The sequence below is a fragment of the Heterocephalus glaber genome, unplaced genomic scaffold (assembly GCF_053883595.1).
Source record: "Heterocephalus glaber isolate CG9 unplaced genomic scaffold, H.glaber_assembly_v1.0 deba00001555, whole genome shotgun sequence".
Taxonomy (NCBI): domain Eukaryota; kingdom Metazoa; phylum Chordata; class Mammalia; order Rodentia; family Bathyergidae; genus Heterocephalus; species Heterocephalus glaber.
Window position 1 is genome coordinate 4784346 of NW_028258346.1, and position 60948 is coordinate 4845293.

General features: G+C 40.9%; 1 long non-coding RNA gene across 1 annotated transcript; it reads right to left on the reverse strand.

Annotated features, from left to right (window-relative positions):
- Positions 1–28691: 28691 nt before the first annotated feature.
- Positions 28692–59592, reverse strand: LOC147824071 (uncharacterized). Its single transcript, XR_015442845.1, has 3 exons — positions 59406–59592; positions 51931–51966; positions 28692–33536 (listed from the first exon to the last, which is right to left on the reverse strand). It is a non-coding gene; the product is annotated as an uncharacterized LOC147824071 (long non-coding RNA).
- Between the last annotated feature and the right edge of the window lie 1356 nt (positions 59593–60948).

Here is a 60948-nt window from a genome sequence, read left to right on the forward strand (position 1 = left end):
CCCTCATGACCTAGTTTTACTCTGAAGTTTTTTGTTTTGTTTGGTTTGGTTTGGTTTGGTACCGGGAATCAAACTCGGGTCCTTGTGCTCGCGAGGCAAGCGGCAGAACCACTGAGCTAAATCCCCAGCCCTCATGACCTAGTTTTAGAAGTCACACCCCATCCCTTCCAACACACACTTTAGGGGTTTTTTGTTGTTTTTGCTTTTTGGTTTTTTTGTACCAGGGATCGAACTCGGGACCTTGCGCTTGCAAGGCAGGTGACAGAACCACTGAGCTAAATCCCCTGCCCCCCAACACACACTTTAGTCACACAGAACAACCATATGGTGTAAAAAGGGACCATAAAAAAGATGTGAGTATGGAGGTGAAAAGAATCGGAGCGAGCTTGGAGCCCAATTATCACAGTGAATAAGATGGAAATAAAGAAGCTAACTCTGTAAGAGCGAAGGGAGGAGATAGCTCAACTTTGGACCTGTTACATGGAGCATCCTAAAGGACATACAAACAGAGATGACTAATCATCATTTGGAAATAAGAATCTCCTCAGAGAGGCCAGAGTTGAAAATTTAGGAGTCAATATTATCTAAGGGTGGATGGAGTGATGGTAGAAAATTATATGACCCGGGAAGTGTACACAGAAAGAAAAAAGAAACAAAACACAAGGAACAGAACCTATGGAAAAAGCCTGGTATTTAAGAGATGGAGAAAGAGGTAAAGTCAGCAAATGACGCAGGGCAAAAGATATCAGGGGAGCAAGCAGAGAATAAGAGTCATCTGATCAGGGCAGGAAGTGAGGAAAAGAGTTCTTTTAGAGTTTCAGCAGCCAGGCCAAGGGACAGAAAACAGCTGAACAATGGAAGCTGAGACAAGACCACTGGATTTCATGGTGAAGGTGGGTGACCGTTTAGTAAGTGGTCTCAGTGGGGGTGGAATGGTGGTGCTCCCCTAAGCGCATGGTCTTGCTCTTGGGATTAAGCCATCTTCTCGTGCAATGGAGGTGGCTTCCTGCATAACAAGCCCACGGCATAATGCCTTGAGTGCAAAACAACCACAGCCCGCCCTTACATAAGAACATCTATGTGCCGTAATGAAAGACTCCTTCACCATGAGTCTGTCACACATCCATTTGTGATGGACAGTGACTGGTTGAATCAAACACATCTCCTCCTCCCAAGGAGCCAGGCCCTCAGGAGAAGGTTAGGATGGTGGCGAGCTTCTGAGGGTAAACTGTGACTTGGTAGCTAGCCCGAGGGTCTAGGGTTCTAAGATGAGAGCTCAACCCCAGAATCTTAAGAGTTAGAAAGTAGCAAAAAGAGATCGTCTTGATGGGTTTTCTTTTTCTATTTCTTTATTTTTTTGTTTAATTTTTATTAGTACGTGTTTGCAGTACGTAATGCTTACACTACTCGTGGGGAGTTGGCACATGTACGAAACACATCTTCATTCTTTTACTTCTCCCTTCCCTCCCTCGCCCTCATCTCTTGGTCTCCTTCCCTTTTCCAAAAGATCTGTCTCCCTGCTTCCTATTGTCTGCCTTTTATTTTGCTCTTTAAATTATTGATGCCTTAGGTTTCTCATATAAGAGAAACCATGCACTATTTAAGCTTGTGTGTCTGATTTATTTCACTTAATATTATGGTTTCCTCAAAGAACTAGGCCTGGAGGTCCCATTTGACCCAGCTATTCCCCTGCTGGGTATCTTCCCCAAAGAATTAAAAGAATAATACCACAGTGATATATGTGCACCCCTGTTTATAGTGGCACAGTTTGTAATAGCTAAAGCTTGGAAGCAGCCCAAGTGCCCATCAACTGGAGACTGGATAAAGAAGATGTGGTTTTTTTATAAAATGGAGTACTACTCAGCCATAAAGAATGAGAAACTAGAGACATTTATAGCTAAATGGATGCATATTGAAGCCATACTCTTAAGTGGAATAAATAGGACACACATGTGTAAATACAAAATAGTTTCTCTGGTGTGAGAAACTGAGAGTGTAAATAAGGATTAAAAGGATTAATAACTAATAATTGAGACTTTGAAATAGGAAAAGGTCCAAAGGTGTAGGTATGGTGGGAGGAGATGGGGAAAGGAAAAATTATGAGAAAAGAAAAAAAATGGAAGTCTATGTAAATTGTGCAGGGTGGAGGGGGTGAAGGGCGCACAGGTAATGGGGAAAAAATAAGAACCAAGATACATCATGTTCAGGTACAAACACCCAGTGATAAATGTAAATGTATTGTATACCTAAAATGTACCAATAAAAGAATTTAAGCAAAAAAAAATATATATATATATATATTTTATGGTTTCAAGGTGCATCCACTTTCCTACAAATGATTCAAATTTATCCTTCTTTAGGGCAGAATAGTATTCCTTTAAGTAGAAATACCATTTGTTAAATCTTCTTAAAGATAAAATAAGACTCAGTAAGATTAAATTACTTCTGGGCTGGAAATTGAGCTCAGTGACACCACGCCTGCCTCTCAAGTGCAAGGTCCTGAGTTGGATCCCCGGTACCAAAAAAAAAAAAAGATTAAAATACTTCCTCAAAGCTACATAGTTTTTTCTTTCTTCTTTCTTTCACTCTCTTTTTTTTTGTGAGTGAAAGGGATGTCCAAGCTTTCTAATTTCCTGTCCACTACTGTTTTAACTCAGTCACATTTCTTCAGACTATTTTGCATGCACACACACACACGCACACACTCAAATATGACATCAGGAGAAAATAATATTCAGTAGTCTAACAGGAATCTCCAGTTTAACACTGCTAAAATGAATCTCTTGATTTTGTTTCTCCGATTATATCTCTCCTCTCTTCTCTCTCCTCTAATTCTAAAGGATTCACTCACCTATATTCCAGAAGTCTCCTTGACATCTCTGTCTCACCTTCACAGCGTTTGCCAACATCTGACCTTGTTTTGCGTTTTTATTTGTATATTATGACTACCCCAATGGAGGTATTTTGGTGATGAAAAGGCTTCAATGGCTGGGGATTTAGCTCAGTGGTTCCGCCACCTGCCTCACAAGCGGAAGGTCCTGAGTTCAATCCTCAGTACCAAAAAAAAAAAATCTTCAGTGTCTGAAAGTGCCTAGCACATAGTAGGTGCCCTCAAAATATTGTTGAGAAAGTTAGTATTAAATCCTTAGGTTAGGAAATACTCTTATGGGAATATTATTTTTAATCAAATGAGAATTTAATCCAGGACTTATCAGGAGCTGCAAGCAGAAAAGTCACTGTCTTTGCCACAGTCAATGCAGCGCCTCTGGTGTGGATCCGTTCACAGCAGCCCTAAGATCTTTGTCTAGGACCCAATACCAGCCCACTAAATGCACAGGACCCAGTGACCCTGAAATGACAGGCACTAATGTGGGAAAACCAAAGCTCATTACTGCTCTAAATTGACAACTTTGGCCATACACTATCAGTATCCACCGAGGCTGTCTCCCCTCTAGACATCCTGCCACAAAATTACAGAAATAAAGGCAGTCACAGAAAGATCAAGGACACTGCTATGAGGGGTCCAATTGCACTACTTCATTCCTTCATTTAGCCGCTTATTCCATTCACTCAGCAAGCATCGTTGAGTGGGCCCCACGTGCCTGACACTGCCAGGTGCCTAGGCTAAAATCTTGGAATAGTGTTCGCTGTTGTTTTTGTTGCCTTTGTGAAAGTTATTGTCATCCTTGCCCCCATCAGCTGTATCATTATTCATGCAAAGCCAGGGGCATGGAAAGCTCCCACAGAAACCTAAGGAAAGACACATAGGTGACACTGACTTATTTTTCCTGCCAAGGAAAGTGATGATGACATTTATTAAGCAGTCATACCTACAACCATCATCAAGTTGCTTTACTCTAAGACTTGATCTCTGACTTTGGACCATAGTATCTAAGTTATAATAGTGAGGGGAAGCAGCTGTCCTACTTCAGAGAGGAAACTCTGTTCTCCTACTTTAGCAATATTTTCCCAGTTACAATTTAATCTTCAGAATCTCGTACAACTCTAGGGATGATACTAGATAAGTACTACTTATGTAGTACTTATGTACTATGGTCCTCTGAATCCTTATTATCATTCTGAAAACTTGATCTTGATGCCTACTGTCTTCCAGCTTTTCTCATATCTGCTGCAACATATCATGATACAACAGAAACTATTCAGGAGCTCAAAAGATGCTGACTCCTGTTATGTGTATTTAGAAATAATGTCTGGGGCTGCCGGGGATTTAGCTCAATGGTTCCGGCCCCTGCCTGGCAAGCACAAGGTCCCGAGTTCAATCCCCAGTACCCAAAAAAAAAAAAAAAATGCATAGAACACAAGAAATCAGAAGGTTAAAGTTCTGCACATTTTTAAAGACCTTCAGCAAGGTCTAACACCTTGTAATTAAATTAGGAGCAAAGGAAGATTTGCTTATATTAACATTTGCCAATGCAAGATACAAAATGAACATTTTAAAAAGCAATAGCTTTTCTATACACTGATAATGAACAAGCTGAGAAAGAAATCAGGAAAGCAATTCCATTAGCAACAGCTTCAAAAAACAAAACAAAATTTGAGAATTAACCTAACCAAGGAGATGAAAAACTTCTATAATGGAAATTACGGAACACTGAAGAAAGAAATTGAAGAAGACACTGAAAGATGGAAAGATTTCCCACATTCATGGATTAGTAGAATTAATACTATTAAAATGGCCATATTGGGCTGGGTACTTAGTTCACTGGCACTGTGCCTGCCTCAAAAGTACAAGATCCTGAGTTCAGTCCCCAGTACCAAAAAAAAAAAAGGCCATATTACCAAAAGCAACATACAAATTCAATGCAATCTCAATCAAAATTCCAATGACATTCTTTGCAGAACTAGAAAAAACAATCCTAAAATTTATATGAAAACACAAAAAAACCTAGAATAACCAAAGCAATCCTAAGCCAAAAGAGCAAAGCTGGAGGTGTCACAATACCCAATTTCAAATTATATTACAAAGCCATATTAATAAAAACAGCATGGTACTGTACAAAAGCTGACAGATAGACAAATGGAATCAATCAGAGGACACGGAAAAAAACTCACACAACTACAGTCATCTGATTCTTGATAAATCAGCCAAAGACATCTTGGAGAAAAGACAGTTTAAATAGTGCTTGGAAAACTGGCTATCTGATACTTGTAGAAGATTAGACTAGATCTCTATTGCTCATCTGGTATAAAAATCAATTCAAAATGGATCAAAGAACTAGATATAAAACCTAAAACTGCTAGAAGAAACTGTTAGAAGAAAACATGGAGAAAACATCTGAAGCCATAGGCACAGGCAAAGACTTCCTGAATAGGACTCCAATAGCACAGGAAAAAAAAGCAAGAATCAACAAATGGCACTACACCAAATTTAAATTTTCTGTACAACAAGAGAAACATAAAGAAGAGACAGGCTACAGAATGGGAGGAAAGCTTTCCCAGCTCCTCTTCCAACAGTGAATTCATTTCTGGAACATATAAAGAACTCAAAAATTTAACCCCGAAATATCAAACAGCCCAATCAATAAATGGGCAAATGAACAGACACTTCTCAATAGAAGTACAAATGGCCAATAAGTATATGAAAAAATGTTCAACATCTTTAGCCATTAGGTAAATGCAAATCAAAACTACAATGAGATTCTACCTCAGACCTGTCAGAATGGCTATTATCAAAATCACAAAACACCCCTACATGGTGACACATCCCTGTAATCAGCACTCTGGGAGACTGAGGAGGGTCACGAGTTTGAGCCCAGCCTGGGCAACTTAGCAACTTAGTGAGTCCCTATCTCAAAATTTAAAAAGAAAAAAAAAAAAGCTGAAGCGATAGTTCAGTGTGAAAGTCCTAGGTTCAATCCCCAGTTCTGGAAAAGAAGAAGAAAGAAAATAAATAAATAAATACATACATACATACATACATACATACATACATACATACATACTGGTGGGGATGCAGTTGGGGGGCGGTCATTGCTGTGAGTATATAAATTAGCACAGTCACTATGGAAATTAATATGGCATTTCCTCGGAAAAACCAAAAACAGAGCTACTATTTGACCCAGCTATACCGCTTCTTGGTATATACTTGAAAGGAATTAAAGTCGGCATACGTTAGGGATACCTGCATACCGTGTTAATTGTGGCACAACTTACAATAGCCAAGCTATGGATCCAGCCTAGGTGCCCATCAACAGATGAATGGATAAAGAAATGTGGTATATGCACATAATGGCGCATCAATCAGACATGAAGAATGAAATTACATCATTTGCAGGAAAATGGAACTGGTTCATCATGTTAAGCAAATAAGCCAGACTCAGACAAGTATTGCTTATTCTCCCTAATATGTGAAATCTAAAAAAGATGACATGTTTACCATGTGACACTCTCATGTTGGTGCTATGAAGGACAGAAAAACGAAGTGAGATTTGCACCTTCAAAATTTGGGAAGATTCTGTTGTACATAAAAACCATAACATAAGGCAGAAGGTGATGATACCGTAAGAGAATCATAGACACAATGGTACAAAAATGCAGAGAAAATAGATCAATTTGTGCTAGCGAGGATCAAGCAAGACTTCTGAGCTTGACCTCAAAGAATACATAGAATTTGGATTTTCAGAGATCAGACAAAGAATTACCAGTTGAGCTAGGAGCAACAAGAAAGTGCAGTATATTCACACAATTCTCAGTGAGCCAGAAGCCCCTCAGATGACTTTGTTACAGACATATTTTACAAATCTTAATAGAAAAGAGATTAGAAAGAAAAAAAGCACCAGAAGGCTGATAACAACCATCATCTCTAGGAGGAAAAAATTGTTTTTGTATATTTTTCCAGTTTTCTTTAAAGAGCATACATTGTTTTTAATTAAGAAAAATTGTATTTTACCTTTTCAACAAAGATGCTCAAATCATTTCAAAATCATTGTCACTAAAAGCGGGGAAATTTAGTCTTTTCAGGTACAGAAGTATAATTGAGGCAACTATAATTGTGGCAATTTCACAATGGAAAAAGAAAATGGCCAGGACAGGTAGTTGATAGATCAGAGCATTCCTGCAGATTTGTACTCAGATTTTAGTCTCTACTTGAAAGTTTTTCTTTTAGGTAAGCAACATCTGCCCTCTACTGGTGATGCCAAAGTTATGAAAGACTTTCCCTTTCCCACAAGACAAAATGAAGAGGTAAAAAAATGTAAAATAACCATTCTGATCTTACAGGAATCAGTTTTATTACTGACAGGTTTTCAATGTATTTAAGCTACTCCTGCATCAGCAAGAAAAGCCCATTTTTTCATTCTTCCTCATGGGCCGGTATCAGTGACTTCCAACTGGCACCAGGCAGTAGGGGAGGTTTGGTGTGACTGGAGAGTGCGCTGCCTGCATAGTGCTGGGGCTGGTAAAGGCTTTGCATAAGATGGCTTGCAGAGTCACCCACACAGAAATCAATCCAAGGCACCTCCCAACTCAAGATCTCTGATTAGAGTTTGTACTGAATTAGGCTGAATTCTCAACCTCAACACTCTTAGCTTTTAGAATGGGCTAACTTTTGTTCATGGGGCTAGCCCATGCAGTATAGAATGCTTAGCATTATCCCTGGACTCTACCCACTGCAAACCAGTAATGTCCTCCCTTCGGATGTGACAACCAAAAGTACCTCCAGACATTTCTAAATATCCCTCTCCCACATCGGAGGGGCCTGGGGGACAAAATAGCCCCTGCTGAGAGCCACAACTTTAGAGCCTGCTGAGATAGCACCATCAAGCTTACTCTGAATATGTTAGAGATCCTATGGCTTGCAGAGCCTTCACTTCCTTTTAAACCTTGGGCGTATTTACAAACCATCATTCTTCTGTGTGCAAATACATAGGGGTGGCAAGGACAAAGAGCGCTCCCTGACACCCTGTGCCATGCCCTTCACTGTAGGGAACAGGGAAAGGGGATGTTACTAGAACCTCTGCAGTAAGTCCTAGTCTCCTGCGAGCCACGGCAGCACAGGGCGAATTAACTTATTATATGGGAAAGGTAGAAAAAATGAGACTTTGAGAAGAAGGTGAGCTTTGGGCCTGATCAGTGCTGAAAGGCCCCAGCTTACTGCACCTTTTATGCAGTGCATCTGGAGAAACAAATGTAACAGATGACTCAGGGCAGAGAGTTCAGTACATGGGGATAAGCAAAGTGTAACAAATGACTGGAGGGCTGTGGAAATCCAAGAACAATGAAGAACTGAGTAGATGAAAATTTTTTTCCTCCCAGGATATCTTCAACTGGTGTAATCTTGTTCTGGAGCATCACAGCATCACTGGGCCATTGAGATCTTAGCTGTGACGATAGGCCGAAATGGAGTTATGTCTCGACATGCCATAGCTGGCCTGTAAGCAGGAGAACTAGGCCTAATCAATTGATTTTTCCCCAAAATGATGTAGAATTGCTCCCAACACTTCACCACCTGGGGTTTGGTTTCATCACCTGTACAAAGCTGATGTCATAACTTGTACCTTCCAGGACTGTTGTTCGTCTAGCTTACAAGAAGGTACTAAACCTATCATCCAGAAGGCAGTGTGCTGAGGCCCTCCCGGAGAATGAGCCAAGACAGAAAGTAAGATACCTTCCAGGAGCAGGAAGTACTAGATACTTGTGCTCCGGAAGTAAAATGAAGACCCAATCATTGGAGGGGAGCACTTTAGAGAAGACAGAATATAGGTCCATCATCTCTTGTTCATATTTCTAAAGTCTAAAGAAAACATTGAAGCTCTTTTCTTGTCTTCCTGCATTTGGCATCAAAATTTATTTGGTGGCCGACCCTGACCTAAACTAAATGAGGCTATCTGCAGTCTTCATTTATTCTAGTAAGCGCAAATATTATACTTTTCTACACAAACATTAATATGTTTGGTCTAAATGTACCTCATCAGCCTGTGCCAGAGGTGTCACACAACACAGAACATGGGCCCCAAAGGATTTGGATAAGAGATTATGGGTGAGTATATACAAATCAGCAAGGAAGCCAGGCATAGAAGCCTACACTGTAATCCCAGCACTCTAGAGGATGAGGCAAGAGGATCAGAAGTTCAAGGCCAGCCTGGGTAACTTAGCAATTTAGCAAGACCCTGTCTCAAAATTTTTAAAAAGATTGAGGATGAGGCTCAACACAAAAGCTGTGGATTTAATCGCCAGGACTGAAAAAAATGTAGCAGAGAAATCATCGCAACAAGAGCTGACATTTTCACACTAGACATGTTCCTTATTTCTCATTTTTGTCTCGTCCATGCCAGGCCAACTACAAGCTTCTGAGATAAATGGGAAAAGAGGAGGACATGGGGACTTTGTCTAACAATATAAGTAGTCCCTAACTCTCTCAACCAAAGAAACCAGCCTCCATCCCTCCTGCTGGGAGAGAAAGGCCACACCTGGGAGCAAATGCAGCCTGGTGCCTCTTGGTGGTCCCAGCAGCACAAAGCATCGCCCTGCTGGAACCTGGGCTTCCCTCCAGCTCGAGCCAGCAGGGACCTGCTTCAGCTCACCAAAGCCCACTCAGCTCCAGCTTCCTTCAGCCTGTTCAGCCCAGGGACCCTGGACCAAGACAACCTCTCAGTCCTTGGGGCCTGGCTCTTCTTTCGTGTGTATGAGAGATGGGGAACAGAAGGGAGTTGTCCTCATCCCCTATCATTTAATGTCCAGAGGATTATAGGAGACATGGGTTGATCTGCTTGAAATTTAGCAGAGATACTTGAGGTGAATGCAATTCTTACAACCACTCCAGCAGTTGTCACTGAAAAGGACCTTAGTTAAAACCAGATCTTGAGGTCCTGTTGCCACCAACTTTCAGCTTTCAAAGGGCTCATGCCTCTTTTGATTTATAAGAAAATATATACTGAACCTGCATCATGTGTCAAATGCTGTGCTAGGAGATGGGAATGTGTGGTAAATAAGACATGGTAAATAAGACATGGTAAATAAGACATGGTAAATAAGCCTTGGAAATGTCACGATCCAATAAGGGAGACTTCCTTGGACAACAGGCTGCCTCCAACCACTCTTTGAACAAGAGCTATTTTTTTGTTTCCCCTGAGTTTGTAGACTAAAAGAGCAATCAGAAAACTAAGGCCTGCAGGCCAGCTGCATGTTCTTTTTTTTTTCCCCATTAAGTTTATTGGTACATTTTAGGTATAAAATACAGTTACATTCATCATTGGGATCTTGTACCATTACATGAGTCTCTTGGTTCTTTTTTTTTTTCCCCTTGCCTTGCTCTCCCTTCACCCCCTCCACCCTTCCCTATTTGCAAAGACCTTGTTTCCATTTTTTTCCTCTTCTCATATTTTTTCCTTTCCCTTTTTTCCCTTCCCCTACCCCTCCCAATTCCCCTGCTCTTTTAGACCTTTTCTTCCTGTTACACAATATCAGTTATACATTTTTTAAATTACAATATTAAGATCTAGGAGACATTACCACAGATTTTACAGAGTTTAAAAGGATATAGAAAGCATATTACAAAAATCTTTTTTGAAATAAATTTGACAACTTCTAAGAAGTAACTTGGAAGACAAATTAATGAAACTAACTCTGGAGGAAATATAAAATTTGAATAGCACCTATTAAAGAAAGTATATTCCTAGCTTGAAAACCTACCTATATGACAACAGCAGGCTCATAAACATTTTAACTGATAAATTATATCAAACAATTAAAGCAGAAAAAAGAAGGATCACTTCTCCCCTCATTTTAGGAACTCAACATTGTGCTAATCCTAAAACTGGATAAAGATAATAGAAGAAAAAAGTATGAACATAGATAGAAATTTGTTTAACAAAACAAACTATTGGAAGTCAGATCTGGCAGGATGTAGAAAGTGGTTTTATTGTAGGGATGGCAGTGTTGGTTCAGCATTGGAAGATCCACCCCCAAAAGTCATCATTTTAACAGAGGAAAGGAAAAAGCCATATGATCCTGTCACTAGTTGGAGAAAAAGTATTGGACCAAATTCCACAGCTGTTCATGGTAAAAGCTATCAGGAGACTAGAAGTAGAACAGAACCTTCTCAACAGATTAAAGACATGTACTCCATGCTTCCAGCTAGAATGCCTTATATAAATGGAGAAGATACAATGCTTTCTCCTTAAGGTGGGGAACAAGGGCAGATATGCTTACTCTTTATCTGTCCATTAAACTTTGAAACCTAGGCCCCACCAAAATAGTCTAGCAATAAAATGATACAACTAGGATAGGATTGGCACAGCAGAGGCAAAATCTTTATATGTAGATGAAATGATCATCTACAGAGAAAGTACTAAGAAATCTCTAGGAGCCCCTAGAACTTGTACTTGAATTTAGCAGGATTAGAAAACACAAGGTATATATAAAAATTCAGGTCTATGTATACTTGCTATAAATGAAGAATTGGATATTGAAATTTAAAAGTTATGTAGGAATACAAAGGACCTAGAAAAGTTAAAAACAAAAACAAAAACAGTGTTGGAAGACATTTAGTACCTAATTTTAAGACTTCTTCTAAAGCTAGAGTAATCAAGGCAGTGTTGGTGTAAGGAAAGACATATAGATCATTGGAATAAAACAGAGAATCTAGAAATAGAACCACACATATATGGTCCACTGAGTTTTGAAAGATTATTTAACATTAGCATTTTATAGAATATAAACTCAATTCAAGAGCCAAGGAAGAGATAGTGTCTTCAGCAAACGGCACTAGAACACCTGGTATCCATATATAAAAAATTAACCTCAACCCTTTTTTTCCATACATGAAAATAACTTGAAGGGATCTATGAACCTAAATATGAAAGCCTAAAAGTATAAAACTTTAAGAAGAAATTATAAGGGAAAATATTTATGAATTCAGGGTAGGCAAGAACTACCTAGGATACAAAAAACATGATGTATAAAAGAAAAAAATTGATAACTGAGATTCCATCAAAATTTAGAACTTTAAATGACATCATTAAAATGAAAAGTAGTCCTTCAACAGACCGTATTTACAATGCATATAACCTATGACCAGAATATATAAAGAACTCTTACACCTCATTAATAGACAACCCAATTTAAAAGTAGACACAAGAAGATGATAAATAGCCAGTATAGCACAAGGAATAGTGTGCAACTCTAGAATCAGAAAAATACTAATCAGTACAATAACAAAATTGAATTATACACTCATTGGGGAGATGAAGTTAAAAGTTTTAAAAGCCTTGTCATGACTTTTTCTTTTTGTTGGATTCTCCCCCTTTGTGTTTAATTTGGCACACCCAATGGATTCATTCTGCTGGGTTTCCTGGGATTGTGATCCTCATTGTCTTTTCCTAAGGTATTGTCTAAAATATTTTGGAGTGCTGGTTTGGTATTCATGAAGTTTCTGAGGTGCTCTTTATCATGAAAGTATCTTATTTCTCCATCCATTTTGAAAGATAGTTTTTCAGGGTACATCAATCTGGGTTGGAGGCTGTTTTCCTTTAGGGCTTGAAATACATCACTCCAAGCTCTTCTTGCCTTGAGGGTTTGCACTGAGAAGTCTGCTGTGATTCTGATGGGCTTTCCTTTGTATGTGATTTGTTTCTTTTCTCTCACTGCTTGTAGAATTTTGTTCTTCTGTTGGATTTCTGGAATCCTAACTATTATATGCCTATGTGTAGACTTTTTTTTGATTAAGGCTAGCTGGAGTCTTACATGCCTCACTTATCTGTATATCAAGCTCTTTTCCCCTCCTTGGGAAGTTTTCTGCTATCACTTCTGTGAACAGATTTTTTTATGTCATCTGCACTCTCTCCTCTTTCTTCATTGACTCCAATCAGTCTTATGTTATTCTTCTTTGCATTGTCTAGCAGCTGCTGGATTGATTTCTTGTGTTCCCTTACCATTTCAAAGCAATTTTTGTTTTCCTCCTAATTGCAATCTTATCTTCTATATGTGAAATTCTATCCTCACATTGGTTCATTCTGCTGCACAGATTTTTGATGGAGGTTTTCATCTCTTGGAAATCTGTTTGTATCTGTTTTGTGGATTCCATTTGTTTCCTATGTTGAGATTCCATCATGTTCCTCAGATACTCTATTTTTTTATCTGTGCCTTCTCTAGATTTATTAATCATGTCTTGCACCATGAGCAAAATCTTTGCTGTTATCTGGGTAATTATTTCTGTTTTCATTTTTCCCAGATCCTCTTTCGTTGCCAGTTCAGGGAGTCCAGGTGGTTGAGTATCAGACTGTTCCATCTTGTTTCCCTTTGGGGTTGCTGTAGGTGATCTGGAAGTCTGTTTTTGAGGCTTGTTTATGTGTCTTCTCATTTCCACGGGGCAGGGCCGGGGGGGGTGCTTCTGGCACCCATTCGGCTCAGCTTCTCTGCCCTAGGAGCTTGGGATGGCAGTGGGGGAGCTTCCTTCCAGGTTCTGGGACTGGCTCAGCTTCTCTGCCCTTGGAGCTTGGGATGGCAGCAAGGGAGTTTCCTTCCGGGTGCTGGGACCAGCTGAGCTTCTCTGCCCTAGGAGTCTGGGATGGAGGCAGGGAATTTCCTTCCGGGTGCTGGGACCGGCTCACCTTCTCTGCCCTAGGAGTTTGGGATGGCAGCGGGGGAGCTTCCTTCCGGGTGCTGGGACTGGCTGAGCTTCTCTGCCCTAGGAGCCTTTTGATGCCATGTCAAACATCCAGTGTGTCATCTTTGAGTAATATCTCAGTCCAGCAGTAATGGAATCCACAGTCACACCAAGCTATACTGCAGGCCAAGGTGAGCAGAGTGTGGAAATGTGTACTATGAAGCTCTGTTCCTTAAATGCCTTGCATGTTCTTATAAATAAAGTTTTATTGGAACACTACCACACACATTTGCTTGTTTAGTGTCTCTGGCTGCTTTCACGCTACCGATAGCAGGGTCAATTTGCTCTGAGTATGCTACAGAGATCATGTGGCTTGCAGAGCCTGAAATATTTACTCTATGCCCTTAAAGAAAGTTTGGTACTCCCTGGACTTAATGATAGGTGGACAGGCTGTGACATGGAAAGCTGTTAAAAAAAAAAAAAGGTGCAAAGGGCCAAAGATGTAGTTCAGTGACATCGCACCTGCCTGGCAAGTGCAGGGTCCTGAGTTCAATTCCCAGTACCAGGAAAAGAAAAAAAGGTACAAAGAAAGTAATTGCTGGCAGTCAAGCCCCTGAGAAGAGCAACAAAATGAAAGTGTGTAAATTAGCATTTGGTTCAGCTGCATATAGCAGAGAATCCAATTACAGATCTAAGCACAATAAAGGTGTCATTTCTCCTGTATGAAACAAGTGAAGAGGTTGATAGTTCAGGGTGGCTTTAATGGCTCCATAGTTACCAGGAACCCAGGTTTCTTTTAGTTTTCTGCTTTCCACCACCCTTAGCAGGAGATTTTCTTCTGCTGGTCCTTCTTTATGGCTCAAAATAGCTGCTGAGGTCTAGTAATTATATCCATATTTCAGACAAACAGAAAAGAAACAGCAAAAGAATCTACTTTCCAGCTGAGTCGATTTCCTTTAAGAAAAAGGTCTGGAGTCCCCTACTGTACAATGTTCATTTCAGACTCCCTGGCACCCCCCGGAGAGAAGGAAGATGGGAATGTGACCATCCACAGCTTATGAATGCTTCAAATTTTCCTCACAGAATCATAAACCTGTGCATAGATGTCACCATGCGCATAGCTAGAATGTGAGAGCCTCTTTGTGTGCTCCAAAATGGACATTCTGAACAATGTCCTCATAAGAAATAAATAATCCTCTCCCCCATCTCGCTATTTAACATATTTGTTCATTAAAATTATTTTTCAGCCTCTAATGTGCACCAAACGCTGTGCTTGCCCCTGTAACATTTTCTGTCTTTCTTCTTCTTCTTCTTCTTCTTCTTCTTCTTCTTCTTCTTCTTCTTCTTCTTCTTCTTCTTCTTCTTCTTCTTCTTCTTCTTCTTCTTCTCCTCCTCCTCCTCCTCCTCCTCCTCCTCCTCCTCCTCCTCCTCCTCCTCCTTCTTCTTCTTCTTCTTCTTCTTCTTCTTGAGATAATAGAGGTTTGGGGGGGACATATATCAGCATTATTTTTTGTCATTGTTTCAGAAAACTGGATATAAGAAACTTTCAATGTATCATCTAAAACATACTCTCATTCAGCACACTGTGATGGCACACATCTGTAATCCCAGCATTCTAAGAGGCTGAGTCAGAAGAATCATAAATTCTAACCCAGCCTGGGCAACTTCACAACTTAGCAAGACCTTGTCTCAAAAGTGAAAACTAGGGGCCAGGGATTTAGCTCAGTGGTTCCAGTGCCTGCCTTGCAAGCGCAAGGTCCCGAGTTCGAGCCCCAGTACCCCCCCAAAAATTTTTTAATAAATAAAAACTAAAATGGACTGAGGATGTAGGTCAGTGCAAAGGTCCTGGGTTCAATCCCTGGTACCACCAGAAGAAAAGAATGGAGAAAGGGGAGGAGGAAGAAGAGAAGAAGGAAGAGGAGGAGAAAAATAAAATACATCTTTAAGGTATCATGTAAATCACTGAATTATTCTATGATTGATGGATATGAGTTTATTTTCCTTTATATGATATATGTATATAATTATCAGCAAACTTTATGAATTCTTGGAAGTAGTCCTCCAAAAAAATATGGGTTTAAATGGTTTTGTGTTATTGTTGATGGAAACAGAATGTAAACCATATAAAATTGCTCATCCATGGTTATATAGGTCTATGCTTCTCTCTCCCCAACTATGCTGAATGTTTTTGTTTTTGTTTTCCAGTACCGGGAATTGAACTCAGGACCTTGCCCTTGCAAGGCAGGCCAGGCACCACTGAGCTAAATCCCTGACCTATACTGAATGTCCTTTAAGAACATCTTAGTATTTGCTAACCGCAAGTGCTTAATAAATATTTGATGAGGGAATGAATGACTGTTCTTCCAATCTTCTGGTTGAGGATTCCCTAACTTGATAACTGTTTCTATTCTTTTGAGACAGAATATAGAAATACAAATAATACTTAGATGTGTGTAAGTCTTTGCAATTTTCTAAGGGCTTCTGTGTACATTAAAAAATAATGTAAAAGCTTTTTTTGGTACCAGAGATCAAACTCAGGTCCTTCCAATTTTGAGGCAGGCAGCAGAACCACTGAGCTAAATCCCTAGCCCAGTACAAGTTATACTAGATCAATCCTTAAAAAAAAAAAAAACACTAAGGGCCGGGGATTTAGCTCAGTGGTTCCACCGCCTGCCTTGCAAGCACAAGGTCTGGAGTTCGATCCCCCATAACAAAAAAAAAAAAAAAAAAAAAACAGCAAAATTGGGCAGCAAGCTTCCCTCTTACACTGAATGGAGTTGGAGAAAGCTGCTTCCCTTTTTCCAAGCAGTTCACTAAACATTGGTCTTTAAATTCAGGATTTGAAAATTTGCATTTCAGATGCCAGGAGAAGCATCACTACCCTCTGCAACTGAAGAAAAACCAAGAAGCAAAGAATGTAAACAGCATCATAAGGAATCTAGGCTGGGACTCAGAAAAATCTTATTGGGCATAAAATGTATGAAGCAGGGAAATGCTTTCCCAAAAGAGATGCAGAATCACCACAAATATGGCAAACACTGATTCCAAAATTGCTCCCTCCATTCAAGGGGTTTTGGTTTGATTTTCTGGTAGAACAATGTGCAGAAGAAACATTGACCACCAGAGGGTGCTGTGCCAAAATTCAAGGGCATCTCTCAGGGAGCTCCCCCTAAGCACTCTTGTCCTTGAGTCCTGCCAGGGCTGGCCCCAAAGTTCTCAGGGTTGATTTCCCAACCAATTCTCCATGAATCCATGGGAAAGCTTTGCATCTTCTGCTTCCATATCAAGGCACCATTTCTTTTCTTTTCTTTTCTTTTTCTTTTCTTTTTTTTTTTTTGGTACCAGGAATCGAGCTCAGGACCTTGTGCTTGCAAAGCAGGTGGCGGAACCACTGAGCTAAATTCCCGGCACTGGGCACCATTTCTTGAAGACAGAGAGACACAGGGAACCAACAACTGCTCAGGCCTGGAATGCTTGCTGACCTGCACTCTGGTACTCTCCCTAATGCACCTGTCCTATCCTTGCATGTGCTTGTAACTATGGAAATGTACATGTTGTTCATTTGTTTTCCACTTCCATTAAGTACATGGATAATGAATAAATCAGAATATAAGAACATGTGAGACTGTTAATTTAAATTAGCGATTAATAATTAACATTAAAAAATGATTTAGAAACACTGGAACTTATCCTTTTAATCGCCATCTGGATTTCTTGTAAATCATTTGATTTGTTTAGGCCTTGTTTAATTTCATTCCCAAGCCCTCAAATTTTGCCAGATACTCAGCTAATAGTCTCAGCAGAAAACAAAACAAAATTTAGAAGAGTTCAACACCTGAGCCAGTCTGGTGGGAAGGAAAGCATGGGGGGTGTGGGGGTGTTGGCCAGAGAGGTATGCCTGAGATGGATATGAAGAGATAAGGGGCTATGAGAGCCACAAGCCTAAAACCTCCTGGAGTGCATGGTCAGAGACTGAAAGATGCCCTACAGGGCCACAAGTCACAGTAGGATCAAAATTATTGCCTTAAGGAGTGAATGCTTTGGCCTTTGGCCTCACTATACTCCTTCATCATTTAATTTAGTCCCAGAGTCAGTCACTTAACAGACTGTTTTTCCCCTGTCATCTATATGAGTCCTTGCCTTCTTTCTTGATCCTTGCTTCCTGGTCCTATCAATAAAAGGCCGCAGAGGCTTCAGTTTGGGCTGTCCTTTGAGATTTTCTCACACTGAGGAGTCTTGGTTAATGGTTGCCCCTCTGGCGCTCTTGGAGTATGGATTGGATACTTACTGACTCTGAGTAATCTTTCATCCTTTTGCCCATGGTCCCAAAGTATGACAGGGTTGGGAGCAATATCCCTGCCAATTGAATTAGCCTCCAATTGCTTGTGGGTCCTTGGGCAAGTCACTGCATGTTCATCTACCTCAGAAATAAAGTTGGGCTAGAACAGAGGATTCCCCTTTTCACATGGAATTGGACTCCTTCCTACACAGCGGAAGGGGAATAGTTTCCCAAAGTCTTGGCTCTGGGGAAATGGCAGATGGGTTCTATTTGGTTTGACCCAGTGTAGGAGATTTTCCTTGCCTTTCCACACCTGTTCCAGATCTCCAGAGCCACACTCCATCTACCAAGGGAGTGGGGCTCATGAATGTTGGACAGTTGAGCCAATGTGAGTGAGTCTCGGGGCTTGTCACAATTTTTCTCAGTTACATATGCCAGAAGCCAATAGTGGGTTCATTTTTGTCATATAACTAAGAAAGTGAGGAGCAGGTAAGCCAGTCCTGACACAGTTTCTCAAGGAAGAGGCCCCTTCTATTATAAACAGCTAAGTTAGGTAAAATATTATAGGCAGTCAGAAGGGCTGAGCTCTCAGAAAGTCAAGACAAAAGGTGAAAACACACTACAACTGTGACTGGAGACAACATCAGCTGGAAGCCAGGCCTCAAGGTGATGACAAAAGGACTAGGCCTACATATTTCCCCAAGGGATGAAGTAAGTGATAATACCTGGTCTAGTAAAGTCTAGGTAGGCATCAGTCACCTCAGTGGGTGACCAAGACCCCCTGATCAATCACCTACCTCAGAAGTTCTTTGTTCTTTCCATGTTCTTGCTATGTGACTTGCTTCCACATTGGATCACCCATTACCTAAGCGACTGTGCTTGTAACCTTATTGGTGGATCATAGCTGTAACCCACATTGTACCCATGTGGTTGTGCTCTATAAAATTTCCCCTGTAAAGTGAGGTCCTCAGCGACCCATTTGGGACCCCTCCTGCCTCTCAGGAGCTATATTCTCAATAAATATTTCCTACTCTAAACCTAACATTGTTCCTAGAATTCATTCTTTGATTTTAATGAACACAAACTCAGCATATCAGCATCTAACAGGTTAGGAATTATAATATTTCCCTTATATCCTTTGGAGATCCTACTTCATCTCCATATATCATCCCTATATCACTTCTACCTCCCCACTCTGACATCCTTAGCAAGTGGCCCCGATGGCTGGGCATCTTCCAGCATCATGGCTCCACTGCAGGCAGGAAAAGGGAAACAGGGAAGGCAAAGAGACCATGTCAACTGAGTTGTCTATTTTTCTTTGGAAAATAACAGCTTTTCTGGAAGCCTCATCCATTGGAAGGTATAAACTGTTCATTGACACCTCATAGGCAGAATTATCCACATGACCTTGAAAGAGGCCTGGAAATTTTTTCATGGCCACATCGCTACCCTGAACCAAACTGGACATATAACACCGAGGGGAAGGGATTTATTAGAAATTGCATAGGCTATTAGCTGCAACTGCCAAAGGAAGGAGAAAAGTTTAAGACATAACTCTGGGTCTGTTGTGAGTGAGCTAATCCATTAACATAAACTGGACATGTTTGTGTCTTTTCCCAATGTCAGAACTAACAATAAATTCACAACCTGCATCAATTTTGTCAGCCTTACCTAGCAGAGTACTCTAGATTTCACTTGATATCCAACATCCTGGACAATCACTGGTTCTATTATTTCAATCTTAATTACTAGTATCTCTAACACTCAAGTCACTCAAGTCACAGTAATATATAGGGTACCGAACAGGGAAGCAATGGATAACAGTGACTTCAGGACTCAAACAAGCAAAACTTAAAGCAAAGGCAGAGAGCCCACAGAGATGTGAAAAGTCACCCCAGGGGGCCAGACAAGATCACAGGCCAGGTAGAGATTGCTCCAGGCCTGTGGCTTGTTAAGACCTCCAAGCTGGTTCAAAGCCCATGTCTGAATGGCAGGCAGTTCAAGTAGACCATGTCAAGCACGGAGATAGGGCTGAGCTAAAGCCAAGAGTAAGAAGCTGGAGCTTGTTGCCTGTCACTGTGGTGCCACACTCACCAGGTGGTCTGATAAGATGACAGGTCGGTGCATGTGTTACTGCTGTACCCCAGTGTCAGGTGTCCCTCCTTTCCTATGATCTGGGTGAGAGGGCTGCATCATTCATTGGCCTCCTGTGTCTCAAAAGTTTTCTCTAATGAAACTTTAATACATTGTGTGTCCATGTGCCCCTCAGGTAATATGGTGGTAATTTTTATTAGTTTGTGTTATGGCTTAGATCTAGAATCTTCCCCCAAAAGACCACATGTTCAGGGTTTAGCTTTCAGAAGGTGATTGGGTCACAGGGACACTATACTTATCAGTGGGTTCATCCACTGATATTATGGCTTGTGTCTAGCTGTTCCCCCAAAGCCTCATGCCGACTTTTTCAGAAGTGGCTGGATCTAGAGTGTGTGATTGATTCATGGTGCAATGCTGGGATTAACGACGAGTGATTACTAAATCAGCCCACTGATTAGTTTGGCACTGCCCTAATCCCAGTAGCCTTGACAGAGTGTAAAAGGGGCACAAAAAAGGCTGCTAAGGCCCCTTGTTGCTTTTGCTACCTAGTGGGTGCCATGAACTGGTTCTCCTCTGTGATGCCCCTCTGCCATGTGCCACTCTGCCTTGGAGCCAGCTGATTAAGGACTGAAACCTCTACAAACTGTGAGCTAAATAAACCTTTCCTCCATTAACTTTGGGTGCTGGGTATTTTGTCTCAACAATGAGAGAAAAGTAACTAAGATACCTGAAGAGTGCAGAGCTGAACGTAATGTTAGGAAGTGGAGTCTGGTCAGAAGAGGCTGGTCACTGCGAGTGTGACCTGGGAGAGCATCTCCCTCCCCAGCTCCTCCCTTGTCCCTCTGCTTCCTGACCACCATGACATGAGCAGTTTTCCTCCACCAGACCCTTCCACCATGCCCTCCCTGCCTTGAAGCCAGCTGACCATAGACTAAATCTTAAAACCAGGAGCCAATATAAACCTCTTCTCAAACTGTAGGTGTTGAGTATTTTGTCCCATTGACAAGAAAATGACTAAGACAGCATGATTCATTTATCAGTTTGTGCCTTAGGTTTTTGCTATGTAGTCGGGGGTTGTTGTCCTGGACAACTTTGGTGTGATCCAACCCATCTGCTGGTTATGTATTTGCACGGACAAGTTACCAAGTCATTCTGCCTCAGTATTTGCACACAAAAATGTAACAAACTGCTGTTTTATAAAATAGAGTCTCATTCAGAGGAATGCCCAGCCTAAAGGCTACTATTCTGTACAACATGGAATGACTTACAGCAAGGCACAGCCTGTGCTACAGGGGGTCCTCATGCTAATCACTGCAGGACCTGTCGATGGCTAAGAGGGATCCTCACCAGACACCAACAAGCAACTCACTGATGGAGCTCCTTCTGGTGGTGAAGCATTCATTCCAATGGAGTCTTGGTCGTTTGATAGCCCTCATAGTTGAGCCATTCATCAACAGCCAGTGAGCCAGGAGAGCCCAGTGGCCCCTGGATTCTACCTATACCTCCCAAGTCTGGTCCCTCATCCAGGCCCCATTCATTTCCCATTCATCTTTTTCTCTCCTCCTCTATGAAGGTCTTCGGCCCTTCCCCATCTCCAACTTTTATCTACAAATGAGAATCTGCCCTTCTGAAGTTAGGTCTTTGCAACTTAGAATCCAAGAATATCCTCCTCTATTTTTTGTTCTGTTTTCTCTGCATCACCTTTCTCTAAAGCAATGGGCACAGAACTTCATGCTCACTGAATGTGTAAAGGGCCCAGAATATAAGGAAATATCGGGAACAAAAAGCAATTTTGATTTTAAAATAGCATCCTTTTGCTCTTTATGTGACATCTTACACAGAAACTCAAAATACAGAGGAGATAAAAATCAGAGCCAATATGGTTACTTCCGGAGAGGGGCACAGGTGGGAGACAAGAGGATCCCAGGACCTTCCCAGAGAGGCCTGAGAAAAGTCTGCCAAAAGAATTTTTTAAATCCACCAAATCAAGAGGTCTATACTTTCTCTTCTAGCTTGAAACTTCTATGATTCACTGTCACGAAACAAACATTTTAGTGTGTTTTCCCAAAATTTGAGGATAGTCACTTATAAAAGTGACAGGTAACAAAAATGATCAGTACGGGTGTGCCCCAGCTTCTTCTTTATCCTGCCTCTGTTTCTTGGCCTGTTTCAGGCTTTTCCAGCTTCCCCATCTTCCAACAAGGGTTTTCTGATAAGGAATTGGTGTGGAAGGGTAAGAGACAAGAAAAGACACTGTCACAGATAAGAGTACCTGCTCTGGTTCTCTGGTTTTTGGTTTTCCTTTTTTTTTTTTTTTTTTTTTTTGGTACCAGGGATTGAACTCAGGACCTTGCGCTTGTGAGGCAGAGAGCACCACCACTGAGCTAAATCCCTGGCCAAGAGTACCTGCTCCGGAACCTGACTTCCTGGTTTCAAATTCCAGCCTTATCATTTACTGCAACCTTGGGCAAAGTATGTAAGCCTCTCCTTACCTCAGTTTCCTCGTATGTAACATGGAAATTGTAATAACACCTAACTCCTGGGAGTTGCTAACAGGATTAAATGAGGCCACCCAGTCCAGGCTGACACAGCAAACCACTGCTGCCCAGCTACAGTTATTCACCAACTGTAAGCCAGCTCTATGTTTAGCTCCTCCTTAACCCAGGGCAGCCGAGATACAGACTTACCAACCCACCTGAATGTGGACAAGGCCAGTGCCCAAGGTTGAGAAGGTAAATCAGAGGGCCAAGAGACACGGGGAGAAAGTATGGACCTGGCCACCAGCTTCAGGGATCCCAGTGTTACCATCCCAAAGTGACTGAATGAGAGACAGCCGTAGGAGACTGCCACAGAGAAGATGCAGGCTAGACACAGACCCACTGAGGAGTTTTACCTCAGGCTGGGAGGGACACGGGCCCTGTTTTCCATTGTAAGAAACCAGGTCCAGAAAATCCAACACTATGCCTGAACCCCCACCCCACAGCCTACACCCAGCAGAGACCAGAGGACTGATTGCTTTTCACATCTACCAACATGAGCAAGGACATGCCTTGGCTCAGTCAGCACAGTCTAGGATGAGTGGACAGAGGGGCCTCAGGAACATGATGGGTACCTCACAAACCAACAGGCCCTAAAGTCAGGAGGAGAAAATCATGACCTGCTGGATTCCAAAACTGCAGATCCTGGAAAGAAAACACTCATTAAACAACACAGAGGAAATTTTTTTATTCAATTCTTTTTTATTGCTCTCTTTCCTTCATTTGTTTTTGGGAAAGGGTGAAGTTTTTACTTCCCTTTTGTCTCTCTATTTTTTTCAACTTTTCTTTTCTTCTTTTTTATCATTTTTTATTTTACTTTCTGTTTTTCTTTTTTTCTTTTTCTTGTTTGTTCTTTTCTGTGACTGTTTTTCCACTACTATCAATTCCCTTGTACTCCTCAATAGAATCCCTTGTCTCATTTTTCTCTCCTCCTTCTAATCTTCTATTCATTAATTTTTGAAATTTTACTTTTCTCATTCTCCAGTTCCTCACTCCCTGTACCTTTACTAGTATAACTATTAAACTTTATGAATCTATACGTAGCTACTTAATTCTATGCTATTACTGTTGAATACTGTTCTATTGTTACTGAAAGTAATGTTGTTTCATTTAATAGATATTTACTATAGGTAAATGTTTGGTCTGTCTTAGTGTTTATACTATGATTATATACCTCTTTTCTGGTTACAGGTGGTACATTATTGGTTCTTATGGTATGTCAATATTCAATTTGTCTGCAATATTATTCTTGCTGATTTTATAACTATAGACAGTGACATGGTAGTTGCTATTAATTGGTTTTCTCTGTATGCCAATATCTGGATTTCTTTTGTATCATTAACAATACTGCAGCCCTTCAAATACATGCAGTTAAGAACAAAAAAGGTGAAGTCACAACAGATCCAGCAGAAATCCAGAGGGTCATCAATACCTACTTTGAGAAACTGTACTCTAATAAAATGGAAAACACAGAAGAAATGTACAGATTCCTAGATACATATTAATTGCCAAAGTTAAATGAAGAAGATATAGAAATTCTAAACACCCCAATTACAATGAATGAAATTGAAAACATAATTAAAACTTTACCAACAAAGAAAAGCCCAGGTCCTGATGGCTTCACCACTGAAATCTACAAGACATTTAAAGAAGGACTATTGCCATTACTCTTTAAACTCATCAAGGAAATTGAAAGGGAAGCAATACTTCCAAATTCATTCCTGGAAGCAAGTGTTACTTTGATTCCAAAACCAGGGAAAGACCCAACCAAAAAAGAGAACTACAAGCCAATCTCCCTAATGAAGATAGATGCAAAAATCCTCAACAAGATACTGGCAAACAGAATACAGAGTGTCATCAAGAAGATCACACACCCTGACCAAGTCAGATTTATCCCAGGGATGCAAGGATGGTTCAACATACATAAATCAATAAATGTAATACACTATATTAACAGAGCCAAGGCCAAAATCATATGATCATCTCAATAGATGCATAAAAAGCACTGGACAAATCCAACACCCAATCATGATAAAAACCCTACAGAAAATTGGAATAGAAGGTCTTTATCTTAACCTGATTAAGGCTATCTTTGAAAAACCAACAGCCAATATCATACTAAATGGTCAAAAACTGAAAACTTTCATGCTAAAATCAGGAACAAGACAAGGATGCCCACTATCACCACTCCTGTTCAGTATAGTTCTGGAAACATTAGCCAAAGCAATTAGAAAAGAGAAAGAAATAAAAGAAATAAAGATAGGAAAGGAAGAAGTTAAAATGTCATTATTTGCTGACGATATGATACTTTACATAGAAGACCCAAAAAACTCCACCAAAAGACTTCTAGACTTAATTAACAGATTCAGTAGAGTCGCTGCTTACAAGGTCAACACTCAAAAAACAATAGCCTTCTTATACACAAACAACAGACTCACAGAGAGAAATTAGGGAAAAAATTCCTTTTACAATAGCATCAAAAAAAATGAAATATCTAGGAATCAATCTAACAAAGGAAGCAAAAGACCTCTACACTGAAAACTACAGCACTCTGAAAAAAGAGATCAAAAAGGATGTAAGAAAATGGAAAGACATCCCTTGCTCCTGGGTAGGAAGAACCAATATAGTGAAAATGGCCACACTTCCAAAACTGCTATATAGATTTAATACAATGCTGATTGAAATTCCAACAATATATTTCACAGAACTAGAGAAAAAAATCCAAAAATTTGTTTGGAACCAGAAGAGACCTAGAATAGCAAAAGCAATTCTAGGCAACAGAGACATAGCAGGGGATATCACAAGCCCCAACTTGAAACTATACTACAAAGCTACTGTGATAAAAACACCATGGCATTGGCAAAGAAACAGACCCGAGGCTCAGTGGAATAGGTTAGAAGATGCAGAAACAACTCCAGACATACTCAGTCACCTCATCTTTGACAAAGGAGACAAACACCCTCATTGGAGGAAAGATAGCCTATTTAATAAATGGTGTTGGAAAAACTGAATTTCAACCTGCCAAAGATTAAAACTAGATCCGTATCTATCACCATGCACTAAGCTAAGATCAAAGTGGATTAAAGATCTAAATATTAAGACAGGAACCCTAAATTTGCTGGAAGATAAGTTAGGTAGAACTCTTGAAGACATTGGCCTAGGAAAAGACTTTATGAACAAAAGCTCAGTAACAAGGGAACTAGCACAAAGAATCAACAACTGGGATCTCACCTTATTAAAAAGCTTCTGCACTGCAAGAGAAACCACCAACAGAGCTAAGAGACAACCTACAACGTGGGAAGAAATATTTAGCAGCTGTACCTCAGACAAAGGACTACTATCTAGAATATATAAAGAACTGACAAAAATCAGATTCAAAGACCCAATTCAAAAATGAGCATCTGAAATGAACAGACATTTCCCAGACAAAGAAATAGAAATACCAAATAAATATATGAAAAAATGTTCAACATCACTGGTTATTCAAGAGATGCAGATGAAAACAACACTGAGATTCCACCTCATCCCACAGAGAATGGCTTGCTATCAAGAAATCAACCAATAACAAATGCTGGCAGGGGTGTGGAGAGAAAGGAACCCTTCTCCATTGTTGGTTGGAGTGCAAACTGGTGCAACCACTGTGGAAATCAGTATGGAGATACCTCAAAGAACTAGACTAGAGTTCTAGTTCTAGTTCTAGTCATTTGACCCAGCTATTCCCCTGCTGGGGATCTTCCCAAAAGAATTAAAAGAATCATACCACAATGGTATATGTGCACCCATGTTTATAGCGGCACAGTTTGTAATAGCAAAAGCTTGGAAACAGCCCAAGTGCCCATCAACTGGAAACTGGATAAAGAAGATATGGGTTTTTTTGTAAAATGGAGTACTACTCAGACATAAAGAATGAGAAACTAGAGTCATTTATAGCTAAATGAATGCATATTGAGGTCATACTTTTGAGCGAAATAAATAGGACACACATGTGTAAATACTAAATAGTTTCTCTGGTGTGAGAAACTGAAGGGGTAAATAAGGATTAAAATGACTAAAATGAATAATTGATAATTTGAAATCGGAAGAAAAGGCCCAAAGGGATAGGGGAAGTGGAAGGGGAAGGGGAAAGGAAAGAAGGGAAAGGACAAATTATGAGAAAAGGAAAAAATGGAAACAAAGTCTTTGTAAATATGAAGGGTGGAGGTGGTGAAGGGAGAACAGGGAATAGGGAAAAAATAAGAACCACCCAATGATAAATGTAAATGTATTGTATACCTAAAATGTACCAATAAAAGAATTTAAGAAAAAAAAATACTGCAGCCCATTCCCAAACAGCTGAGTACTCAGTCAAATAAATACACTGCAACTTCCCCCTCCCAAATGGAGGTGGCTGGATTCCGGGCCAGGGGCAAAGGCCTATAGCTAGCCATGCCCAAAGGGCACTGCCAGAAAGCAGACATTGACAAGAGGTCTCCATACTAGCAACAAAACCTTCAATTGTAATCAACCTGCAAGTCCCAACACCAAAAAACAAATAAAAAATAGAAACACGAGAAGACAAGGCAACAAAATGCCTCCAAAACTCCAAACCCCCCAAAGCCAATCCATGGGCCATAAAGGGAGAGGAAATCAAAAGCTATACAGCTGAATTATGTGAAAAGATAACAGAAGATTTTTTAAGACAGACCAGTAAGGTGGTTGGCAAGCTCAAACAAGATATAACTAAATAGATAATGGGCTTAATAAGTGAAATAATCAGTGATCCACAGAAGATACTAATAAAAAGTTAGCTGAGCTAAACAAAATGATAAAAAGCATAAATTCCCTCCATAGAAAAAGGTGCTAAACAAAATTTAGGAGATTAGGGCCAGGGATTTAGCTCTGGTTCCGCCACCTGCCTCACAAGTGCAAGGTCCTGAGTTCGATCCCCAGTACCAAATATAAATAAAATAAAATTAATAAATATACAAATCTTACTACTTCCTGGTTAATATACTACTTTACATTTTTCTGTGCTCTTTTGGTGATTGATACCTGTTTTGCCTGTGTGGTGGAAATACCAAACAGTGTGCTATTGTGGCATCTTTTTCCAACTTCACATTCAGTGATATCACATTGAAAGCCCAAAATCGGACAACACAGGAGCATTTCTGCTGCATACATTGGCCAATGCTACAAAATCAAGGCTCTTTGCTTTCTGGAGAGCTGGCTATTACGCATTTACCAGCACACTAGTGAACAAGGGAGACTCTGGCAGGGGATTAGGAAATGATGTTCTAGAGTATTGGCAGCCTTCCCGAAATGAGCCACTAGTCAGACAATATATTTGCTGGTTCCTTCAAGGCACTCAGCAGTAGGAACACTGAAATAAACAAAATGCATAACACATCTTGCCTTCTTAGGGTTTAGAGTCTACTGAGGAGAAGCAGACATATAAAAGCCCATACAAATGGCCAATAAATATGTGAAAAAATGCTCAACATCTCTGCCATTAGAGAGAGACAATTAAAACAACTCTGAGATTCCATCTTACTCCAGAAAAAAATGGCTATCTTCAAGAAATCAAATAACAAATTCTGGCAAGGCTGTAGGGGAAAAAAGAACACTTATACATTGATGGTGGGAATGTAAACTAGCAAACCATTATGGAAATCAGTATGGAGATTCCTCAAAAAAAACTAAAGCTAGAAATTCCTTTCAACCTAGCTATTTTCCTTCTGGCTATCTTCCCAAAAGAGTTAAAGACATCCTATTACAGTGATGCATGCATACCCATGTTTATAGCAGCATAATCCATAATAGCTAAATCTTGGAAATGGCCTATATGTCTATCAACAGATGAGTGGATAAAGAAAATGTAGTATTTACACACAATGGAGTACCACTCTGCCATAAAGAAGGATAAATTTGAGTCATTTGTAGGAAAATCAATGCACCTTGAGACCAGAATGTTAAGTGAAATAAATCAACCACATAAACTTAAATATCACATGACTTCTATGAGAAACTGAAAATATAAATAAAAAGCAAAATAGAAGCTAGATAATAAGAAGCAGAGAGATAGATCTTTTGCAAATGGGAAAGGGACCAAGAGTTGGAGCAAGCAGGGAAGAGGATGAATAAAAACTAAGATGTGTTAGACTCATGTACTGACTCCCTACAAGGAATGTGATTATTACGACTACAGACATATACTAATAAAAAGTAAAAGTTTAAAAAATAGTAATTCATATAGTAAGATAGGTGATAACATTTGACATGGAAAAAGTAAGAGAGGGAGTTATAGGTCAGGGCTGGGGGAGTTGCTCACAATTTAAACAGGGTAAGCAAGCCAGGTCTCACTGAGTAAAAGCTTTGAAGATCTGAGAGCACAAACATGTAGCCATCTGGGGGAAGAACACTCTAGAAAAAGGAGCCAGCAAGGGCAGTGTGCTGGGGAAGGAGCATGACTGGTGTCCAAGGAGCGGCAGAAAGGAATTCTATGGTGAGAGTGGAATGAGAGGGGGAACAGTAGCAGGAGACAAGGGCAGGAACTAGGGAAGGGCTGATCAGGTAGGCCCTTGTAAGCTATTTTATTAAGATGGAAGCCATGGAGGGTGTTCAATAGAGAGGACTGATGTCTTAGTTCATTTTCTGCAGTAACAACAAACGCCTGAGACTGGGTAATTTATTTAAACTATTTCTTTCTTCCAGTCCCAGAAACTGGGAAGTCTGAGTGCATAGAAGCAGTATCTGCTGGACACATGGTGAGGGCATTCTTGATCCATGATAACATGGTGGACACGTCACATGGTGAGATGAAAAGCTCCAGGCTCTCTTCCTCTTCTGACAAAGCCACTTATGCCATTGTAGGGGCCCCACCCTCGTGACTTCATTTAATCACAATTACCTCCCTAAACCCCCATTTCCAAATATTATTAACAGATGGATTTGAGGATTAAGTTTCCAACACATGGACTTTTGGGGAACACATGCAAACCATAGCTACTGGCATGGCCCACTCATGCCTTAGCAAGATCACTCTGCCTGCTAGACTGAGCATAGACTGGAGAGGGGCCCGGGTACAGCAGAAAGATAACTCTGGAGGTTGTTGTCCCACTTGAATAGAAGCCACCCGTCCACTCCCAAAAGCCTTCACCTTCAAGGGTTGAGCCGCTTGAAAATGTGTCCAGCCTGCTCTCACAATGTCATCTTTCAAAGATCACAGATTTAATCTCTACTCTGTAAGAAAATCAAAAACTAAACAAGACAAAATGGGGCTGGACATGAGGGTTATAGTTCCCCTGTAAATAAGAAAAAAATTAAATTGGAATTTGAGTTTCTGACAGTCAGGGAAATTGAGTAGACCCAACTCACCTTAGGAAGGAAAAAGCTAATATTAGTAAGTTAAAAATAACAATGCAATACAGAGTGTGCTGAGATAATTAGCCTTGAAAAGGGGTTACCCCACTGATCTCATTACATTTTCTCCAACGATTTTCCCAAGCTATGGCAAGTGAGTAATAGGAAACCATTCCATCACCAGGCACAATGGTCTGGTTTTAAAAGCCTATAATTTAATCTAGAAATAAATGGCAGAGTCCAAAAATATCGAGATCAATTAGGTTCAGTTAAGGAAAATGACAAACACTAGTGTTCTAGACATAGCTGTCTTGGGATGACATCCTATCATGCTGTGTCCTTCACTATGTCAGGACTGTGAGCTGCTGGTATCCTTGGACACACATCAAATGCACAGAGGTGGAAGTTGCACAGTACCACTCAGTTTAGATGCAGAAGGCTGGAAGAGATTTTTTCCTAAACTGCATTTGTGGAAACCAACCCGCACTGCTTGGAGGACTAATGCCTTGCAGCAAGCAGTGATGTTTTCACTCTGCCCACTAACTCGTGGGAGCTGAAACAAAAACCAATTACCCTCCAAGATCAAAATCTTCAGATGCCTCAAGAACAGTTTTAATTTGGGTTTAAAATTATGGACTGGCTTTCTCCCTCCCCTGTTGATGTCTGATGTGGCCAAATTAAAAGCATTGCCAAGTAATGGAAAGTTACTTAAATCTTTCTCTTATGACTATTTTCCATTTATTACCATTACAGTCATTTTCTGGCTGGCCACAAACACATTTCTTTTAAAATAGAATGCTCCATAGCTCATTTTGAGCTATTTTTCTCACCCTCTTTATTGACCTCTATCCCTTTATCCCATTCTCTTGGAAGCCTAGATTTTAATTCCATAAAAAAAGTAAAAATCAAAACTGAACCCATTTGGAATGAGGTCATATTGTTGAAGTTATTCTCAGATTACACCATGACTTGAAAAATTCTGGCATTGTCTACAAAGTGACTAGAATCAAGGTACGACCAGCTTTGAACCTCTTGGCATCCGCAGTGGTAACTAGAACACCCTAAGCGATACCATTTCTTCCTGGTGTCAAGTGCTGCTTCCTAACTGCATTAGGCCAGCCCCATCCCTTAGTAACAAGTAGTCCTTTCTTCCTTGCTAATGGTTCTTTTCCAACAATATCTTTATATGTTCAGATTGATCCTAAACTCTAGATTCGAAACAATGAGCATTACCATACCTGTAATTACAGGCTGAAGCAGGAGGATCAAAAGTTCAAGCTCAGCCTAGGCAGCTTAGTGACTTAGCAAGAGCCTGTCTCAAAATAAAATAAAAAGTACTGAGGATGTAGCTCAGTGAGAAGGCCTAGTCTCAATCCCCAGCACCACTCTCCAAATTCACATCTCTCCTTAAGTTCTTAAATCCCTGAACATCTGTGTCTCCCTCAGTCTAGCTTTTAGAAAGACAAATCTCCATGTTCGATAACCTTACTGTTATATAAGGCCAAAAATGATTGGGACCAAGTGCTCTCTGTAGGCAAGCAGATCTCAAAAAGGAAGACTGCAGAGGGATCTTCTCTATTTACATCCAGTCCCTCCTCAAACTCACTCCTAGTCAATTCTCTTTCCATTTGTAGAGAGGAGAAAGCAGTGAAGCAAAAGCCTTGGAGTGTTGAGAAAAATGCTGTCCTCCTGGAAATCAGAGGAGTAAGGGGGAAATGTTCCCCTCTGACAGGGAATTCTATATTTTCAGGAACAAAAAGCTAGGAAGAGTAAAAAAGATGATGAGATAAGAAAACATAGCCCCAGAAGAGCCTTCTTTGAAATGCTCAAAAGAGTGTTCTCCTGAGAAGTAGTGTTTGAGCAACAGTCAGCCATGCAGTGACGGGAAGGACATTCTAGGCAGAAGGAATAATACAGGCAAAGGCTCTGAGATGGGAATAAATTGGATGGGACTGAGAACAGACAGAATTCAGTGGGGCTAGAACAGTGGAGAAAGCTGAGTGATGCCCTCCCAAAAAATGTCCGCATCCTGGTCCCTGGGACCTGTGAATATGTTACCTTAATGGCAAGAAGGGCTTTCAGATGTGGTCAAGTTAAGGATATTAAGATAAGCACTTATCGTAAATTGTCTATCTGGACCTAAATGTAATCACAGGATCTTTAAAAGAGGGAGGCAGGAGAGTCAGAGAAGCCAAAGATGGAACCACTGGGTAAGGACTCCTAGCTTTGAAAGCTAGAAAAGACATGGATTCTCACCTCCAGCCACCAGAAAGTGTACAGACCTTCCACACTTTGATTGTAGGACCTCTTTGTTTTTTTGGGGGGGGGGGGTTGGTACCGGGGAACAAACTTGGGACCTTGCGCTTTCCAGGTAGGCGGTGGGACCACTGAGCTAAATCCCCGGCCTGATTTTAGGACTTCTGACCTCCAGACCTGTACAAGAATAGACCTGTACTGGTCAGGACATTAAAGCTTACGGTAATTTGTTACAACAGCAATAAACTAATACAAACCAAGTGAACAAGGGAGAGAATGAGAGATGAGGTCCACTAGTTTATCTAGGGCTGGATTATGCTGACCCTTGCAGGTCATAATAGTCAGAGCTTTCTTCTGGTTGTTCTGAGAGGCCATGAAAGTGTTTTAAGTAGACAAGTGATGTTTTTTACCCTTTGTTTCAGATTATTCTGGCTGCTATGTAGGGAAAGAGTAGTGATCAGAACATTAGGAGGCCGATGCAATAGTCTAGCTGTCTTGAGCCAGAGTTGCAACCATGGGAAGAGTGGAAGAGTGGTCAGCTAAAGGTGATATTGTAGAAGCAAAGATGTGAATACTTACTGATGTTCTGACTGTAAATTTTAAGACAAAAGAGGAATCAAAGAGGATTCCAGGTTTTTTTGCTTTTTCTTTTTTTGGTGCTGAGGACCGAACCTAGAGCCATCCAGAGCTCGAGGCCAGCCTGAGCTACACAATGAGACCTTGTCTCAAAAAAAAAGTCATACCTCAGACCAACCTCTCAATCCCAGCCCAATCCCTAAGGCTTAAAACTCTTAACACCAACCCCTGTAGGAACTTCGAGCTTTCTTTACTGGTCTGCTCCCATCCTGTGGAGTGTATCTTGTCTTTTCTCTGTCAAATAAATCCTTGATCCTGCTGCCACTCTTGAGTGTCCTGCTTAATTCTGTGTTTAGGACATCAAGAACCTGAAAAAGAATCCTAAGCTGGTAACAGTGTGACTGTAGGGACCAGCACACAGAAACTAATCTAGAAGATAAAGAAGATCAACATCAGTCCAGAAATGGATAGGTGACTACCTTAAATTATGACCCAATTGGATGCTAATGTAGGTAGAAGTATAAGAGGTGAAAAATGTGTCATCATTCCCAAATATGCAGAAATGTTCTCCATTCCTGGCTGTTTAGTAAGCCTTCTGATGCCTCCAGATGGTATTTATATTTTATCAAATGTTGCTTTTTTCCCTTTTTCTTTCTTCCTTCCTTCCTTCCTTCCTTTCTTTCTTCTTTCTTTCAACTTTTCTAGGAATGAAGTAACCCAGCAGAGAGCCAGATCCAGTCTGTGGCCTGAGGGCAAAGGCACATCCAGCTTTTGAGCTTCGACCTGCGGCAGATATCGTACCAGGGAGATTCCGCGCTGTTCATTCCTCCAACTGATTTATGGAAGTTGGCCATGTTGCAAATCCATTCCTTTCCCTCTGTGAGATCGCCATCTGGTGGGAGAAACAGGAAAAGAAAACAGCAAGTAACAATCAGGGAAACGCAGAAAGCAACAAGAAATGTATTTGACCAGCACAAAAAGGTGCACCCACCTCACACATGGTTATTTAATCTTAAATTAATTAAACTTATCAATTCAGTTACCTAGTCACGTTGGCCACACTTTAACAGCCACATGTGGCTAATGCGTACAATATGGGACAAGGTAGATATAGAATCCTTTGTTATTGCAAAGAGTTACAGCTTTTGGGCCGGAGATTTAGCTCAGTGCCACCATGCCTGCCTTGCAAAGAGTTATATGGGATGGCATCTCACAGAGAATTCAGAGAAGACTCTTCAATGTCTCCATAAAATATGCATAGAATTTAGGTAAGGGGGGGGGCTAATACTATTCCAAGGAGAGAAAATGAACATGACAAAGAATAACAAAATAAGAATCTGTAAATTCAGACCAGAGTAGCTCACTCAGGTTTATATGTCATGTAAAAGAGCTTAGATTTCATCCCATACGTAGGAGGGCCCCAAATTAGCTCCCAGTTCAACTCAGAATGCAGAGAAAACACAGGTCCTTTTGCTATGTGACATCGAGGAGGCAGGGGAGAGGACTTCAGAGTGGTTTCTATCAACCAGTCCCAAGGTGGTCGTGGAGGAGGAGGATGAGACCCAACTCACCAATGGGTGGCCCTGAGAAGACCTGAATACCGGGCCCTTGGGGCAAACAATTCCTGTGAGAATGGAGGATCCACAGGCAGGAAAAGGCTGAGGGAGCCAGGAAGTCCTTGGATAGGGAGATTAAAGGGGAGGATGAGCCAGGTTCTAATGACAGCCAGGAGGGGGAGTGTGGAAATGACCAGGGAATGAATCCTGCGGGCACAGTAGGGAAGACGGGGGCTCTTCCAGGACAGAGAAAGCATTAGAGGGCAAAAGTGAGTCGGGAGGGAACCAGGTGGATTTAGCGTTTTGTTTTGTTTTGTTTTGTTTTTGGTAACGGGGATTGAACTCGAGTCCTTGTGCTTGTGCAGCAGGAGACGAAACCACTGAGCTAAATCCCCGGCCCCGTTTTCTTTTGTGTTTTGTTTTGTCTTGTTTTGTTTTTGGTACTAGGGATCAAGCTCGGGACCTTGCGTTTTCGAGGCAGGCAGCGGAACCACTGAGCTAAATCCCCTGCCCGGATTTAGCTTTTTCTGGCGATAAAGGTATAGAAAGGAGAAGCCCCCCCCGGGGGGGATGTCTGATAGGGTGGGGTTAGGATGAGGCAAGTGCCACCAGTGGAAGAGTTCAAAAAACTCATCAAAAAAATTTTTTCATGGCACTGGGGATTGAACCCAGAGCTTCACACTGAACTACCTCCTTAGCCCAATTGTTTTTTATAAAGCATCTCACTAAATTGTTAAGTTGCCCAGGCTGGGCTCAAATTTGGGATCTTCCTGCCTCAGCCTCCCCGAATGCTGGGATTACAAGTATGTGTCACTATGGCCAGCTCCAAAATAAATATTTTAATGCAAATATTTAAAAATCAATGTCAATGTCAAAAAATCCACAGTGAACCACATTGGAAAATGTTAATTTTTTTAAAATGTTAAATAAGCCAGCTGTGTTGGTGCATGCCTGTAACTGCAGCTGCTCCAGAGGCTGAGGCAGGAGGATCATGAGTTCAAGACCAGCTTGAGCAACATAGCAAGACCCTGTCTCAAAAAGAAAACAAGAAAAAAAAGTTAAATAAATACAAAGCGTTTGTTCATTTGTGCTGCAACCTGAATCACTTCACAATGGAAAGAGTCATTGCCAGTCAGCCCGCTGGCCCCACATCCAGTCCAGGAAGTCCTGGCTGGGTAGGTTTATCAGGGTTGACAGTGTACAATTGATTGAACAATGGAAGACTTTGCACACAGTCACACTAGGTAGGTGGGGAGGGGAGGAAATGTCGACAAGTGTGGCTGGAGGCCCAGCTTTCTCTTTTTGCCTCAGGTTGGGCAGGGTGCTGGGGACTGAGCTCAGCTGGCCCTGTCCTTAGCTCAGGTTGCTCTGTGCCAGGAGCAACTGAGGAGCCTGCCTGGTCTTCAAGAGGAATAGGATTTCCCAAGACTCAGCCACAGGGTCCAGCACAGCAGAAACCAGCCACGAAGAAGTGGGCCCTTAACAAGAGGTGAACCCGACTGCTAAAAAGCTGGGTCCAAGGACAGAACCTGTGCTCGACCCTGGGTCAGCAGGATCAGGGAGCAGCCCTGCTGCACACAGCGAGGTGTGCAGGGCTGAGTCCTTGGCCCAGAGCAAGGCTGAGGCTCGGGTAGGTGGAAAGGCTTAGACTCTGGGCATGGAGTGAAAGGGGGCAAGAGGCCTAGGGCAGCAAGAGAAGCAGATGCAGGCAGCGCTGGTCCCAGGAAGGCAGGTACCGCGCTACAGCGTTGTTTTCACAGAGCAGCTCCGGCAGTGGGAGGGATGTGACTTTAGAAGTCAGGAGCCTCCCCTCTCTTGAAACACAGTTGTGGACAAGTGATTGGGTTTCTATTGCCTGCTATAAAATGAGACCCATGGTATCCATTTGGTCACATACTAGGTAGGTGTCAGAATCCAGATCAACCAACGTCATGGGAAAGACCTTGGAAAAAAAAGCAACTTGCCCTTAAAATGTATAGTGTCGTTATTTTGTTTTTTGTAAAGCGTATTTACATCAGCCTCTGGCTTAATTAGCCCTTAAATTCCCACACTAGGGCTGGGGATTTAGCTCAATGGTTCTGCCTTCTGCCTCGCAAGTGCAAGGTCCCAAGTTTGATCCCTGGTACCAAAAAAAGTTCCCACACTTATTCATTCACCCACAAGATAATTGAGTTGACCCTCTGCAGAAAAAAAGCACTACACCAGGTGCTGTGATAGAAATGTTTAAAATACCATATAGGATTTTTACAGCTGGAATTCTGGTAAAAAAAATTTCTTTCCTCATTTCTTTCCCTTATTTCCTCAGTACCTCTGTGAACTGCCATCCTGCCCCACTATGGTGTACTGAACACAAATAGGCTTTTCCTAAGTGGTATGGGATAATAGTCTGAGAATGCACCCTGTAAGTTATTTTTAATTAACCTAATATTCCTGGGATCCAACTCCTCTTTGCCAAGGAGATCAGCAGGTGACTTGCTAAACTGTCAAATCCAGAAATCTGAGCCCTCAAAAATAATAGTATGGAAGAGCCCTAAGCAGAATCCATGAAAGGGAATGTCTGACACCATGAGTTCACTTTTTACTGATCATATAAATTTCATGCACTGCTTATAGTTTAATTTTAAACCTTAAGAAGATAGAGCGTCTTCCTGTGATATTTTTTCCAGTGTCCTTCCACACTGCACATTTACTTAACTCCTGGTAAGAATACAGAGAAGTTTCCATTTCCGAGACTCCTCCTATTTCAGCATATTGAAAGCCACACATTGACAAGCTGCAGGAAACAGACAGTTCAACTGATAAAATTCCAGCCCAAGAATTATAATTAGGGAATAAAATTGCCCCGTAAGCACCAAGTAAAATGTATCCCAGAGGTTGTTGGTGTACAAAGATGCAGGTTTTAGTGCTAACATGAAAAAGGCAAGCAACTCCAACACCAAACACATCGGGCTTTAACGGGATGAGCTGTGATGATGTTTCTGTCCACTGCGGGCACTTCAGTGGACAGACGGCAAATTCACAGGGCACACAACATGCAGATCCTTTTCTTCCCTACCACGGACACCTTGGGCCTCAGCTGCTTTCTGTTGGTAGAAAATGACACTTAAATTATGAGCCTGGACTGTTTTATTTTAGTAATTTAGGATCTGCTTATGTAAAAGCATGCTGACAAATATTAATGCTTTATTTGCATTTTGAATATTTAAGATAATTGTAAAATTAACCATCTCTGTTGTAACAGAGTTATGAAGGGCAAAAATCTATCAAGGGATAAGTCAATAAAGATTTAGTAAAGAAAGGTAAGAATCGAAAAATAATAGCTGCCGATTTAGATGCCTTAACATGATTACCAAAGTGAGCAGAATTTGTTTCATTCAATAAAAGCTTCACTAAGATTTCTAGATTTACCCGGGCATGGTGACAGATGCCTATAATCCCAGCTCTTGGGAGGCTGAGACAGGAGGGTTGTCATGAGTTCCAAGCCAGCCTGGGCTACATAGTGAGTTCAAGGCCAGCTACATAGTGAGACCTTGTCTCAGAAAGAAAAGGTTCTAGGCTTAGCTCCTTCTTGAGGAATCACTCACATAAGAAAGTCTTCAGTTTCCACAGCCCCATGCTGACTCTTGTCCGGAACCAGCTACACCATTGTAGGGCCCAGTAAGAAATGAAAACTTGAGCCCAGAGGAGGAGGCTTCCAGGCCATCGTAGCACCACTCCTAGCACAAGGGAGGAGGCTTCTGGGCCACCATACCACCGCTCTCAGCACAGAGGAGGCTTTCGGGCCACTGTAGCACCACTCCCAGTGCAGAGGAGGTGAGCTCTACAGGTGCTGGCAGCACCCCCCCCCATTGAAATGAGAAGACACATAAACAAGTCTCCAAACCAGACTTCCAGATCACCTACAGCAACCCCAAAGGAAAACGAGATGGAACACTCTGATACTCAACCACCTGGACTCCCTGAACTGGCAACAAGAGAGGATCTGGAAAAAATTAACTCAGAAATAATTTCTCAGATAACACTAGAGATTGTGCTCATAGTGCAAGACATGATTAATAAATCCAGAGAGGACCTCAGGAACATGATGGAATCTCAACATAGGAAACAAATGGAATCCATAAAACAGATGCAAATAGATTTCCAGGACATTTTAAAACTCCACTGAGAGTCTACACAGCAGAATGAGCCAATGTGAAAACAGAATTTCAGATATAGAAGATAAGATTGCAATTAGTGACCAGGAAAAGAAAAATTGCTTCAAAATTGTAAGGGATCACGAGAAATCAATCCAGCAGCTGCTAGACGATGCAAAGAAGAATAACATAAGACTGATTGGAGTCAATGAAGAAAGAGGAGAGAGTGCAGATGACATAAAAAAATGTTCACAGAAGTGATGGCAGAAAACTTCCCAAGCAGAGGAAAAGAACTTGACATACAGATAAGTGAGGCATATAGGACTCCAACCAGCTTTGATAAAAAAAAAAAGAAATGTACACATAGGCATATAATTGTTAAGATTCCAGAAACCCAACAGAAGAACAAAGTTCTACAAGCAGTTAGAGAAAAGAAACAAATCACATACAAAGGAAAGCCCATCAGAGTCACAGCAGACTTCTCATCACAAACCCTCCAGGCAAGAAGAGTTTGAGGTGATGTACTCCAAGCCCTAAAGTGGCAAAGCCCAACCAACCTCCAATGCTGCTTGACAAAGTTCCAGCTGGGGGAAAGAAAGGGTGGAACACATTGTACCTTCATATTTTATTTTTTTTCTTGCCATAATGTTTATAATTGTTCCTCTGGTCACATGAGTCATTGTGTTTGTGACTAACAACCAACTCTCCATGAGGCTAATTGGCAATGATATAATGAAATTTGATCTGGCTCAAAAGTCTCAAATTCCAGTTTCTCTTAGTTCTCTTGCCACATCCACTCCTAAAGAAACCTCTCTTAAAAACCCCGCTGTTTTCCCACTACTATTACTCCCTCTCTTATTGCTGACATTCTTTTTACTAAAGGGGTCTTATAAAGAGATTGAAAGGACAGACTTTAGATGTAAGAAATAGTGGGAAATGGGAAATAAAAAGAACGTTAAAACAGGTAAATGCATTAAGGAGGCAAATTACTCAATATTTCTCAAAGTGCTGTAAATATCTCCTGCTCATGGACTATGAACCCAAATGACATTTAGTTAAGATGAACAGAGCTAATAGCAAACTATATTAACCATTGTGCAGTTTCTCAAGGGCTAGCTGGTGACCACAAGTTTGACAATTAATTTGATTAAGTTACTTTCTGTTCTGCTTAGGTATGGGACAATGACGGAACAATTGTAATTTTTAAGAAATGTATTCATGATGTTCAATGATATGAATCAGCTTAGAAAAAATATACTGTTTAACAAAAATAACCTTTACCTCATCAGATATTGCTAAGGCAACATGTTCCGCCCAATGCCTCATCGCTATTGCTAAAAGATATAAAAATAAATCAGACCCTGAGACTTCTCAGAGGGAACCTGAACATTGCTTGTGAAGGTTCTTTTCTCATCGCCGGCCCAGGACATCTTCCCTTCCTACCCTACATCGACTGCGGCTGGTCCGCGGCACTAAAGGAAAACAGCCTCCAACCCAGACTGATGTACCCTGCAAAACTATCTTTCAAAATGGATGGAGAAATAAGATACTTTCATGACAAAGAGCACCTTAGGAACTTCATGAATACCAAACCAGAACTCCAAAAAATTTTAGACAACATCCTAGGAAAAGACAATGAGGATTACAACCCCAGGAAGCCCAACAGAATGAATCTGTCAGGCATGACAAGAAATTACATGCAAAGGGAGAATCCAACAAAAAGAAAAAGTCATGACAATATAAGTCAATATGTATCAGTTATAACCATCAATGTTAATGGTTTCAATTCACCAATCAAAAGAAATAGACTGGCAGAATGGGTCAAGAAGCAAAATCCAACAATATGCTGCATACAAGAAACACACTTCATTCAAAAGGAAACTCATAGACTGAAAGTTAAAGGGTGGAAAACAATACTCCATGTAACAGGAACCTGAAAAAAAGCAGGAGTAGCTATCCTCTTTGCAGATCAAGTAGATTTCAAACCAACACTGATTAAGAGAGACAAAGGACACTGCATCCTTGTAAAGGGAACAATCCAAGAGGAAGAGATGACAATCATAAATATCTATGCCCCGAACAGTAGTGCACCCAACTATATAAAACAAATACTAACAGACATGAAAAAGTCATATATGCAGTAATACAATAGTAGTGGGGTACCTCAATATCCCACTGTCACAAATAGATAGATCAACTAGACAAAAAATAAGTAATGAAATACTAGAACTCAATCGAACTCTTGAACAAATGAACTTAACAGATGTTTAGAGTGTTCCACCTCACAAAATCAGAATACACATTCTTTTCAGCTGCACATGGGTCATTCTCCAAAATAGACCACATACTCACTCATAGAACATGTTTAAGTAAGTGCAAAGGAATTGAAGCTATCCCCTGTATATTATCAGACCATAGTGCGATGAAATTGGAGATCAATACCAAAAGAAACTGCAAAAATTTCATAAACACATGGAAATTTAACAGCACACTTCTGAATAACCAATGGATCACAGAGGAAATTAAAGAAGAAATCAGACAGTTCCTTCAATTAAATGACGATGACAATGCAACATGTCGGAATCTATGGGACACAATGAAAGCAGTCTTACGAGGCAAATTCATAGCAGTGAATACTCATATTAGGAAAACAGAGCAAGCCCAATTAAACAACCTGATGCTGAACCTCAAGCTTCTAGAAAAAGAAGACCAGGACAAACCGAAAGCTCATACAAGGGAGGAAATTATAAAGATCAAAAATCCTTAATAAGATACTGGCAAATAGAATGCAGAAGATCATCAAGAAGATCATACACCCTGACCAAGTGGGATTCATCCCAAGGATGCAGGAATGGTTCAACATATGCAAATCAATCAATGTAATACGCTATATCAATAGAGCCAAGGACAAAAACCACATGGTCATCTCAATAAATGCAGAAAAAGCATTTGACAAAATCTAACATGCATCTATAATAAAAACCCTACAAAAAATTGGAATAGACAGTGTCTATCTCAATCTGATAAACACCATCTATGAAGAACCAATAGCCAATATCATACTAAATGGTCAAAAACAGAAATCCTTCACATTAAAAGCAGGAACAAGACAAGGATGTCCACTATCATCACTTCTATTCAATATAGTTTTGGAAACATTAGCCACAGCAATTAGACAAGAGAAAGAAATAAAAGGAATAAAGATAGGAAATGAAGAAGTCAAAGTGTCATTATTTGCAGATCACATGATACTGTACATAGAAGACCCCAAGAACTCCACCAAAAGTCTTCTAGACTTAATAACCAAATTCAATAGAGTAGCTGGATACAAGCTCAACACACAAAAATCAATATCTTTCCTCTACACGAACAACAGACTTACTGAAACAGAAATAGGGCAAACAATTCCTTTCACAATAGCATCCAAAAAACTGAAATACTAGGAATCAACCTAACGAAAGAAATCAAAGACCTCTCCTCTGAAAACTATAGCACTCTGAAAAGAGAGATTGAAGATAATATCAGAAAATGGAAAGACATCCCTTGCTCCTGGATAGGAAGGATCAACATACTGAAAATGTCCATACTTCCAAAACTGCTGTATAAATTCAATGCAATCCCAAATGAAATCTCAGCAGGATATTTCATGGACCTTGAGAAAACAATTCAAAAATTCATCTGGAACAAGAAGAGACCCAGAATAGCAAAAGCAATTCTAGGTAACAGAAACATGGCAGGGGGTATCACAATCCCCAACTGGACACTATACTACAAAGCTACTGTGATAAAAACAGCATGGTACTGGCAGAGAAACAGACCTGAGGATCAGTGGAACAGATTAGAAGATGCAGAAACAATGCCAGACACACTCAGCCATCTTATCTTCGACAAAGGAGCCAGACACCCTCACTGGAGGAAAGACAGCCTCTTTAAGTAATGGTGATAGAAAAATTGGGTTTCAACTTGCCAAAGACTAAAACTAGACCTTTATCTCTCACCATGCACTAAACTAAAATCAAAATGGATTAAAGATCTAAATGTTAAAACAGAAACACTGAACCGACTGGAACAGAGGTTAGGTAGAACTCTTGAAGACATTGGTGTAGGAAAAGATTTTATGAACAAAACCTCAGTTGCCCATGAACTAGCACAAACAATCAACAAATGGGACCTCTTCTTATTAAAAAGCTTCTGCACAGCAAGAGAAACCACCAACAGTGTGAAGAGACAACCCACAAGGTGGGAAAAAATCTTCACCTGCTGTTCCTCAGGCAAAGGTCTACTATCTCGAATCTATAAAGAATTTTAAAAAATCAGACCTCCCAAATTTAAAGACCCAGTCCAAAAATGGGCATCTGAAATGAACAGACATTTCTCAGACAAAGAAGTAGAAATAGCAAATAAATACATGAAAAAATGTTCAACATCACTGGTCATTCGAGAGATGCAAATGAAAACAATGCTGAGATTCCACCTCACCCCAGAAAGAATGGCTGCTGTCATGAAATCAACCAATAACAAATGCTGGTGGGGCTGTGGGGAAAGAGGAACCCTTCTCCATTGCTGGTGGTAGTGTAGACTGGTGCAACCACTGTGGAAATCAGTGTGGAGATACCTCAAAGAACTAGGACTGGAAGTCCCTTTTGACCCAGCTATTCCCCTGCTGGGGATCTTCCCCAAAGAGTTAAAAGAATCATACCACAGTGATATATGTGCAACCATGTTCATAGCAGCACAGTTTGCAACAGCTAAAATTTGGAAGCAGCCCAACTGCCCATCAACTGGACACTGGATAAAGAAAATGTAGGTTTTTTCTAAAATGGAGTACTACTCAGCCATAAAAAATGAGAAATTAGAGACATTTATAGCTAAGTGGATGCACATTGAGGTGATACTCTTAAGTGAAATAAACAGGACACACATGTGTAAATACCGAATAGTTTCTCTAGTGTGAGAAACTGAAAGTGTGAATAAGGACTAAAAGGTATAATAGATAATGTGAAATAGGAAGAAAAGGGGTAAAGTGGAGGGGGAAGTGGGAGGGGTAGAGGAAAGGAAAGAAGGGAATGGAATTAATATGAGAAAATGAAAAAATGTAAATAAAGTCTTTGTAAATAGGCAGGGCAGGGGAAGGGGAAAAAATAAGAACCAAGAGAGATTATTTACAGTTGAAAATTTCCAATGATGAATGTCATTATATTGTACACCTAAAATGTACCAAGAAAATAAAATTTTTTAAAAAAGAAATGAAAACTTTTATTAAAAATTCAGAGATGGCAGAAAATGTGGCATTTATACACAGTAGAGTGTTACTCAGCTATGAAGGATAAATTGAGGAGCCGGGTGCGGTGGCACGTGGCTGTAATTCCAACACTGAGGAAGCTGAGGCAGGAGGATCGCCATGAGTTCAAGGTCAGCCTGGGCTGGATAGTGAGTTCAAGACCAGCCTGGATTTCATGGCAAGACCTTGTCTCAAAAAAAAAAAAAAAAAAAAAAAAAGGGCAAATAGAAGATAGATTGTAGGAAGATGCAGGGAGGAGGGAGGAGGAGGAGGGGAAGGGATGAACAAAGAATGTAGATGTGTTATGTGCTTGTGCCATTCCCTACAATGAGTGTAATCATTATGTACTGCAAAGTGTACTAACGAGGGCCGGGGATTTAGCTCAGTGGATCCTCCACTTTCCTTGAAAGTGCAAGGTCCCAAGTTTGATCTCCGGTACCAAAAAAAAAAAAAGTGTACTAATGAAAACTTGTTTTAAAATTCAAAGATATCAAAAGCAGGCAGCTAAGCCAAGCCGGGTGCTCGGTGCCCTGTTCGGGTCGCACAGCCCTGCCCCTCCCTGGCCTGCTGTCCCTCCTTTCTCACCAGTTGTCTCATCTCGGGAACACTCACCCCTGCCCCTGCCCCGGCAGCCGACCGATCACATTATTCTAGCCCCTTCACTTCCCACACAGGGCATCAAGGGCTTGGCGAGAGACTCACGGACCAGGGGGCCCTGGCTTTTCCCTGTGCTTCTCCACAGCAAGGGCGCCAGGGGGACTCATTGTGGGAGGGGCCTTCTTCCTTCCTTCTTCCTTTCTCACTCCACCTGCTACAGGAAGGAGAGAGGGAGAAGAAAGAGGGTCGAAGATAAGAGCCTGAAATGATCAGCAAATTAAAATGTCAAAAACATAGCTGGGTGTGGTGGTGCAGGCCTCCAGTCCCAGATCTCTGGGAGGCTGAGGCAGGGGGACTGCGAGCTCAAGTCCAGCCTGGACAATTTAGTTTCAAGGCCAGCCTAGTCATCTTAGTGAGACCCTGCCTCGAAATGCTAAAGGGGCAGCAAAGGGGGGTCAGAGAGAGACAGAGGCAGACAGAAACAGAGAGACAGAGAGAGGGACAGAAACAGAGACAGAGAGAGACAGAGGCAGAGACAGATATCACATTCAGCTCTTGTAAAAATTTGCTCAGGTATGTATTAGAAAACTTTTTTTTTTTAAGTTTTTGGTTTTTTTCTTCAACCGGCATTTGCCAAGCACCAACATAGGTATAAACAATACAAGAGTAAATAAAGCAAAGTCTCTGATCCAAAGGGCCTGATAAGGAAGTCAGACCAGTGAAGGGTAATGAAAAAAAGAAAGAAATCAAAATTTTTTTTAAAGTGCCAGACCTAGTGGCACATATTTGTAAGCCCAGCACTCAGGAGGCTGAGGCAGGAGGATAGTGAGTTTGAGGCCAGCAGCCAGCACAGCAAGACCTTGACAAAAAAGAAAGAAAACCGCAGTCTAGTAAACTAATTTTGTTTTTTTAAATGTTAAGTATAGTGCCCCTAAATGATACCTTAAGGGTGGTTTTGCTGGCTTAGGAAACTACAGATCATCTTCTTTTTCTTACGTAATTTTCAGACTCTATTACATTTGCAGTATGCCTTGCGTTTGTAATAAAAGTTTAAGGCTGGCCTGGGGATGTACTTGCCGAGTGTGAGCCTCCCACTTCAAGCCGCAGCACCAAGGGAAAAAGAATTTAATGTTTATGCCCTTTGACAATGCGATAACGTTTCTGGGAATCCATTTCCTAATAAAATAATCTGAAACGTGAATACATTGCAATATTATCATTGCAACATTTTTTATAATGGTTAAAATGAGAACATTTTGTTCAGGGCCGTTCCGTGGATTTTTCCTGAATTTCTACATTTCAAAAGGTTGAGGCTGCACGTTAGAGACCCTGCCGCTAGGTGGCAGGAGGGAGCCTCTGCCGTGCAGCTCCACTCGGCGTCGCGTTCCCTCCGAGCCTCACAGCCCCGGGCCCAGATCGCTTCACTGTGAGTTGATTTCAAAATGTTTCACGATGCGGCCAAAAATGAAAACAGTCTTTAACCTAGAAATCTCACTTTTATAAATAAGTTATTAAAAATATGGAGGAAGGGCCGGGGATATAGCTCAGTGGTTCCGGCGCCTGCCTCCCTCGCAAGCGCAAGGACCCAAGTTCGATCCCCGGTACCAAATATATATATATATATATATATATTGTCTGTGTCTGGATCCTCCAGAGAAACAGAATCAACTAGCTATGATATATGATGCATACGTGACGTGACACGATACGACATGGAGTCGGCTCCCGCGATTATGAAATCCGAGGATCCCACAGCCTGGAAGCCCAGCAGAACCAGGCAGCAGTTCCGGTCTGAAGGCTGGAGGACCGAGGGCAACAGCGGTGTCAGCCCCAGGCTGAGGGCCAGGCTGCAGGCGGGAGAGGCCAGGGTCCAGGGGACCGCAGGACAGCGGGCAGGAGTGGCTTCCGGTTCTGTTCAGGCCTCCAGTGTCTTGGCTGAGGCCGTCCTCTTCGGGCAGGGAACCGCTGTCCTCAGTCCACCGATTCGAGTGGAATCTCGGCCAGAAACAACCTCAACAGATGAAGGTATGAAGAAATGTGGCATTTACACAGGGGAGTACTACTCGGTCATAAAGAAGGATACAACTGAGTCATTTGGAGGAAAACGGATGCACCTTGAGGTAGGATAAATGATATAAAGATAGGTAAAAGGGAGATAAGGAAAATCGGAATTTTAGGGTTATACTGTTAAGAAAAACCCTCTTCAGGACATAAGCTTTACTTGAGGTGTTTTCTTCTTCCAGGACACTCACCAAAAAGCCCTCAGGGTCTTAAAGACACAGGAAACCGCAGGGCTGGGCCTGCACTTTGCACCTGTAAACTGCGCCTCTGCGCGGCCCAGTGTCCCCGGAAGCCGCCCTTCGAGGCAGTGGATCTCGGCTTGAGACACCTGCACATGGGGGCGTCTAACGAGGCCCTGCGGGCAGTAAGTGCACCCTCGGAAGCCACACCCGAGGTCGCAGCCCTCGTCCCCATCAGGGTCTGAGGGTGGCCGGCCCTGTGTGCTCAAACACACTGCACTGTGACTTACACACCGTGTTCAGAACCACTTTACTTAATAGTAAAATTCACAGTTTTAAAATAAAAATCTGCAGTCCATCTTTCTAATAATTTGCCATTTCTAAAATCCGATGTCCTTTCTAACTCCGAGAGCTCATTTGAACCTTCCTTGATGGGGGCCCACTGCGCCCCCAGCCTCTCCCCCGTGACGCCCTGGCCGCCCTCGGAAACCGGGGTCAAGCAGGGTCCTGGCCTGGCCTTCCCTCTCACAGCGGGCATCAGAGGAGAAGGGGCTCCTCTTCAGATCTTTTCCCTCTTTGCTCCTTTAGAGAAAGAGCAGCCCTAGCCCCTCCCCACCCTGTCAAACCCTCCCCGGCACCGCCTGTCTGCTTTGGGTATAGCGTCAGCCTCTTCCCTTTCCAACCTTGCCAGTTCCCTCAGAAACCAAGATTCGAGTTTCAAAATCCCAAAATACACCAGAGCATTCTCTTCAGAGAGTCCACAGCAAACTAAACTGCTTTCCATACTGAAATTCATAGTATTATGAATTCTATCCCACTCAGTTGCTAACATAAACTTGACACCTGGTTATTATCTCAGTTGGCTTTTTTACTTAGTCCCCTAATTCTCAATACTCAGAACAAACAAATGCTCTTCAAAAATCAGCCTGTCCTTGTAATCCTGTCACTCAGGAGGCTGAGGCAAGAGGATCGCTGAGAGTTCAAGGCCAGCCTGGACTGCATATAGAGAACTCATTTTTTAAACAAAGCTTCTACATTTGAACCCTTGGAGGTGGAAGTCAGCAAATTCTCCCCAGACAGCAATCAACACCGAAGTTGTCCCCCTCTGTTGAATTAAAAGAGCCAGAGCTTTGCTGACTTCAAGCCTTGGCCAAAACAGATCTGACTGCGTAATGCAAATTTTTGTTTTCTCTTAGTGCTGAATGCAATTTCTTTAACAAAAGCAAGAAGTAGCTAGCTATCAAAATGAATTACTTCAATGTATATATATAATACTATAATTTTGTAAGGATAAAATATAGTAAATGAAGCTGCACATGGTGGCACACACCTGTAATCCAAGCACTCGGGAGGCTGAGGTGGGAGAATCATCACCAATTCAAGGCCAGCCTGCACTTCAAAGTGAGACTTTGTCTCAAAACAAACAAACAAACAAACAAAAAGATAAATGAACTCCGACGTGATGATGCCTACCTGTATCCTAATACTCAGGAGGCTGAGGCAGGAGGACTGTCATTAGTTCAAGGCCAACTTGAACTACAAAGTGAGACTCAGACTCAAAAAACAAAGCAAAGCAAACAAACAAACAAATATATATGTATGTACAATGAAAATAACTTCTGGTTTACTCTAATCAGCTGCAGAAATTTAGACTAGTGTAAAAAGAAGTATTACTCGACTTTATATTGCTTTACGTTTAAATCACAGACATCTGTTTCTCAAGAATAGAGATTGTTTTCTGTTTAATGAACAACAAAGCTCATTTTGAAGATCAAACATTAGAACTGAGAGCACTAGGAGTGTGGACAGATGAGAGGTAAGCCACAGGAGAAAGTTTCTGCTTTCAAGGAATTTATAATCTACAGTACTTACCAAACTACTGTACATTCATACAATCACTCAAAGGAACTTTTTTTCCTGGTGTTTTGAGACAGGGTCTCACTATGTAGTTTAGGCTGGCCTTAAACTCACTGTGTAGCCCAGGCCTGTGGCGATCCTCCTGCCTCAGTCTCCTGACTGCTGGGATTATAGGTGTGCACCATTACCCCTGGCACTCATAGAAACTTTTGAAAGCAACCTAATAAACAACTTGTCAATGTTTGGGAATTATTTGGTTTTGAAGACCTTTAAACCTGAGTTGTCAGACAAAGTACAGGGCCCACCAGGTATATTTGAACTTCATAAATAATAAATAATTTAGTATTACTATGTTCCATGCTTACATTAAAAAGTATTCATCATCTGCCCCAAATTCAAGTTTCACTGGGCATCCTGTATTATGATTTGCTGAACCTGGCAACCTTACACTTGAGGCATGTAGAACCCTAGCTAAGCGGAGTCAGCCAGATAAATTTCTTAGAGACTGTAAGTTTTAAGCCAAGTGCTGAGGAGAGCTGCAGGGGAAATAGCAATCCCTCGGGTAAAGCCATGCCGAGGCCCTGAAATCCAGCTGAGCACGTAATTCCTGGTTAGGACAGTGACCAGGTCGGCAGAGCTGAAGAAGGATTTTCAAGATGAATAGAGACCTGAAAATCACAGATGTGAATGAGTGATCACCACTCTTTTTTTCTTTGTGAGTGATCTCTTTTAACTAGATTTATTTCTGTGCAGTTTGTAAAGAGAATAATCCTCCCCAGTAGGACCTTTCTTTTTTACCATCTCCTCCATATTAGCCAAGACCACAGGTTTCAATGGTTTGGACAGAATAGGATTTAAACTACAGAGGTCTTCATCTTTATGGGTTATGCATATGGACGTTACAACTGGAGTTCCATAAGTGTACATCTCACAATCACAAACATCTTTCAGACTCACACACACACACACACACACACACACACACACACACACTATCCCAGTGTCTTCCAACAGCAGAGTCTGATACCTGGAGACTCTTGGCTGGGCCAGGGATCCCAAGGTTGCCGGGAGAGGATGTTTCTGCACACGTAAGAGCGTGCAGAGCATTCCTGTTACTGTAGAGAAAGCTGCCAGGAAGAAGTGAAGTAATGAAAGGAATTAGGAAAGGAAAGCCCTTGTCTTTCTGCTTTCAAATCTCTGTTTCTCCTACCTAGCAACCCTGTATGGAGAAATGTATCTCAAACATACATGGGCAAAGCTCCAATTAGACATGCACAAAGCTATCCCTTGTAGCACCATTTGCAACAATAACAAAAAAAGAAAACTTGGAAAAATCAAAATGTCCATGAAGAAGGGACAAGTGGAATAAACATGGCGCACCCATATGATGAGGACTCCGTAGCTGCAAAGGGAGAGGAGGGGCCAGGGATTTGCTTGCTGCTCCAGTGTCTGCTTAGCACTTAGAGACAGAGGAGGAGGAGGAGAGAGAGAGAGAGAGAGAGAGAGAGAGAGAGAGAGAGAGAGATTAATAAGTGAAGGAAGCAATATCTAGGAAGTGTGTACATTATGCTACAGCTTGCATAAGAGCCAAGTATACACATCTATTTGCTTATGTTTAATAAATATATATGATTTCATTTTTTAAACAACAAAAATCTAACCATGAAATTAAAAATAATAATATTTAGGTATAGGGGAAGAAAAGAAAGGGACAGAAACTAGACCTAGACATCTTTAAATGTGATTTGTTGGGTAGGTTTAACTTTAGGGATCCTGTAAATGTTAAGTAATTTAGAATTAAATTATGAAGAGGATATCCTGAAAGCTAAAACATAAAAGGAAATAAATGATCCTAAATGTGTGGCTAGCCAGTGGTATAATGACCAAAGAGGAATATTCCCCATGACTTACAAACACAATACTTTGGCTGAAACTCTCAGTGGGATGTCCTATAAGGATAAAAAGAAGTGTTAAGAGAAAGTAATAGGGGCTGGGGATTGAGCTCAGTGGTGCTGCTGCCTGCCTTGCAAGCGCAAGGTCCCGAGTTCAATCCCCGGTACCAAAAAAAAAAGAAAAAAGAAAAACTAATAAAAGACTCTTTAAAGCTCTTGGGTCACACTGTTGGTTTCTGAGATGGTCATGTGTATAAAATAGGGGACAAGGCAAATGAGTAGATTTCTAATGTTCAAATTCTCTAATAGTTCACTGAGAATTGAGATTGTGGGCATAGGAGGAAAAAAATGACTAATTTAGATGGAAGAGGTCAAGTAGAAATCCTATAGTCATAAGTTTAAATCTGAAGTATCATATGAATGAATACTGTATCATACCTTTAAATCAAAAATATGATATTTCCTGGGTCCATTCCTTGAGAAAATAGCAGAAAACATCTTAGAAGCAGTAACTAAGTAAATAGCAATGAGCACTCAAATGCCCTACGAGTGACCTTGAAAACCATTTCTACATAAAGAAATAGTGGAACCTCAGAACTAATTCCAGGGGCAGCGGAAATAAAAGATGAGCTTGGAATGTGTTGTCAAAGACTGCAGAATCAGGTCAAGGGCCAGGGATTTAGCTCAGTGGTTTCACCACCTGCTGTGCAAGCACAAGAACCCGAGTTCGATCCCAGGTACAAAAAAACAAACAAACAAACAAACAAAAAAAAAACAGAATCAGGTCAAAAGGACTAGGAACAAACATGAAGAGGCTCCCACCAGCCAAAGACGGAACAATTTGAGCATTATAACAGTAATGGCAAGATTTAAATCCATCAGATGGGCTTACTTTATTAGTTTGTAATAGTAAAGCAAAGTAAAACCAAACTGGTTACTGTCAAGATACTAGTGACATAGGAAAAAAATAACTCCCAACATATTAGATGTCAAATGTGGCGAGTTTGTGGTCTCACGTCGAGGAATGACGTTGCAAACCAAGGGAAGAATTTGGGAGAGTTTTATTGGAAATAGGGAGAAGAATAGCTCCTGGGTTTCCAGGAGGCCCTTTGCCAGGGATAATTTATACAGCAAAATCCCAATGTGGATCAAACTACAACTAACCTATAAGAGTACAAGTATAGTCACTTAATGTTGATCCAACAGGGAAACGAGTCACATAGCAAGGGTACAAGGAAAAAACAAAAGAACTCTTAGAATGGAGGGGAGTTTGGGTCCGCATGAACTGGCCATCCATCTATGTGTCTAATGCCCATCTGTGCCCACTGGACCAAGTGGTGCTAATTATAGTACAATCTCAAGCTGCTGTTTATCGCTAGGGGAGATTTGAAGGCCTGGCTATTGAGGCCTGGCTCTCTTCAGATTCGTCTCCAGCCACACTTCTGGTGTCTTTATTTTGTGTGTGCTGACTTCCTCAAAGGCCCAATCCCTATCTGTGTATTAATTTCTATCTAATTTAGCTGTCTGTAATAGTAGGAAGCTAAACTTACTATTTTGAAAACTGATAAAGGAGCCAGGTGTGGCGGTGTATGCCTATAATCTCACCTACTTGGGAGTCTGAAACAGGAGGATCAGAAGTTTGAGGCCAGCCTGGGTGACTTAGCAAGAACTTGTTTCAAAATAAAATTTGGGAAAGGCCTCAGGAAGTAGCTCAGTGGTAAAGCACTTACCTAACATGGACAAAGCCCTGAATCCAATCTCCAGTGCTGAAAGAGAAAAAGTGGGAGGGAGAATTAAGCATTTATCCTATAACATTCTGTTACTGAAAACTCAGACTTAAATCTGACAATGCCTCAAGATCCAATGTCAATTCACAAGAACTAGAGGAGAGAAAGGCACATGTTACACACTTTAGCAAAATCCAGACGCCCAACAGCATTAACGTTTTAATTACAAGGACAAAAAAGAATGTGAAGAAAACTATGGATTAAAAAGGACTTAAAAGGGCCTGGGAATTAGCTCAGTGGTTCCCTTGCCTTTCTCACAAGTGCAAGGTCCCGAGTTCGATCCCCAGTACCAAAAAAAAAACAAAAAAAGACTTAAAAGATACACCAAAAAAATCACAATGTGAAACCTTAATTGGAACTTAATTCAAACAAGTAAACTGATTATGATCTCTATGAGACAATGAGAAATTTGAACAGCGGTCTGATCATTGATATTAAGGATTTTTATTAATTCTTATATCTGATAGTGGCATCATTATTTTAAAATGAGGTTTTTCTTTATTTTTAAGAAACATACACTAAAAGTATATGAAATCTGAGATCTTTTTCAAATGAATACTGAGGAAAAGAGTAAGAAAAAAGAGATAAGACTGTCTACAAAGTGATAATCATTGAAGATAGAAGACCAGGATATGGAAGCTCATTGTACTTTTCTCTCTACTTTTATGTACATTTAAGATTTTCCTTAAAGGGCCGGGGATTTAGCTCAGTGGTTCCACCACCTGCCTCCAAGCACAAGGTCCCAAGTTCAATCCCTGGTACCAAAAAAAAAAAAAAAAAAAAAAAATTTTCCTTAATAAAAATTTTTGTAAACCCCATATTTCCTATTAATGAAGAGCTGCAATTTATGGAACAATTTACATGAATTATTACTTTCCTGATCCTGAAAATGACCTTGTGGACCATGTACTTTTATCATATCCACTTAGAGATAAAAAAAGTAGAGGCCGTAAATTTCCAATGATGAATGTCATTATATTGTATACCTAAAATGTACCAATGATTAGAATGAATAATCAATAATGTAAAATAGGAAGAAAAGGTCCAAAGGGGTAGGGGTAGTGGGAGGGGCAGGGGAAAGGAAAGAAGGGAAAGGAAAAATGATGAGAAATGGAAAAAATGGAAATAAAGTCTTTGTAAATAGGGAAGGGTGGAGGAGGTGAAGGGAGGGCTAGGAATGGGGAAAAAATAAGAACCAAGATGCATTATGTAAAGGTACAATTCCCAGTGAGAAATGTAATTGTGTTGTATACCTACAATGTACCAATAAAAGAATTTAATACAAAAAAAAAAGAAGTAGAGGCCAAGAGATTAATTCAGATGCCAAAGGTCACACAGCCAGAGCAAAGCTTCAGCTCCAGCATTACTAAGCACCATACTGTGAGACCACATAACCATCCCCCCACTATGTGTCTAGGTTTGCATAAAATGAGAACACAAGCTGTCCTTGTGGACAGTTGGCATCTGGGTTTCAGACATTTAAAAACTTTTAACTCTGAGAAATACACAACAAAAATCATTGACCAAACAATAGCATGTGAAGCCATGCCATGGAAAATATGTCACAACTTCTATTCATAGTGTAAAGCCCATTTAGGCCTACATGTGACCCAAAAAAGTACTACTGAGCCTTTCAAGGAATGAAAAAGTGGGCGTGATACTCGTAGACAGGCAAAAAAACATATGGTCCTTAGGAATATGAATTTGAACAGAAAAGTCTGAACACTAGAGAACAGCCTGCTCCTAGACCCCGTGATGTTCCTAGTGGTCATCACAAGAGGCTGGCAGTGACCCAGCTGGCCTGGCTAGAGGACCATCTGGAAGGAAGGGAAGTGTCTGCCACACACTGGTCAGGCTGGCATCGCGCTGGGGCGTTTGCACCTGTACAAACCCCAGATAAGGGTAGAGAGGTGACATCAGCTCTGAATCACTCAGGCTCCAAAGGAATTAAAGCTCCTGACTGAGATATCAAAGGAGGCTTCTCAGAAACAATGAATCAGTCTTAGGATGACTTATTACCACATTTTAAAAACTGGTCTGGAGTTCATGCCTGGTCTAGGTAAGGCCAATATTATCTTCTCCCCTGAATGTAACTCAGGAAAGCTATCTTTATTACTCTGCTTGTATCTAACAACCCAGACACCAAGTCTCTGACTTGGACATATAGCTGTGAGGTTGAAGACTGTTATCTTCCCCACACATTCTGCTGTGGGAGGAAATCACTTTTTATGCATGAAGAGACCAGACTCATTCTTCACTCTTTTCTAAGGAACAGAGATAAAAATTTACAAGGATTTTCAGACATCAGAGATACAAGACTTGATTGTAAAACATGTGATTCTTTTAACATCTTACAAGTTTCATAGGGAAATTAGGGGGTGGATGGATTTGAATCATAAGTAATCGGTTGTTTTACCACACATGTGCTAACTCTAAAGCCTTTAACATGGTAATAAGAGGTAAAAAATTAAAAGAAAGACTGTGGACATTTCAGAATCAATAACCATTCAATGAAAATATTCTAAAAGATAAAAACTTAGGCTGGGGATGCAGATCAAGAGTAGAGCACTTGCCTAGCATGTTCAAGGCCATGGGATAGATAACCAGCACCACACACACACACACACACACACACACACACACAGAATAATTTTTTAAATCTCACCCTAGGGCAGGGGATTTAGTTCAGTGGTTTCGCTGCCTGCCTTGCAAGCACAAGGCCCCAAGTTCGATCCCCGGTACCAAAAAAAAAACAACAAAAAAACCCTCACCCAGATCTTTTAATAATGCCCAAAGAGATTTTTTTAAAAAGAAGTATGAAAATTTAGAAAGCATTTAGTAACATAAAGTACATAATAAAAAATTACAATTGTTAGATTTTCTATTATAGCAATTTTTTCATCTGAAGAGAACGTGTAAATATTTTGTGTTGCAATTAGAGGAATAATAGATGTTTAATTCCTAAAAAAGAAAAGAAATATAGCGGCTAATCAAGTCCACCATCACACTAGCAGATTACTAATAATGTTCATTCAGTTACCTTCACTTTCTGGTTTTAAAAGTATTTCTTTATTACTCCCTTGTATAACTTTCTTTCTTCCAATAGGTCAAAGTACTGTAGATTATATATGTATTCATTAATTTAACAAATATTGCAGCACATTTCACAAAGTACGTTATATTCCAGGTACAGCTGAGCACAAGGAATACAACTGTGAATACAACAGATGTGTCTCTGCCTGTGTGAAGGTTTGAAAAAGACATAAATAAAAAGATATTATAATAGAGTATAATAAAATATTAGAAATTAATGTAATTGCAACTATTATACCTTGTAATGGTTGGGATCCAAAATGTTCTCCAAAAGCTTGTGGTGTTATGTACCTCAAACATGTACTAATAAAAATTTTTTAAATTTAGAAAAGCTCATGGTGTTAAAGGCTTGGTTCTCCGCTGATAGGCTTTAGGAAATGATTGGCTTATGAGGGCTCTAACTTCATCAAGTGGATTAATCCACACTTGAGTTCATTAGGAGTTAATATGAATGGAACCTAAATTTGAATGTTTATTTGACTAAAAAAGGTCAGTGAAGATTTAGTGCCATTAGGACTTCCCGGTTCCCAACATGAATAATCCCAACCTACCCTGCAATCAGCCAGAGTCATGTGACTAATTCTGGCCAATAGGCTGGGAGAAGAAATGTCACTCCTAAGGGGAAGCAGATAGAAGACAAGACCTCCCTGCGGCTCCCCTCCTCTGCCATGATGGCTATGGAGGTCAGATGTTGAGAGGAAGTTCTCAAGATGGAAGCAGTTTGGATTTCTAGGTCACAAGAAAGACTGGAATTATAAAAGTCACCAACTTCTATCAGACTTCCTGTGAGAAAAAGATGAGCTGTGTTGTGCATAGTCACTGAGGATTAGAGGTTCTTTTCTTCCTCTTTGACCATCCTCACAGGAATCACACTCATTTTCATGACTTCTCCATCTTAGCAGTGAAGAAAAAAAGACACAGAAACATTTAGAGAGGTGCCTAAAATTAGCCAAGAGTGACATAGGATATCTGGCTTCTGATGAAAGCTGTATTCAAAACACAGGTATATTTAAAAAGCAGATTGAAACCCACTAATTTTAAAATTTTTGTACTGAGTACAATCAGGAATTTTTAAAAGATAGATTCTTTTCCTCATGTAACAAGAAATCCAAAAGGAGTCTCCTATCACTTCCTGATCTTGGGCTTTCTTCTTCGTGGTCATAGAGGGCTGCCCCATCTCCAGGCATTGCATCTATGTTCCAGACAGGGGAATGTAAAAAGACATATATCTTGTAAATGTCACCTTTTTTAAAAATAAGGGAAACAATCACTTTCCCAGAAGCCCCACTGGGTGGACTCTTGCTTACATTTCATGGGCCAGAATTAAACCACAAGGTGGCCTCTGGTTGCAAGGGATCCAGGGAATTCTGTCTTTTTAACTGGACACAGAAATTATCTAAACACGTTTTGGGTCCCTGTCACAAAAGGGAAAAGAGAGACTGAGTATGGGGGAAAAAACAGAGCCTGCCCCTCCATGGGTCATCAGGGAAGCTGGGACTTTTTCATAGTTGAAAGGAGTACAGGCTCTCAGAATGAACAGAGAGCTTGTGAGCACTGGCCTAGCGAGTCCAGCTCCTGCTTCTACAACATCTCTAATAAAGGGCCTTCCAGCTACTGCTGAACACAAAGTAACAGCGTCTGAGTATTGGCTACTACATTCAAGGGAACAGGACGTGGGGTCCTAGCAAAAAGCTGACTACAGACTTGTGATCAAGATTTTAAAAAAAAGATAAAATGAACAGGGTAATACAAGAACCTAAATGACAAAGTGCAAAATGCAGTGAGTTCTAACCCTTCAGTAAAAAGATTTCCAACTAGGCATGGTGGCGCCTGTCTGTAATCCCATCTACTTGGAAGGCTGAGGCAAGAGGATCACAAGACCCAGGCCAAACTGAGCAATTCAGCAAGACCCTATCTCAAAATAAAACATAAAAAGGGCTGGGAGACAGTTTAGTGTGAGGCAGCCCTGAGTTCAATCCCCATTACTAGAAAAAAACAAAAGACATTTCCATCTTTAAATCAGATGATAAAATGTTGCAATTGAGTAAGGATGAAGCATTTAAAATGTCTGGTGATGGAGACAAGAACTCGCCCCCACTGATCCAGCAGACAGATCAAGTGTAAGAGAGGCCTTGATGTGTCAGTCTGTGGCTTTGGGTAGAATTATCCTGCCATGGAACATACAGATACTGGCCTGACTGTCTGACTCTGCAGATTTCAGAGCGTGATCCAGAGCAAGGGAGAGCCACGAGGCTGAACTATTTTCATAATACTGAGAAATGATTGGCCTTTTCCTCTGTGTCCCATGAGTATGCAGAGGCCACAGAACTTGGGATGTCACTACAGAGCGAGTGCAGAAGCAGATCTGAGACTCCAACTCTCTTTCATTAAGGAACACATTGAAAGCATTTGTAAAAAGCAAAAAACAATCCCACTCTTCTCATTCATCTTTTTAACAAACTTTTTTCCCTTGGGAAAATAGGGCTTTTTCATAAAATATTTACGTTAACATAATGTTAACATCAGTAGTTAGAAGTAATGGTAACAGTAGTTACCATTGTTGTTGTGTTGTTGACAAGGTCTCACCATGTAGCCCAGGCTGGCCGTGAACTCAATGTGTAGCCACTATATAGGCAAGATTCTCCAGCTTCAGCCTCTTGAGTGCTGGGATTACAGTTGGGAAGCGACACACCTAGACTATTGTTATTTTTAAATAAATCAGTAAAAACAATTTCTCAGATTTAATGTACCTTGTAGTAAATATCACCAATCACAACCTGCATAAACAAAAGTTCTTTGAGCTTCTCAATAATTTCCAAGATTATAGGGTCTGGATATCTAAAAGTTTAAGAATCACTGATCTATTGGTTATTGAGAACCAATAACCTGAGCCCAACTGTGATAGTAAGTCTGCCCATTGGATATGTGATGTTGCAATACTATGGAGGCGATGGAGTAAGAATAAGAATGGTCAAGTAACTAACGCATTCTTTTTTTGTTTAGTAATAAATCTTATAAACATCTAGAAAACCTTTGTGTGTTTGCAGTTTAAGATGTCTACATTTAAGATGCAGTTTAAGATGTTTAAGAGAACCTGACATATTATGGAAAATGACATGATGCTATGATTTATTGAACTTTTCCATAGGTTCTTTAAATTTTTATTTTAGAGTGTGTAATAAAACTTGATTACATTTATGAATAGCAATGAAATATTTAATAGATGCTTCATTTAGAAATCTGTATATTGGAGATGGGCGTGGTGTTGCACACTTGTAATTCCAGCACTCAAGAGGCTGAGGCAGGAGGATTGTCACAAGTTTGAGGCCAGCCTGGGCCACCTAGTGAGCTTACGGCCAGCCTGAACTATATAGGGAGACTCTGTCTCAAAAACTAAAAGAAACAACAACAAAAGAAATCTAAACATTAATTTACATGTGTTTAGATTTACAAGAGTTGTTTAAATGCTTAGTGCCTACATTTATACTATTTCAGATAATCAAGTATTCAGTATTTTTATCAATTCCAGATGGACTTTTTTCTCATTTTAAAAAATCTACAGCCTTCATTGGAGTATCTCACAATAAATGCAATAAGATAAAATTGACAGTGTGTTTCCTTTCTAATAGTACATACAATAATGGCGTATCCTATAGTTTTTGGCATCTTGAATTTGATGCTATGGTATTAAACTTGAAAACATAGTTTAAAATATTTATTGAAACTCACATTAATTTTAGTTATGGGAATTTAATGTGTTGAATTTATAGATTAATGGAATATTGATTTTTTTTTGTGGGGGTGTACCAGGGATCGAATTCAGGACCTTGCTCTTTCGAGGCAGGCGGCAGAACCACTGAACTAAATCCCTGGCCCCTGGAACATTGATTTTTAAAAAGCAAGTGAAAGCAAGCCGGTCATGGTGGCACATGCCTGTAATCCCAGCACACAGGAGGCTGAGGCAGGAGGATTGTCACAAGTTTGAGATCAGCCTGAACTACACAACATGACCCTGTCTCAAAAAAAAAAAAGCAAAACAATTTTTCTTAATTTTTTCAGATTTATTAATAAGAGTTGCAAACATAATTTAAGAGACATAAAAAATTTCTGATTTGTAATTCTAATAAATTGGACATTAAACACAACCAAAAGTAAGCAGCCGTTTCTGTGCACAGTACCCTCAGATGCAAAATAAAAGAATGTCAGGATGACACACAAGGTGAGGGTAACAATTTCCACAGAGAGTTCTGCTCAATAGCCAGTGGGATAAAAATATATACCATTGCCTAAATATGCCTGAAATATCTTAGGAGCAAAAACTTTACCTTTCTCCCTGCTGAATTTTGAAGTTAATCAACACGTCAATTGGAGTCAGCCTTCCACAAATTCTTGAACTTGGTTTTCTATAATCAGAATGTTATATACATCACGTCCCTCTGCAGTGGACACTAAGTGCTTCTGAGAGGTTGTCCTCTCATAACTGTCCCTGTCGGTGCTGACAAGACAGAGGGAAATCACCTGCCAGTGACAGTAATGGTGCTACCTGCAAAGGCAGCAGTGTTAGGGTTCATATCTAGATGCCCTCCCAAAGCCTCTGCGCTCAAAGGTGATTGGATTATGGGGCTTATAGCTGACTTGCTGTCTGGAGGTGGGGTCTGCTCAGAGGTGGGTCACTGGGGATGTGACCCGGAAGAGTTTTTCTCCCTCCTAGCTCCTTCCTTGGCTCTTTGCTTCCCCTCCACCACAACATGAGCAGCTGCTCCTCTACCAGGCTCCTCTGCCATGCTGCCCTGCTTTGGAGCCAGCCAACTATGGACTGAAATCCCTACAAAATGTGAACCAAAATACACCTCTCCCCTTTTAGTGGTGGAACAAATATTACCACTACACTTTTTTTCTGTTTTCTTTTTTTTGGTACTGGGGATTGAACTCGGGTCCTTGCACTTTCGAAGCAGACAGCGAAACCACTAAGCTAAATCCCCGGCCCCACCTCTCCCCTATTTAATTTACGGGTGGCAGGTATTGTGTTCCAGCACCAAGAAAGTGGCTAAGACCAGCAGCAAGCATGCAAGCAAGAACACCTCATGTGGAAGCCCTCAACTCACCTGTGATTAACACTCCCAGCCACCGAAGTGATCGAGCTCAATTCCTTCTCTGTTCACATATCCAGTCAGGACCCAAACTGTGGCTCTCTCTTTCACGAGGTTCATATCTGCCCTTTCCTCCCCATTCCCACAGCCACTATCACATAGTTCAGCCTTTATTTTCTCCCATGAAACACCTCAATACAGAAACATTTAGAAGCTCAGAAACTAAATCCCAGAGGCATCACTTTCTTGATATCACAATATTCATTATAAATAAAAAGCTAGCTTTGCTTTTTCTAAGGTGGTGTCTATTTTTATTTCAGCAGTTCCCTAATGAGCTAAGGCAGTACCTGTGGAAATACTCATTTGATAATTCTGCAATTCTTTGTGCAGTGCCTAATCTCAGGTATCCTGCTGCAGTGCCAGTCCTTCCAATGTTCCTCCACTGTCCCTCCTGAAGCCTGATCCACACCACAGGTTAAAGTGGCCCCTGCGGCTGACACCCACTCGGTCTAAGAATGACCAGCTCAGCCTGTCCAGCCAGGGCCAGACCCTCCCAACCAGAACTTCGCAGCCAACCAGCTGTTTCTTCTGGCTTCATTTCAGTCCCAATCGGTACTCTATTTAAAGAACTGAGAGTTAAATTTGAGCCAAATAAATAGCTAGGAGGTGATAGCAGCTTAGCCTTTAAGGTTTTAAATAGAGCAAGACAGTGCATAAGGAAAAGCTTCCCTGGAGCACCACAGGAAGAGATCCCTCCTGAGAGTCACTCTCCTTGTCA